At 46.4% G+C, this 72,089-nt stretch overlaps 1 protein-coding gene across 1 annotated transcript; it reads right to left on the reverse strand.

The window, feature by feature from the left end:
• Nucleotides 1-19,301: 19,301 nt before the first annotated feature.
• Nucleotides 19,302-49,374, reverse strand: LOC139055883 (uncharacterized). Its single transcript, XM_070533492.1, has 4 exons — nucleotides 49,166-49,374; nucleotides 42,918-43,374; nucleotides 28,737-28,872; nucleotides 19,302-19,427 (listed from the first exon to the last, which is right to left on the reverse strand). The coding sequence occupies exons 1-4, from the start codon at nucleotides 49,372-49,374 to the stop codon at nucleotides 19,324-19,326; spliced, it is 906 nt and encodes a 301-aa protein (XP_070389593.1). The 3' UTR covers nucleotides 19,302-19,323.
• Nucleotides 49,375-72,089: the final 22,715 nt, after the last annotated feature.

Raw genomic sequence — 72,089 nt, forward strand, 5'->3', positions numbered from 1 at the left:
TAGATAATTAAAGGAATTCAATTGATTTGCTATGAATCGAAACAGACAGGGATGGCGCTATTATTTGTTCTACTATTGGTCACGTGAACTTTGATCGAATAATGCGCCTGCACTACAATTGCTCATCTAAAACTTCTCATCCTAACCGAAATGGAGTCGCGGGAAGCGCATTCCTTTAAACCCCTACTTAACCCCCACTGCACAGTGAGATATAGATACAGCGGTACTTTGGTTCCCGAACCTAAATTAGCTCGGTGACTCTAGTAGCGAACCGATGTGGTAGTGAACCGAAGCAGAGTTTCCCAAAGGAAACGATGTAAATGTGTTCTTTTTATTTGTTCACTATATGATATTTAGGAGATGTCGCCTTTGATTGGTGCTGGCTATTCCTTTTCACATAGGGATTAAAAAAAGAAGCAATCATAAGAAAACAATAATGAAATCATAATAACACAAATTCCAGTAACATAAGTCCACTAATGCCATACTAAAACTGAAAGCGAACTCAGAAACACAGCAACACAAAGTCCAGTAACATACGTACACAAAAGTAAAGACAAAGTTATGGTTAATCGTTTCATACTCTAGGGACATAAACTAAATTGATTTACACGCAACAATATGAAACCCACTTTACTGCTCAGTTCTTTACCGAGAAGTAAAGCTATCGTATGAAGAGAGAGCATTCACACATTCCTTGTGGGAGGGACAGATGGGTAGATGGGTAGCAGGCAGTTATTAATTTGATTAGGATTCTTTGCCTACTTCGGGCACTTCGATTCTATCTATCATGTCCTATATTACGGTGACCCAGTGAACGAAGTTGTCTACGAGTTTGCGCAGTAGGCATGTGCTCGTGGAAGTTTCATTGTCGTCATTCGAGCTTCGTCATTCACTCTCGTCATGCCGGCATCGTCACGCTGCGGTCGTACCATCGGCGTCGTTCATTATTCGTCATTACATCGTGATTATGCTGTGATCATTTAATCGTGATCATGTCGCCGTTGTCATGCCATCGTTACCATTACGTCGTCGTCGTCGTGCAGTCATCATGCACGCGTCACACCGTCATTGTGATCTCGTCGTGGTCATACCACAGTCGTCATTCCAGCCTCATCATCCAATTCTCGTCATACCATTGTCGTCATCCCATTGTCCTCACGCAGTCATCGTCATCATTTCAGATTTGCCCTCTCATTGTCGTCTTGGCATCGTTGTCATACCACCTTCGTTGTTGTTCTATTGACGTCATTCCTTCTTCTTCTTCATTCTATCGTCGTCCCTGCGTCATCGACATAGGGTCGTGTCGCGTTGTCGCGTCGTCATGGTCATGGCCGACGCCGGCGAACGTGTGTCGCAGCAAAGTTGGAGAAAGTGTACGTCGCTGATAGCCCACCGTAACGGAAATCCTAAAAGGACCACTACACATTCTAAATGAAGGAAGGAAGGGAAAAAAGTGGAGAAGGAAAGGCAGGGTGGTTAACCAGTTTAGCTTAACCGGTTTGCTACCCTACACATGGGAGCGGGATGGGGGGACGCAAGATGGGGAGAACAGATAGAGAGAGCACATAACATGGCACACACATCGTTAGTTACAGTCTGTCATTCTTGTGCGGTACGTGACATCCCTGTCGCAGCTGCCTGTCCAAGCCTGTCTCCTTCATAAACCGAAGTAGTCCCTTCGTCGCCTTCAGCTGCGATGTCTTCCGTCGGCGATATGTGAAAATAGTTGCAACTGACAACGGTCTATTGTCAAGGTGCGCTAGAACGGACGCCAGGGACTGTCTCTGAACATTATATTCAGGACAGTGGTACAGATTGTGTACCAGCGTCTCCTCGCAAAGACAGGCACTGCAGAGAGCGTTGTCGGCCATTCCAATGCGAAATGAGTAAGATTTCGTGAAGGCCACCCCTAGTCATAAGCGATAAAGCAAGGTGGCCTCACTTCGGCGGAGTCCAGTTGGCATACAGAGATGCATCAAAAAGGTCGTATTGACGATTGGTCCGGTTCGTCTGGCTGCTTGGTGTGCACCATAGAGAGAGCGTGATCTCCGTGCAAGCACTCAAAGTCTGCTGGCTGCGCCGGACCGTGAAAGTGGTATGGCCTCTTCCTGTGTTTCTTCAAGAGCTGCCCGAGCGGCTTAATCGGCGTGTTCATTTACTATGACGCCGCAGTGACTTGGCAGCCACTGAAACGTCACGTGATCTCCTTTCTCATGTGATCTATGGAGTAGGCATCTAATATCGAACACGAGCTGTTCGAATGGCCCGCGACGCAGAGCTGATAGCACATATTGTAGGGCTGCCTTTGAGTCACTGAAGATTGACCATTGTCGAGGTGGTTCCCGATTGACGAAACAAAGTGCAGCGCGAAGAGCAGCTAGTTCCGCAGATGTCGATGTTGTTGGGTGGTCAGTCCTAAAGCTGATGGTAATAGCTCTTGCTGGGACGACCACATCACCGCACGAACACTGGATGTTTGTGGAACCATCAGTATAAACATGTACACTGTCCGCGTACTTCTCGTGCAGAAGGAGCAGAAACAGTTGTTTCAGCACAGGCGACGACAGCTCAGACTTTTTCCCGATTCCTGGTACGCTGAGATGGACTGTGGGGCTGACAAGACACCAAGGGGGTATCGATGGTTTAGATGCAGCGGTGAAGCCCGAGGGAAGTTTGTCGTTGTACACCTTCTAAATGAAGGTTTCTTCAGCAATATGGTATGCCGCTACATTGCTTGTATGCTAATCGCATTAATGTTGATAGTCATCCTGAAATGGGTTCTGCCGGAAATTTTGTTGAAGGTTTAGTCACTCTCGTGAAGAACATGGTGGGAATCTCCTTCAGGGGTGTCCTCCGCTCTTTGTATCTTAGTTGCAAGCTCAGCCTGGAAACAAAGAAATAAGGAAACCCTTCAATATGGCCTTTTTGTTCGGAGATGCAGAAACCTCCCATAATTAAACATAACCTTGTCGTCCATGAGGTCCAACACTTTGTTACAGTTATGTTGGGATGGTGCTTCTTAATGAAGTCATGGTACTCATTAAAATTATTTACAGAATAGATTTTATGGCACCGCTACTATAGCATCCATGTAATCCTGTAATCCTCCGTATCAAGAAGTTCCTCCACGTCTCTATGAGCGACATCCAGACCCTACACCATGAACGCAATTTCCTCCACTACCTCGCATCAGATTCTTCAGCGTCACGTTTAGTGACACATTCTGGCGACAGGGGTTCTTTCAAATTTTGTAGTGCTATTAATTGAAAACTTTCTTCAACTGGTACCTAAAATACATAACTTATACATTGAGCGTAAAAATAAAGATTAAGGTAATATTTTTTAAATTAAAGTTGTTTTTATTCAGCAATAAGTAACTGACATCATCCAAGAGACGCACGAGCTTTCCCCGAGAGCCTGTTACGAAGTTTGTGAACTGAGGTAAAATCTTACGAATGGTGCCATTCGCGATCCGAATTGTTCGTGAACATGTAGAAGCGTTCGTAAACTAAGGTACCAGAGTATAGGAAAACTTATAGCCGGCCACTCCAGCTGTAGGTTGCCGCAGGCGTCAATGGGCGCTTTCTCTTCGTTGCTGCAAGTTGAAATATGTAGGAACGCGCGTCACCGAACCACATACGCATGTTTGAAATGCAGTGCACGTGCGGCTTGCTGTGCTCGTTTCAAGGCTTGGACTCGAGGGCACGTATATGCCGTTAACGTCGTTTGGGGACCCATTATGCACAAAGGCATAAGCCACAGTGCTTTCAGGATTCCACTACCTTGAGAAACGAAAATAATGTCTCAGTGAAGCAAATTAGCGAAAAAAACAAACAATGAAGGCAAGTAGTCACGTGACTGTTTTATGGAGCGCACTACCGGGTATAATATGGAGCGTGTTGCGCAAAATGCCACAGTACTAAAGAAACACAAAGGCGTTATTGTGCACTGCACAGGAAATGCATGAGAATGTGAACAATGCACGTAACGACTGTTTATAAGTACGTACGCTTCAAATGGGGGTCCCGATGACAGCACATAAATATTCTTATGATATATACACTGTATGTCGTATTGAACTATTATAGCATGGCCGCCACGTTAAAATTTTGTGTCGTACGCAAAACGGACGCTTGAAGGAAACGTTAGCCCAAATTACTCTAGTAGGTTGCATGTCGGAAATATCCTAAAGGGAAGTTTCATCGTGAGCGTAAATTTGATACAAGTCACCAAAGAACATAAAAACGAATATTTGGGCTGACGCCATCTCGGACTCATGACACAAGTTTTACCAGATAGCAATTTTATATTGGGAGCAACTGCTCAGGATTGGTTATTTGTTCATCATTAAGGAATGATTGCATTGCATCAGTGTTTTTTTATGTAATAATTTCATCGTGTTATTTCTGCCCATTCGTTTCGCAATCGAATTCTGTGGAAAAGCCAGGGACGAAATTTGCCAGCATTTACAATATCACGAAATAAATAATAAGCATTTCACGTAACCAAAGCCTGAGCCTGAGAGATTTCGGAAACAGCTCATACAAGCGAAAATACAACAATATTTGTGTCATCAAATGGGTGGCCCGGGAACCGCGCCTTGGCCTACAAATTAAACGTAGGTAATTCATTTTCACCGCAAAAAAATTTGTGATTGTTCATTCCACGTACAAATGCTTATTTTTATTTTTACCCTACAGGTCAGCTTGAGGTGGCTTCAGTTACTTATAATTTGCGAAACACAGCCTCTGGAATTGACAATGTTTCGGAGCATGTTGTTAGACTTGTAACTGATATCGTGTCACCAGTTCCCGCGCATATCGTTAATACTATATTTGTCATGGGTGTGTTTCTAGAACGGGTGAAAATTGCCAAGGTGTTGCCACATTACAAATCAAAGGACAAGTATAGAATAGAAAACTACCGTCCAATTTCGCTCGCTGCATCCCTCACTTCGCAATGTTGGGAACGCATCTCGTTTTGTTTTTTATTGCTGAAGGTAAATACTAACTACAGTCGCTCTACACTACAGTTTACAGGCACCTCAGTTTGGAATAGGCTTGATAGTAACCTAACCACTCTAAGAAGATTGCATACATTTCTTAAACAATTAAAGCACTCACTTATTGACAATGCGTAACACTGCGCATGCTTGTACATGTCCTCACTTTTCTTTTCCTGTGCCGACGTTTTTGATTATGTAAAAAAATTGTTTAAAAAGATGTGCCTCATTTGTGACATTTTCCCTAGTACTGTATTTTATTGTTTTACTTATTTAACCAATACAAGATTTATGTGATTTTACAGTATAAGAAAGCAGCTGCCATAGAAGTGTTTTTTCCTAACAATAATCGGTAGGGACCCTTTAACAATTTTCTTGGGTCCCAAAAGTGTGTATTTTGAATTTGTGTACGTTATCTATGGTAAATAAGCTTTCAAACTTTCAAATGAAAGTGGATGAAAAAACAACTTGCCGCAGGTGAGAAACGATGCTTTACAAATAAGACAACTTGCCACAGGTGAGGAATGATCACATGTCTTCGAGGATGAAAAAACAACTTGGCGCAGGTGCGGAACGATCCCACGTCTTCGCGTAATGCGAAGACGTGGGATCGTTCCTCACCTGCGGCAAGTTGTCTTATTTGAAAGCAAACTGCAGCTTCCACAGTTGCGCAACTATCTAAGGTTGTTTTTTCATCCACTTTTATTTCCAATAATCTATGATTTCGTTATTTCAGTTAGTAAGTACAAGTAATTTTCCTTGGGCTGTCCTTGGTGTCTTTGTTGGCTTCTCATGATATGATTAATAAAAATCAGGCCCCTCGTTTAACCCCCTTTCTTCTCGTTCATTAGTGTACCTATATGTTACCGGAATTTGTGTTATGATTTCACTATCTCTGTTATAATTTATTCCTTTTTTAAAATCTCTACGTGAAAAGGAGTAGCCGGCAACTATTAAAGGCGACAGCATCTCCTAAATACCATATAATAAAAAAAGGGCAGGAAGTGGCTACACGTATTTTTTTGCTCATACCATGTAAAACATGGGAAAAACCATGGGAAAAACACGTCCGACTTTCTAAAGATAAGTAGCTGGTGGTATAAAAGGGAAAGTATCTGTAAACTACTTCTAAGTACCTTATTTACTTATGCCACGCAAAAGAAATGTAGAGTTCTTAAAAAAAATGGACGTCGTCGTAAAAGGGCTAATTAGTCAAATATTCGTTTTCAATTCTCGTGCAAATTATGCGCAGCTCTGCAGTAGAATTGCGCTACATGCACCGAGCGATCTTTAAAAATTATGTTAGCGATATAACAAATCTCCCCTCCCGTATAGATCCATAAATATAGCAAAAACTCTGGAAAACAGGCAAGGAAAGCTTAATTCGCTCTTAGTATAACAGCCATGGCATACACGTCACATAGGCTTTCCTGTTCGATGCGGGAGAACGCAGAAGGGGATCGTCTCTTGCGGGCGCTGATTGATTCAATGGCAGAGAGTTTCTGCTGCGGCGAGGGTAGCTCGCTTCTTCACAGCGAGGCGTCACATTTCTTTTTTTCTATCCATTCAAGACATTAAAGTTCTTTGTCTGTCTGTCTGTCTATCCATTCAAGAGTTCCTAAAATTTCTATACTATTAAACAAAAAATTGTTTTGAGTAACTCCTTCCCTTTTGCTTTTTGCCTAAACGTGGCACGTCTTGGTTTTTTTTATCGCGTGCGCTTTACGCCGCGTATTGGCATTGTTTGAGTACTCGCGCGTGCTGTGCCGTTTTGTGTGTTTGCATGCACGCAATCTTGTCCATTACTGCGATCATGACAGCATGTGCCAGAACATACAAGGGAGGGAGGGAAAGAGATAAGAAGAAGGCAGGGAGGTTAACCAGAATCACGTCCGGTTGGCTACCCTACACAGGGGGAATGGGAAAGGGGGAAAACAAAGATAACAGGGAGAGAGAGGAGGGAAGGAAAGTGCAGTGAGTTCGATGACGTGTGTGGCCTTACAGAAATTGCATTGGTAGTCACAAATGGTCGCACAAGCCCGTCGTCCTTAAGAAACACAAAAGTGCCTTCACTGCTTTATGGGCCGACGGGCGATGGGGGCGGTGTTCCAGCAGCACCTGCACAGAAAGCGGCCGATTGTCCAGTTTTTGGAAAGCTTTGGCAAGTTCTTGTCTCTCTAGGTCATATCTTGGACAATGGCACAGCAGGTGGTCGATGTTTTCTTCGGAGCCACAGACCTCGCATGCTGCACTGTCAGTCACTCCAATTAATGTAGAGTATGCCTTTGTGAAGGCCACTCCTAACCAAAGGCGACAGAGAAGCGTAGCTTCACGTCGAGGAAGTCCGGGTGGAGGTCGGAGCTGCAGGGAGGGGTTTAGTCGATGTAGTCGTGTCAGTCGTAAGTTTTGCGAGTTCCACTCGGTCATTGTGAGGCTACGTGCCAGGTGTCGAAGCTGCCTTGCAGCGTCAGTCCTTGAAAGCGGAATCGGAACGCTGTGTTCTTCTTGATGAGCTGTGCGAGCAGCGTTATCGGCGGAATCATTGCCACTGATTCCACAGTGGCCAGGCACCCACTGAAAAACGACTTCGTGGCCTTTTTGTTGGACGTCATGGTGAAGTTTCACGACTTCGTATGTCAATTGGTCATGACATCCGTGTCGGAGAACTGACTGCGTGCACTGTAATGCCGGTTTGGAATCACAGAACACAGCCCATTTTCTGGGTCTTTCCGAATCAATGAATTCCAGGGCTCGACGCAGGGCCGTTAGTTCTGCCGCCGTTGAGGTCGTGACATGCGATGTCTTGAACCGCAGTGTCATTCCTCGCGTTGGTACCACCACGGCACCACCGGAACTGCATGACGTAGTTGATCCATCGGTATAGATGTGCACGTGGTTGCTGTACTTTTCATGCAAAAGAAGTAAGGTCAACTGTTTTAGAGCAGAGGCCGGTAAATCTGTCTTCTTCTGTAGTCCTGGAATCATTAGATGTACTTGTGGACGGCTCAAACACCACGGAGGAAACGCTGGCTTGGCCGCAGGTGCGTACCCTGACGTAAACGACGCACGATGTGCACTGACAATGCCGCTAAATGTCGAGCAGGGCCTTGCAGCTGTGAGGCTCGCCAAGTGGTGCGAAGGGGTCCTGGCATTATGCCTGAGATGCATGCGCATTGTCTCAACGGTAATGTGCGTAGTGATTGGGTAGTCCTGCGCAAGGGCAATGGTTTCAGCAGTTGATGCACTGCGTGGTAACCCAAGACATATCTTAAGGGCTTGCGCTTGAATACACTGTATCGCACGCTGGTTAGACTTGCAGGTGTTGGATATTGCAGGCAGGCTGTATCTCAGGAATCCAACGAACAACGCCATGTACAGCTGTAACATAGCGTGTACAGATACTCCCCAACTTTTTCCTGCAAGGAAGCTGAACAGGTAACAGATAGCAGTCAGCCGCTTTTTTACGTAATTGACGTGCGGAGTCCAAGACAGGTCTCTGTCAATTACGACGCCCAAGAATCTGTGAGTTCTGCTGTATGGTATAAGTTGTCCGTTAATAGATACGCCGTAACCAGACATTGGCTTCCTCGTGAATGCCACCATTGCGCACTTTCCGCATGAAATTTCAAGTCCTTGTTCACGAAGGTAGCAAGATGTCATTGTGGCAGCCTTCTGAAGCCGAGCGCGAAGCTGAAGTCGTTTCACGCTTGATGTCCAAATGCAGATGTCGTCCGCATAGATGGAAAGGCGTACGGTGCTTGGCAGGTTGTCAACTAATCCACAGAGGGTGAGATTGAAAAGAGTCGGGCTAAGCACTCCGCCTTGAGGGACTCCTTGGCTGCTGTAATGCTCGGATGTCGGGCCATTTTCTGTGTCTACATAGAATGGTCTCCTCTGTAAGTAGCTGCACACCCACATATACATCTTACCACCAAGTCCGACGGCTTCTAACGTGCTAAGGATGGCTTCATGGGTGACATTATCATAAGCCCCTTTAACGTCTAGAAACAGAGCAGCAGATAGTCGCTTACGGGCCTTTTGGTGTTGCACAAATGTTATCAAGTCAACAACGTTGTCTGTTGACGAACGGCCACGTCTGAAGCCGGACATAGCATCTGGGTAGATTGCATAGTACTCTAAGTACCATTCCAGACGTGTTAAAATCATTCTTTCCATTGTTTTTCCGACACAGCTGGCAAGTGCTATCGGACGGTATGAGGAAATGTCCAGGGGCGACTTGCCAGCTTTCAGAAGTGGAATGAGGCGAGTTGACTTCCATTCTTGCGGAACCGTACCCGTCTGCCAGGAGTCGTTGTACAGGAGCAAGAGTGCCTTCCGAGCGTGGTCTCCTAGCTGACACAGGGCACGGTATGTAATGCCGTCAGGTCCTGGCGCTGAAGAACGCCTGCACAAAGCCAGCGCAGCGTCTAGTTCTTCCATAGAAAAAGGGCATTCCATGCGGGGATCACGTGAGAACGGTGGATGGTCGAGCGTTCCCGTACCTGTTCTATCGGAATTTGCTTCGCCAGCAATCTTTCTGCAGAAGGATTCAGCGACATCAATATCTCTACATTGTAGATGGAGTGCCAGAGATTTGAACGGGTGACGCTGACCAACGGTTGTGCGAAGGCCACGAACAGTCCTCCATATAAGCGACAAAGGTTTTCGCGGATCCAGGGACTCGCAAAAGGATACCCATTGTCGCGAAGCCAGCTTGTTCATGTGACGCTGTATTTTCTTTTGTGTTCGTCTAGCCACTCTCAAATCATAATTGGACTTCGTGCGTCTATATCTTCGTTCCGCACGACGGCGAATCGCTCGAAGTTTCGCTAGTTCGATGTCGAAATCGGTGCGGGAAGAACTCTTCGAAAGCAAATGCGTGGTTGTCTGTATGGCATCCTTTATCGCGCCCTGTAGGTCATAGGAGGTGCCGTCCCGACAAAAATCTTCCATTATTATTTTGTATTTAGGCCAATCGGTGCACTGGACGGTTCTGGAAGACTTGGAGATAGTCAAACCTTCGATCTTCAAATAGGTGGGTATGTGGTCACTACCCCGCGTTTCTAAATCCGAAAACCAGTGCACTCTTCTCGAAAGCGAACGTGAAACGAAGGTAAGGTCCAAGCAGCTACTATACGCTGATCCACGCAGATAAGTAGGGCTTCCATCGTTTGACAGGCAAAATTCCAGTTCATAGGCAAAGGACACCAACGTTCTGCCTCTAGAGTTGACTTTGGAGCTTCCCCATAGGTAATGGTGGGCGTTAAAGTCCCCAGTGAGCACCCACGGCTGTGGAGTCGATGTCAATATTCCCCGTAAGCGCTCACAATCTAGACAACTTGTTGGAGATAAATAAGCTGCAAGAATTGTGAACGTGAGCTTTTTCTTCTTCACTGTTAAGCAAACGTATTGATTTGCTTTGTCAGGAGGCACTGTGTGATGTACATAAGTCAAGTCACGGCGTATAAACACAACGACCTTGCTGCATTCTCCGTGGGCAGAGGACATAAAGCACTCATATCCGGACAGCCTGATGGGAGCTGTCAGGTTGGGCTCGCAAATCACGATAATGGGGAATTGGTGCGTAAATACAAACTGCCTGAAGTCGGACATGCGTGACTTAAGCCCTCTGGCGTTCCACTGAAAGACAGATGCATTCTTGACCTCCTCTTGAAACGACGGCAATTTTCGGGCCGTGGTTTTACCCTAGAGCCGCAAGCACCGGACTCAAGGTGTCCAACACCTGCAGTGCGCTCTGTGCCGACGGGGTTTTCATGCTGCTCAGTAGAATGCGCATGGCGTCCATAAGTGACTTCAGCATCACTATGACTTGGCGATCCTCAGTCGTCATCGCATCCTCGGTTCGTGAGGTCATTGAGGACGGCGCAATTTGATGTGACTCGGATGCAGGTTGTGCTCGTGGAAGTGTTGGCCACTCTTCAGGAGGTGCGAGTCTTGCCCCTTTCTTCGTTTTCGCAGTGTCTGTCTTTGTGGAAGTCGGCGTTGATACGGTAGCCGCTTTGCCGGAAGATGATGGTGTATATCTTTCAGTCGATGTTACTCTTCGTGATGCTCTTCGATGGCGATGTCGTCGTCGCCTGATAGTAGCGGCAGCCTCTCTGTGTGTTGAATGGTCCCGTACCATACGTTTGAGCACTGCTCGCTCGTTCCTCACCCGCGGGCAATCATTGGATGAGGCGTCATGAGTACCATGGCAGTTAGGGCACTTCAACACAGTTGCGCGGCAGGCATCTTCTGAATGAGATTCAGCGCACCGTGGGCACACGAGGTTATTCCTGCAGACACCTTTTACGTGTCCCATCTTGCAGCATTTGTAGCACTGTAGGGGCTTCGGTACGTATGGGCGGACTGGATGGCGGACGTGGCCAACTTTGACGTGTGAGGGAAGGCTGTCTCCCTCAAACCACAGCTTCAGGCATCGTGTGTTGCCAAGTCTTGTGATGTGCGTGATAAGAGTGCCTTCGGTAGTTGGCTTTATTAATATAGGGAAGTCGTCGGTTGGTATAGAAATATCGACATCATAAATGACGCCGACAGTGCCATTGCAGCCTGTAGGTATCATGGATCGAACTTGTACTTTGTCGATCTCCGTTACGTGCCGTAGGCTTTGCAGTGCACTACGGTGTAGAACATCTACTGCTAGGACATTCTTCCGTGAGTTTATTCTCACGTCCTTGATCTCGTTTGGTGCGATTCCCTCAAGAAAAGCAGAAAGGACCTGCCTGTTTAGGAGTCGCAGATTGGACACTGGGTCCACAGGCATGAAGAGCATGGTGTACGGCCAGCGCTGTGGTGTTGTCTTCACGGTGGAGACACTTGGCGACGATGACCTCCGTAGCAGTCTTCTTTTTGTGGTTCGGCTCATGACAAGTGTGAAATCGTCGTCCGACGAGTCGACGCTGTCCGAGTACAACTCGGTTGCCTCGCTGTCCGTGTCACTTGACGCATTGCCACGTTTCCTGGACGCGACACCACGTGATGGCTTGACTCCAGGAAGGTCTTCGAGGGCTTCTTCATCCATTGCCGCAACAAGGGAGCGGCAGCTCCAAGAGTTTGAAAATAAACAAAGCGAGACAAATGTACAAGCGTTCTATGGTAGAAACACTTCGTCGTCGTCTCCCAGAACATACAAAGCACCAACTGCACTTACCACCACCAGATTTTTGGCTCATATTATTGACTTCGTTTCCGAAAACCAAAATTTTCATATAATGCGGTTCGATACACGCTCAGAAAATGAACAGAAGTGAAGGAAACTAGTCTCAAATGCTTTATATTCGCTGCTTGTTGGTATAACAATGCTACTGCAACAGCGTGCTGTTCTAAAATGAGGCTTATTTGCAAAGTTATCCGCTGCCTCACGGCAGAAAAGCTATGCATGTCTGCAAACACTAATTAGCGCAAGTGAAAACCAGGACCCAAACTGCACGCTCACCTGTTGCGTTTAGGAATCCAGAAGGATTTTGCAGGACTTGCTTTGAAGTATTTGTGAACCATAGCACGATGCACGAACGGTGAAATTCGTGAAAAAACCGCGGTGCACAAGCACACAGCTAACAAAGAGCGCGAAACTGCCCACGCCGGCCGACACTCGCTTTCCGTGGAGCGAGCTTTTAACTTAAGCGGAAGCTTCAGCTCGGGCCAAACTCCGGCGCGGCCTATTCAAATACATGTAAAACACAAGATCATTTTTCTCAAATAACCCCTGGACTGATTTTAATGAAATTTGTTGCAGTTGAGCGAAAAAGTTAAATTCTAGTGACTGTTGCAAGCGGAATTTCAATTTAGGGCCTGAATTCTGTTACAACAATTTTAAAAATTGTGAAAGGTTGAAAGAAATAAAAGCACGAAGTTTACAAATTAATAGCTCTGCATCAAGAACATATATCGCGGTTGTGTAAGCGGTATCCATTAGATCACTGAAAGCGGACAAATTCGATATGTCAGTTTACATCTTACGTGAATTTGTTACGTTATTTACAAGTGTTCTGCAAAAGCTGTATATACTATAAGTTCTTTTTTTTGAGATTCAAAGTGTATTATATGAATTTTGTCCGCTTTAGATGTACTATTAGATGCGAATCACAAAACCGTGGTATTACCCGCCGTGGTTGCTCAGTGGCGATGGTGTTGGGCTGCTGAGCACGAGGTCGCGGGATCGAATCCCGGCCACGGCGGCCGCATTTCGATGGGGGCGAAATGCGAAAACACTCGCGGTACTTAGATATAAGTGCACGTTAAAGAACCCCAGGTGGTCAAAATTTCAGGAGTCTTCCACTACGGCGTGCCTCATAATCAGAAAGTGGTTTTGGCACGTAAAACCCCATATTAAAAAAAAAACGGTGGTATCGTTTTTGGTTGCAGAGTTACAGAGTTGTAAACTTGATAGTTTCGTTTTCTGAAAATTTTCGATTACGCCAGTTGACGACCTTGACATTGACCTCGACATTGGAAGGACTTCGACGTTGACGACCTTAATCAGAAATTCAAAACCAACAGTCACTACATTTTAAGTTTTTCTTTTGAATGCAACAAACTTCGGGAAGTTTGTTGCAGTGGTTGCCGAGAAAAACCAATTCCCCTTTTAAATGTATTTAGATAGGAGCACCCGAGCTAAAGCTTCCTCTTAATGCCCAACCACTGGCATGCGTCGGCACTCTTCGGCGCGTGCCATTGCGTCAGACGCGTCAAAAGGGTCGGTCGCGAAACAAACACCCGTTCCCGGTATATAAGTGAGATTTTAGGGCATTCCATAAGTGGAATTCGTCCACGCAGCTTAAGTTATTATTCTTCAACGCGACATTTAATATGCGTTACTCGTGCCGTTCTCTGGTTCGAGGCCAGCGCAGGCTCCACGTCTCTCCCCTGTGCATGCGACGGGCGAGGAGGAGGCACGTGGCATCGGTTCGAAAGCGTGACAGCAAAACCACCGGAAAGGTATGGAGAACCGTCGCTTGTAAACTATGTAGTGAAGTTAGCTTGACCTGCATTCACCGGGCACATGGCCGCAGCTGGCAATGCTGTCCTTCAGACTTGTCAAAGGTAACGTCAAGTAGGTTTTATTTGGGAAAAAACTAATCGGGGGAATGTAGCGGTGAGCGCCTGCACCGCCACGTCTGCCGGCGCTAAGCGAGTTGGCACGCGCGTAAAGTGAAAATCAGCACAAAAAGAAAGAAATAAACAAAGAAGTGTGCCAATTTACTAAGCAATGCTCCCGCATTGCGACCTTTGCGACCGGCGAAATTTACGTGGACGCCTTAAAGTACAAGCCGACAAATGAAAGCAAACTGCAGCTTCTACAGTTCCGCAACTATCTTATTTACTTCCATACGTCCCGATTTGCCAACGATAATATGAAATTTTTTTCAGGCGCACGTGCTGAGTTCTTCGTGTCTTTCTAGTGTTCCTTGCGCGCCGTCAGTGCGAAAGTGCTATATTTTCCCTTCCTCCTTTTCTTTCTCCCTCAGGGCTAATTAATTGGAGTACAAGCCTAAGGAAAATCGACTAATTTTACTGGCATAAATATAAGAAATGTAGCCGTGTCAGTGTGAAACGCATGCAGCTGTCACATTTCCATAAATCCTGCTCCTTCCCTCTCAGGAGCAGCCGAGAGTAGAGCGATGTGGAAACACACGGGCTGGTTCTTGCTCAGCCACAACTAATACATTTTTGTGCTTGCTTTCAATTCTTACGAAAAACTCTTTCCGGCTACGCTTTTCTTTTGTTATCTAAGGTCAGTGTACCAACGTTCGCCGCGGCGAGATAAGATGTAACCAGAGCTTCGAGTAACAAAACTGGAAAGTGGTCGCTTTCACCCGAGGCCTGAAGTGATAATGCTTTCTTTTATACAACCAGCTCATTTCTCAAGGAGTATCGTGCAGAAATATGCGTTTCGTTTTCTTTGTCTTTTTTTAACACAAGCGATTGCTAGCTGCAAGAACAGATAAACTGGCGCCGAGTAAAAATCAAGTCGCAGTTGGTTTTTCTATCATTCGTTTCCGGTTATACAAATTGCCAAGCTTCGTTTAGTTGAAAGTAGCGTGGCGTTGCGCAGACATTGCGCAACCGACATAACGCTTGCGAAAAGCTTCTGGAGCGGGAATGGAATAAACGCACATACCATGTGTGATTTAACTGCTGGCAATAAGCAGTGAGACGTTATTGCTTTTGAGAATGTGCTGATAACGTCTTTACGTACGTAATAACTGGCGTGTGATGGAGGTAATGTCCTTCAAGTGGTTCAACATATTAAAATTAAATTATAGAGTTTTACGTGCCAGAACAACGATATGATTATGACTGACGTTTTTTAGCGCACGAGAAGGGACGAGAGACAGAGGCAAGACGCGGACACAGCGCTAGCGTCTTGCCTCTGTCTCTCGTTCCTTTTCGTGCGTTAAAAAACCTCAGTTATGGAACACCAACATGCCCTAACCTACGCTCTTTCAAGATATGATTATGAGGCACTCCGTAGGGGGGGGGACTCAGGAAATTTGGACCACCTGGGGTTCTTTATCTGGCACCTAAATACACCGGTATTTTCGCATTTCACCCCCATCGAAATGCGGCCGCCGTGGCCGGGATTCGATCCTGCGACCTCGTGCTTAGCAGCCTCCACTAAGCAAGCACGGCGGATGCTTCAACATATTCTGGGGCAGTGGGTTGCCAGCGTACAACTTGAAGACATGAAAACTGAAGCTGTGCTAAGTAAACATCGAAAATTTTATTCTTAAAATTTTTCTGTTCTACTTTTACATGACAACGTCCTTAACCTTCAAATAATTAAGGAGAATGCTGGTGTGGACTAGTCCGTAAGACATGTAACAGATTAACAGAGCAATTACCAGTGACGACAAGAAATGTGACAGGACGGGCGCTGACTTCCAAATGCTTTAGAGTATATAGCGGGTGATCATTTTTAAGATTTATAAAAATTTTAAAAATCGCCTGTTGCCCATAACATAGTTGTAGCCCTTGAAGTGGATTTCTGAGAGAGGCGGACATTACACGAGAAAGCGAAACACATATTCAACTAATTAAAAAAGATAACCAACTAAGTTCTTAATTATTTACCTTACGGGACATATTGAAATTTAAGAATTGTGGCCGGTGAGTTTGCGAGGCGTATCCATTTGCAATGAAATTAAAGAATTAAACAAGCTTGCAGATATGCGCCATCATACTCGCCGTAAAAATGCTCTGTTGTTTCACTTACTTTTTTACTAAGGCACTGTTTTACGCATTCAAGCACGAAAGTAACTGGAACGCCAATGTATTTCGCCCACACTTTGGGAAGGAATATGGGTAATATCTCGGAACTGGTGCCACCCTAAAAATTGATTTCAAGCGGATATATCTTGCAAACTCCCCGGCTACAATTTGTGAATTGCATTATGTGCCGTAAAGTAATCAATTAAAAGGGTAATTAGTTAACTTTCGTTAATTAGTTGAATATATGTTTCGATTTCTCGTGCTAGTAGTGTGTGCCTGTTTCAATAATCCAGCTCAAGGACAATAATTACGCTATTCGCCACAGGCGATATGTAAAAAATTCCCTATATCTTAAAAATCAGCATCCTCTATAACGGCAACCACATGAAAAACTGACGCGTCAAAGACACGTAATCAATTAAGCTTGGGCAACAGAATGCAAAAGGTAAAAGCCCAGAAAGATCTGTATGGCCTGCACGTGTAACATTCAAAAATTGCAGCTCCTTGCTAGATAAAGAAAGTGAGGGTAGACGGTCGCATAACGTGGCACAATCCGACATCTCAGCGGCTTTTATTCTTACCCTTGTGAGTCTGTTTCCACAACTTGCCAACCATAGAGCCGAACTGAGGCTCGGATTCCCAACCACACCGCTGGCAATGCGCGGCCAAATGTCCCTCTAAACCCTGCCTTGTGCTATTGTCATGCACTCGCGCAACCGGTCGTTCGCGCGGCGGCCACATTGCCCAGCACAGTATTTTCTGCATGTCAGAGGGATTTTACTCACCGCACTCGCAGCGCATCCGCACACATTGCGCACGATGTTTCGTGCGGAAGCTGCTAACCTTGCCGGCATGATTATGCTGACCGTCGCACAGTTTCATCAAATTGTTCGGAGCGGAGAGCATCTTGCGCATGTTAACGCGTTCGCCTATCGCTTTTAGCCCATGCGATATGTTGGGAATATACAGCACAACGGCTAGGTTTTTCTTTTCTGCTGCCTGTTTCTTGTTCGCTGTGGAAACTTCAACACGCAGGGGGCGTCAGCTTCCTTAAACAGATACCTAATCTTTTTAGCTTTTGCCTTTAGTTTTTTTTATTACCTGACAGGGTTGGTTACTTCATTTTCCGGCACCAGTCAATAAACTTCTTCTGACAGGGTTGATCACTTGTCGTCTCGTATCAGTTTTTCATGTTGTTTGCAATATATATATATATATATATATATATATATATATATATATATATATATATATATATATATATATATATGTACTCTAACAAATGAAGCAGTTGGAAGTCGTCACCTTCTTGTCTTCGTCGACAATTGCACTGTTAATATATTGCTATGCGTCCATTAATAGCAGGTTAGACTCATGTGAATTTCAGAAATAGCTGTTAAATAATGGGGTTTAACATTCCTAAACGGCACACTGCGTTTTATTTACCTTTCATTTAGTTTGTTATTATATTTCGCATTATTTTCGATACAGTGAAGGCCTTCAATGCCAATATAGCCCGAAGCTTCTTGAGCATGTCGTTGAGACCGCTTAATGTAAATCTACAAATATTCCTGAGCTATCACTTTCCGTCTTCTGTGAGAGCCGCATAAGATTCCGGGGATGGCTATCTTTCTTTTCTTTTTCTTTTTGCTCACGTAGTTACTGAAAACTTGTCTGCCTCGATCATGCCTATCTTCCGATGCCACAAAGAAGCACCTCCTGGGCAGTTCTGCACGCGAGACTAAGAAATGTCTGCTATAACAGCCCAAAGTTCCTTCCATCTACGGAAACTCAAGTCACCTGCAGGAACTAGTATCGACGCCAAAAGATCTAAAATCATTATTTTAAGCTCATATTGTCGGAATCCTAAATTTGTGACAATACACAGGGGTCAGTTCTTGGGTAAATGGCAGCATCTCCGCCGGACACAGACGCTTTGGGCAGATACGCAGGCATGCGATATGATTCGTCCGCCTCGCCTAATCCTACTTATATAGCTGTGCATTCGTTTCGCTGTTCACTGTGGGCCTGTGCAGGTCTTTTTTTTTTTGCAGTTCTGGCAGCAGCGTTCTTTCCCACTGCTGGTTGTAATAATTCTGCCTGTGACGTCATGAGGATGCATTCGGTTATAACATTTATCGTGTGGTTATTGCCCCTCGTTTCATGCAAACGCGCACACTCGCCATCGTAACGAGAGTTGAAATTTACGCAGCATTCTTGCGTTATGTCACTCAGAGTTACTACCTCCAGCAGCAAGCATTTCGCTCACAGTGTATACCACATTCACAATTAGTCGCACGCGCGATCTGTATTGAGTAACGCTGCGGCGTCTTTACAGCCACTCGCGCTGATTTTCGTATGTAGTCTAGTGGTCTAAACATTTCGGCTTCTCTGAGTGGGCGACTGAGTGGATTGAGCGATCTGAGTGAGGAATGACTGTTTGCGACTACGGGGTGCCTTGATAAACTGTAAAAACTACATTGTAGCGTTTTACGTATCAAAACCACGATGATGATTATGAGTCACGGCGTAGTGGGGGACTCCGAATTAATTTTGACCAGCTGGAGTTCTTTGATGTGCACCTAAATCTAAGTACATGTGTGTTTTTGAATTTCAGCGCCATCGAAATGCGGCCGCCGTGGCCGGGGTTTGAACTCGCGACCTAGCTTGTGCTTAGCAGAGCAACGGAGCAGAACAACGGAGCAGACTCCGGCTGCGCAGAAAGCAGGGCTGCGTGCTGCACCCCGTGGCCGACAAAGAACACCGCCACCGCTGCATTACCGCCCACCGCCGCTGACAGGGAAGATGCGAAAAGCAGGCTGCGTGGCTTGAAGAATACGCTTGCTAACCGGACGCGTCAAGCACTGGTCTGATCACCTGCTATACTGCCGCTGATGCAACAAACCGCTGTTCTTTCTCTATGTTGGGATTCGTTCCCCAGTCAACGCAACAGCCCACACTGGAAGAATGACGGCAGTTTATTGCATCCACAGCAGTATAGCAGGTGATCAGACCTGCGCTTGACGCATCCGGTTAGCAAGTGTATTCTTCAAGCAAACCGCTGCCTGCTTTACATATCTTCCCTGTCACCGGCGGTGGGCAGTGATGCAGCGGTGGCGGTGTTCCTTATCGGCCACGGGGTGCAGCACGCAGCCCTGCTTCGTCGGGGTGGACGACGACGAGGCGGAGGCTGCGCAGAAATGTTGCAGAGAGCGCGTCGCCACAGGTAGCTAACCGGAGATGTCTTCCGGTTAATCTGGTTAAATTCTAGTGACCTCACACTGAGAACCGGAATTCCGCATTGTGCGATCTCAGTGGACACTTGACAACAATATCTATGTCACGGAGAAGAAAATAAAGGGGCGAAAAAAAAAATCAACAGCAGCACGAACATCTCTATACGGTAGCCCGCATTGCAGTGTAATAAAAGAGAAGGAAAAAAAAGAAGAAAGAAAAATACCGCACTGTGTCTCATGGTGTGCACCTGAGCGACATTAGTGCGATAGCATTCTCTGGATGGGCTCGTCTTCCTTTTTCTCTTTTTTTTGCGTTCACCAAGAGGACGAAGGCCGGCGAGTGTCCTATCTAATATTATTGCATAGAGTGGAATGTAGAGGGAAATTGAATGAATACATAAAGCGTGCAGTTTTATTTATTCTCTCCCCCCGCCCCCGCCCCCCGTACGCCATATTTTCTTTATTTATTAATAGTTTCTTATATATTTGTCAAAATTGATTATGCTATCCGGGGTGGTTTTCTGAGAAGGCGAAGCGTGGTGGTGCCAAGTCTCTCTATCTCTCTCTTTTTGCCATCCCGCTTTATTCGTTTCACTTTCAGCGTTTCAGCTTAATTTATTCCTTGTTTTCTTCTTCCACCTACCCGGGTTCTCGCCAAATTTATCTTCGCAACCATTCTTTCTTTTTTGTTCCTTTCTCAAGAAATTAGATAGGACGTAATGGCCCAGTTCACTCAGTTTATAATTCAACACCAACGTTATAAATATACGGCTGTGGGAGGTTTTCTTTCGTGCGTCTAACATAACCCATTCATTCACGTTAAGTGCTCGCTATTACTTTTAGCAGGCTGACGCTCTTCATGTGCGTTGCGACAAGTTCGCGCGTACGCGCCGTTAAGCAGAACGCCACGCACGCCCATCGTAGCAGTATAGGTGGGGTCGTGCTGTCAAGGCACGTAATCAGTATATACCCATTCTGCAGCAATGTGTGTACATTGCTCAGAGCTAAGTGCTCCGTTATCAGGCGTCAGTGCTATGGATCGAGTTACGCGAGGTAGAAATAAAGAATGGCAGTTCAGACTTTTAACGCTGTTACGTGACATGGTTAGTAAAGAAAAAATGAGACATCCACCCAATTGTAGCAATCGCTACAAAGAAAACCCATACGGGTTCCTCGAGAGAAAAGCCTCGCAGTTGAAAGAAGAAAAAAAAGACTTCAACTGCGAGGCTTTTCTTTCGAGGAATCCGTATGGGTTTCCTTTGTAGCAATTGCTACGATTGGGTGGATGTCTCATTTCCCCTTTATTGAGAACTTACCTCCTCTACCTTGGGGGTTTCCGCAGAACTATCACGTCAGACAGTATGGCTAAGGAAAAAAAATGGGCAAAAAAATGTGCGCACTCGGACAAGTCACATAATTTTTCAGGTCAACTACCCGGCACTCTGAGTTACAGAATAGGCGCCAAGGGAAAGAAAACGCAGTTGAGGACGGCAGAGGATTACGCAGTGCGACAAGATTTGGAAAGAACGACTGAAACTTGATAGGCATGTCTGTTACTGTAAGGCAGCCGCGGAAACGTCAACATAAGAGGGAATCAAACGGACATCGTAAGCGCCCTTTGTATTGCGTTATTGCATTGTGTTGTCCTTTTCGTTCCTACTTGCGTGTGCGCCTTTGCACGGCTGCCTTTCAGTAACGTGAGATTAGGAAATGTGTGCGTATATAGGAGAGAGAGAGAGGCAGGCAGGAAAAAGTAGAATGATACAGTAGAACCACATTATAGTGAACGATCAGCCGTAGAGAAAAGAAACGCCGGTTTCGATTACACTTTCATAGGTATCCGTGTATTGTCTTATTTGCCTTGTGAAGAAACAGGCATACAAAAGAAAAAATACACTTTAACACACTTTAAAAGAAACGAAAACAGAAAAAGAGACACGAAAAACTACAAGACTGAAAAAAAAGAAGGGCAAGAAAAATTCTGCAGAAACCATCGACGATGACTGTCAATGTAAGCGAATCGCCGGAAGCTTCTAGAAAAACATATGCTTTATTACAAGAAGGATGCGCCTGACGGCGTGTGCTTCTTGCCGTGAGGACATTTAAGTACCGTTTGTTGTTTCATTGCGCATTTACGTGGAGAAATGAGAGGGGGCAGTGGGAGAAAATGTGGGCAGTCCAGCCCGAGAGCTCCACCGCAGCATCCAAAGCTTCGGACATACGCAAGGCTGTCACGCCACAGCACGTGTCGGCAGGCCCGGCCATGCGCTTGCACGCACAACTCTGTTACGCTTAACAGACGATGTTACAGAGGCATGGCTAAAATGGTGCCGAGCTCAGCCTGCTAAATGTCACCCATTCCCTATTTTCGCAACCTACACGTTAGCCGTGAAACTTTAATAACATTTAATATGATATTTATTTTACCATTGCAAATACGATATGTAGAACTCATAGGCTGGTGAAAATTACATCCGCATCGAAAGTTCTTTAGTCTTATACGGTTGCTGTTGGCATTCGGCGAAGAATACGCCTTACAACTCTGTTGGGTTGAGCACACGACCTTAGCATCGGCGCCTCTGTATCGGCGCTGAAAGCCCGACCACCAATCGCAGGCCACGAAAACAAGCTAACATGAAAACGGGTAAAAAAGCGCTAGAAAACTATTCGCTTTGATATGATTTCCTGAGTATCCATGGATAATATGTACCTTGGTTTAAACGCGCCATTTCAGTAACTACAACAATTTATACGTAAACAGGTTGCCTTAATCTCTTCTCAGCGTGTTCACCGAGCTTTCTTATTAAGGAAACGGTGGCAGAATCCGCACGAATATGCGTTTCAGTAAAGATGAACTATGTGATCTTTTGATTGAGAGTCAACCTACTGTACTTAGGAAAATTTTACTGTAGTCAGGAAAAATAGTATGGGGTCAACTATGGCGATAGGGTGTATATATTTTTTTCAGTTCCGACTACTTCACTCTAACGATCCTCTACTGGAATATGGCATTCCAGGTAAGATAGGGAGAAATGAAATAAAGGGAGGGAAATAAAAACGAAGACAAAGCACGTGCGCAAACTCACTCACACAGCCACCCACCCACCCACTCTGAAATAGGACGACGCAGACGTTGATGATGATGATGAATGTGACGTCACCTTTCCGCCCGACGAAAGCTGTCGGTGACTCTTTGTTCTGACACCGCAATCAACGTGGTGGTGGCAGTGGTAGCGAAACTCTTCCTCCACCCTCTCTCTCTCTATATATATATATATATATATATAGACCGGGTGATCTTCTTTAATGAAACAAATTGAAAATAGGATGTAACCGATGCGGTGAGGCTTTTTTCGCTATTCGTTCTTTAAGCACGCGCGTGCACTAGATGGTGGATTAGCCATCGTAGTGGGTTCGATAATTATCGTTATAATTGGATACTTGTTTTGCAGTCAGCACTGAAATGTTATAGCATTAGAGGAGATGGCCGCACAAGAAAAAAAATGGCTGTGGCTTAGCTAAGGTTAAGCCCAGGATGCGAAGCATACTAGCCTTTATTTTAGTTGTTGAACCACTGTTTAGCCTGGTGAACTGCTGTTGCTTGGCTATATTTGGTTCGGCTAGACGAAGAAACAACTCATGCAGGCGAGCGCACGAGCTGAGACCCGGCTATGTAGCTACGCGGCCGCAAGCGAGCGCACGAGTTGAGCCTTCGCAGCTGTTATGACGTCATATGGTAGCTACGCGGCCACGCGCGGCGCAGCAAGGAAGAGCGTGGTTGTGCGGCTAGTACGCTTCGCATAAAAATGTAATCTATGTGGTTTTAAAAGCACATCGCTGTCGCTGAAGCCAACGTTTCGACACGAAGAATTGTCATCACCAGGTACTCCGTGCGTCTACAACGCGTGTCTACAGGGTTCGGACGAAGACAAATTTCCTCGTCGAAACGCTGGCTTAACAACACTCCTTGTTTAGCTACTGCTCGGCACTCAACCGTTGTTGAAACTGGCCACGTCAAAAACTCGCTTTATTTCGCTACGATTCCGAAACAGAGGGCACAAACAGTACTGAAAACACTTCCCACGTTATTCTCGACATTTTGTCATGATGTAGAGCAGCTCGCTGCGATGACCTGATAAGGCATCCAATTCGTCGTGGCGCGTTTGTGCAGCAAGCGAAGATAGGTCACCGAGACATGAGACAAGACGATAAAAGGCGCCGACTGGGCTCATTTCGCTGACGAAACGAAACCAAACGAGGCGGGAAGCATCATGGGGGCTGTTCTTCCGGGGCTCTCCATGCGATCGATTGTGGTGTAATATTCATCGACCAATTTCTCGACAACGAATGACGCTTTTAATATCGCTTAAATTGCTCTTGTCTAGTGTGCCGTGCTCCTCCAGTACTGCCTTTGGAACGTTCGCGTTGAAACCACCAATTAAAAAGTTAATAAGCAAGCTAAATAATTTATGTAATGGACTATGAGGGCTGCTCTGCTGTGTAGTGTCCGCCGTAGTGAAAGAACAAACATAAAAAAATTAAAAGAAAAGGAATCTGCTTCGATTTGAAGCTCGTATAGATTCCCCGGTATATAGCGCCTTTGGTGGTTTGCTCTCGCGTTTACATGTCAGTGTAGCGGACGGACGGTCTGTAGTCGAAAGGAGTTTCTAAGCATATTTCCTCGCAAACATCAAACGATGAGGCCTGCAGTGAAAATGAAAACGCGTTCAAATCTAAAACTTATAGATTATTTATGGAGCGGCATGATTATGCAGGCCGAGCAGCTTCCCGATCGAGACGCGAAACTGTTGAGCTTCGCTTCAGGAAACATTTCGCGGACGATGCAATGAAGCAGCACTCTAGTGCTGACTAAAGTAGTGCGGTCGTGAGTCACCGCTCATTAAACGTCGGCGACCAGCGAAATTAGTGAGGACGTCGAGACAGTTGCATGCAGCAGTTAAAGAGCGCCGATAGCATAACAAAGAATAGGTGCTGACAATTTCCACGCTCAGTCGTTTCGGCACGTGGAAGAGAACAAAGTCGGCAGCAGGGACGACTTTAGGGTATTGCATATTCAGTTGTATATTTATATACGGGAATTTTCGTTACTCTATTATTTATTTCCTGAAAGATACATGTATTTCGATCTTTCTTTTTCTTTTTGAAGCATGAAAATTAGTTCAGCTTTGGGTAACGATAGACAGACACCACTGACGCTTCCGAACCTCAGAATGTTTTTTCCTTTCTTTCTTTCTTTCTTTCTTTCTTTCTTTCTTTCTTTCTTTCTTTCTTTCTTTCTTTCTTTCTTTCTTTCTTTCTTTCTTTCTTTCTTTCTTTCTTTCTTTCTTTCTATTTTTCTTATTGCGAAGAATGTAAGAATGTGCGTTGCTGATTTTACACACCACCAAAAGCAAAACGAAAGAATAGTAATACTGGAGAAGTGGAGTGAATAAATGCTCGATTTCCAAAGCGCGTGGTGCGTTCTGTCGTCTCAGCCCGGTAATGGCTAGGGGCCGATCCACGGTCGCTTAATTAGGCTAGACACTGGGAAAAAAAATTAACTCGCCATCCCGGTGCTACGAAAGTGGATCACCTGCGAAGCTGTTGAAAACCACCGCTACAACTACTGAGGGGGGCTATGCGATCCTTTGTTGCTTTAGAGTAATGATAGTAATGGTAATTTAGTGCAATGACTAAATTGTAGGAATGACTGTGACAATGACAATGACAATTGACAATGACTGTGTAGGAAAGATAATGGAACGGATGATCCTTGGCCGCCTGGAATGGTACCTTGAATACTACAAGATTTATCCGATTTCCATGGCTGGTTTCCGACGTGACCGCTCTTCTATCGACAATGTAGTTGATCTCGTTTCCTATGTCCAGCACGAAAAGTCCCGTAAGCGTTTATCTGCAGCTTTATTCCTAGATGTGAAAGGGGCATACGATAACGTATTACATGAGGCCATTCTCGACGCCCTTGCGACGGTTGGCCTAGGTGGTCGAGTTTTTTTGTGGATTGCAAGCTACCTATCTGCAAGATCATTCTTTGTGTTAACTGACGATGGCCCAACTACGCGACGCTATACCAGCAGGGGCGTTCCTCAAGGCGGTGCTCTCAGCCCGACGCTATTCAACCTCGCTCTTGTTGGACTTGCTGAGTACTTGCCAACTACCATCAAAATTTCAATATACGCTGACGACATCTGTGTCTGGACTTCGGCAGTCACACGTCCTCAGATACGTGCGCGACTTCAAAGAGCGGCCACTTTGACAGCGAACTACTTGTGTAAACAGGGACTCAGCATATCACCAGAAAAATGCGCACTAGTAGCATTTACTCGCAAACCGATAACGCCTTATATCATCTCAATCAATGGGCGGACTATTTCCTATGTCCGAACCCACAGATTCCTTGGCGTAATAATTGACCGAGACCTCTGTTGGAGCCCGCACGTGGCCTACATGAAACGGCGCCTGACAGCAACTTCCCAGTTGTTTCAATACTTGGCAGGAAAGACGTGGGGGATGTCAGTAGACGCAATGCTTAAACTCTACAGAGTTCTCTTTCTCGGTTTTCTAAGATATAGTCTACCTGTACTGACCAACACCTGCAAGACAAATATTCGTGTTCTGCAGGCAGCACAAGCTCAAGCACTCAGAGTCTGCCTTGGTTTGCCCAGATGCACCTCAACAGAGGCAACTATTGCGATTGCTCGGGACCATCCAATGCGAACTCACATTACGGTGGAAGCCCTGAGAACGCACATCAGACATTTTGCACGTGCCACCTATCACCACCTTGCAGCACTACCTTCGGACAGGCACCAATCATCATTCGCTAAAACTATCATCAAATACAACGACAAACTGCCATCGGGCTTCACCGCTGCATCTAAACCATCGATACCCCCTTGGTGTCTTATCAGCCCTACAGTCCATCTCAGTGTACCAGGAATCGGAAAAAAGTCTGAACTGTCGTCGCCTGTGCTCAAACAACTGTCTCTGCTTCTTCTGCACGAGAGGTACGCGGACAGGGAACACATTTATACCGATGGTTCCACAAACATCCAGTGTTCGTCCGGTGCTGTGGTTGTCCCAGCAAAAGCTATTACCATCAGCTTTAGGACTGACCACCCAACAACATCGACATCTGCTGAACTAGCTGCTCTTCGCGCTGCACTTCGTGTCGTCAATCGGGAGCCACCTCGGCAATGGTCAATCTTCAGCGATTCAAAGGCAGCCCTGCAATCTGTACTATCAGCTCTGCATCGCGGGCCATTCGAACAGCTCGTATTCGATATTAGATGCCTACTCCATACATCACAGGAGAAAGGATACCATGTGACGTTTCAGTGGCTGCCAAGTCACTGCGGCGTCACTGGAAATGAAGACGCCGATAATGCCGCTCGGGCAGCTCTTGAGGACGCACAAGAAGAGGCCATACCGCTTTCACGATCCGACGCAGCTAGCAGACTTCGAGTGTTTGCACATGAGATCACGCTATCTCTATGGTGCACACCAAACAGCCAGACCACCCAGAGCAACCGTCAATACCACCTGCCCTCTTTGATGCATCTCTATATGCCAACTGGACTGCGTCGAAGAGAGGCGACCCTGCTTTATCGCTTATGGCTGGGGGTGGCTTTCACCAAATCTTACTCCTTCCGCATTGGAATGGCCGACAACGATCTCTGTAATGCCTGCCTTTGCGAGGAGACGCTGGAACATGTTCTGTGCGACTGTCCTGACTATAACGTTCAGCGACAGTCCCTGGCATCTGTTCTAGCGCGCCTTGACAGTAGACCATTGTCGCTCGACACGATTTTCACATGCCGCCGACAGAAGATATCGCAGGTGAAGGCGACAAAGGCACTACTTCGGTTTTTGAAAGAGACGGGATTGGACAAGCGGCTGTGAGAGTGACGTCGCGTACCATGCCAGAATGATGGACTCCAACGGACCATGTGTGTGTGCTGTGATATGTGCTCTCTCTCCCTCTCCCCCTTCCCCATCTTTAATCTCCCCCATCCCTCTCCCATGTGTAGGGTAGCAAACCGGTTAAGCCATACTGGTTAACCTCCCTACCTTTCCTTCTCCACTTTTTCCTTCCTTCCTTCCTAGTGCAATGACAGTAATGGGAGTAATGGTAATTTAAACTGCACGCAGCCGCTGGTCGTATTGCCGTTCCTGTTTCCCTTTGAAGCTATTCACGCTATTCAAGCTATTCAAGCTATTCACGCTATTCAAGCTATTCACGCTACTCCTCAGAGGTCCTAACTGTACGTTGCTAAAGGCCGATCCACACGACGGACCAAGTTCGCGGGCCGCTCGGTCACGTGATGCGACGTCACGGCCCGCCGCGGTCCGGTCCGGCGCAGAGCACATCCACACGGCGGACCGCAATAGCAGACGGCAGAGCAGACCAACCAGCTACACTCTCGGCCAGAGTGCTATCATTGTTATCATTCCGGCTCGAGTCCCACAAAGCCGGGATCTGCTCAACGAGGTATACAAAATGAAAAAAAAAACCTTCTCGTCACTCCAAGAGGACACGGTGTTTAAAAAATATATCTGCTGCACGCACGTGTAGGCGGAACGGCGGACATGAAACGACTGGCTTGACTGACTTTTGCTGAGCCGAAAACTAGACTGGATTTGGCTGAAACACTCTGTTGCCGGACAACACTCGTTGGCTACGCCAAAATCGCTGCGGTTTGCATGTGCTCCGCCGCCAAAACGGAAGCGGGAAAAGCCTCGGCGATTTGTTGGGCCGCGAGGGTCGCGGTCTTGCGCGGGCCAACGGCGGTACGCACGAACTGGTGATGTCCTATCACGTGATGCGCGGACCGCGGTACAAAAGAGCAGTTTGGTCCGTCGTGTGGATCGGCCTTTACGTGGGAGCGGCCCGCTTCCCGCTAGGAATCTAGCGCGACCTGAAGGGACCCGAATGAAGTGTTTCGTACCATGTCATACCCACAGCGGTGCTGCAACAACAGAATCTGCTGTTAGGCTGGTTCTTGTATACACGAAAGGTTAGTGACGTCACTCCCCATGTTGAAAGCTGCTGTCGCCGTGGCAGCTTGCGCCACAACGAAGTGCTACGTGCTTCGCATTGTTATCAGGAGCGCCTTATTATCAATTATCCGCCTCAATTATCTGGTACGGATGCGTGATTTAAACTAGTTATTTATTGAAACGTATGGTGTTCTGTATGTTGTATGCGTGATTCCAAAGAATGTGCGCACTTTTCGCTTCACCTTGCCGAGTGCTTGAAGCCTGCTTCACTTCTGCCGTGGGTCGGCCCGGTATTAAACAAGCTCCGAGATTGGCCCACATTTTTGCCCCCGGACGACGACACGAAAAATGCCGACCAACGAGGCGCCAACAGCTTAGCTGTAAAAGAAAGAATACACGCTTGAGTGATGTTTCAGGTTTGAGTAGTTAAGAAAATCATTTATTAATAAACAAAAGAATAATATATAACTACTATACGTATTAATTTAGCAGTAGTAACATTTCATTGTTTGTTTAGTACGAATGTATATTCTCCTATGTCACCATGGACGGAAGTAAAGGTGAACAAGTTTTTCTAGCTTGCCTTTATGGGGAATGGCGTTTGGGTTGTTGCTACACTGAAAAACAAACAAACACTCACACGCAAATCCACACACAACGAACTATAGTGTCTATATACTTTGGGCATCGTGTGCAGAGCTGAATGCTCCCGTGTTGCTTGGGGACCCAGACATGCACGAACGCTCAGGTGAGCAAAAAGTAAGTTCAGTATCTTTCCACATCTGGAGTTGCCACTTTCTTGTTACGCTGAAAAACAAATACACACACACACGCGTGCGCGCGCATGCACACGCACACACAAATCACTGCGACACGCTCGGAGCTTGACATGTATTACTGCACTACTTGCATAACTACCCGCCGTGGTTGCTTAGTGGCTTTGGTGTTGCGCTGCTAAGTCCGAGGTTGTGGGACAATTCGCAGCCACTGCGGTCGCATTTCTACGGGGGCGAAATGTATAACGCACGTGTGCCGTGCATTGTGTGGACATCAAGGACCTCTCTCTAGGTGGTCAAAGTTGATCCGGACTCCCACAATACGGTGTGCCTTCTAATCAGATCATGGTTTTGGCACGCAAAGCTCCAGAATTCAATTTCTTCACTTGCATAGCTTCAGCAGTGTTGCCTATCAAGTATGAAACGGTGCTGGGCTCACGCCCCTTTTTTGCCCCACTAACGTCAGCTCTGCTACTCCTTCTCTCCGCAGAATAGCGCGAGCGTCGGCGCCGTGTCTCGAACTTCGCAGACGTGGTATATCGTGGCGCAAAGCTCTCCGCCGTCTACAATGCATGTGAGTGGGCTATGTGGTGCTGGTTGTCGCTTGTTGCTGGCATGATAAAGGCGCATGCAATAAATGTATTTGACATAAGTACAACGTCAGCGCACATAATTCGTGCCATGACATTTCGGGCATAGGTAACTATGGTCTCAAACGGAGTATAATTAAGTCACGCATAACTATAAAAGCAGCTAGTCATCAATACAGTACAAATTAGAACAACAATAACAGAAACCAGCAGCAAGTTGCAGCTTGCAGCATCCATGCTGCTGCTAGCGTCAGCGAGGCGCTTAAGTGCGCCTGTGGTGTCATCGTTCTGCAACGTACGAGCTGTGAGAGCAGTCGTGTGTTCGCGTCGAAGCTCGTGGTAGAAGGTATCAATCAAGGAAACGTCAATGCCAGTTGGTCGAGTAATTTTTTTATTGAGCTTTTCTTTGTTTTTCCATCGCAGGAATTCAGAAATATGCAATCGGTGCTTGGCGAAGGCAGCCGTCTGCCACACCTGACGATTCAGCGTGTCGTGAACGTCGATGAAAGAGTCTTTCTGAGCGCGTGGGGAGGTGAGCATGAGGTCGAAGATCTATGGTGTGTCCCACGCAGCTTGCGTCAAAATTTAATATTATGCAAGTGCCACGTAGCTGGCCCGCAGCACCAATATCATGTTAGACGTCGCTTGGAGCAAGTCAGACTATTTATTTTGTATCCCGCGCAATTACGTGATTAGTTGTTATTAATAAACCAGCTGCTCAAATATTATATTCTAGAACAAAACTGACAATGGAAAAATTGTAGACTATCCTGACAGAGTATCGATCCAGCTTTCTGTTGCTCAATGCATGGAACAAAATAAGTTTTTTTTCCAAGCCTGGAGAAAGCCTGCGAAACAAAAAAGTGCCGCGAGAATATTTGCGCGGCACCCACGAAAGAGTTTCAAACACATACCCCACACAGAATTGTGCGAGTAAGTCGCCAAGAAACACTTCGTCTTTGAAACAAATCTAGTATTCGTTGTTGGCATCGAACGTCGGGGTTCAAGAACCCAACTATATATAACCACTAGGGCCGCAACTGCACGCATCCTCCTCTCATTCCAACGCCAACTAATTCTTTCAGACTAACGGGGCACGCGTCATGTTGAGAGCACGTGCCACTTGCCATTCGGTTAGAGAGGAGCAGAAGGAGGAGAAATAGACAGACTTACCACCGTTCACAGCGTGCGTCACGATCCGGAGCGTGCCAGTTTTTCCTTTCTTAATTGCCTCGTCGAAGCTGACTCAATGACACACTGTGTTAGTCTGCACGACTGCACCGCCTTCGGCACTGACCCCCATTCGCCAGTCCTTTGCTCATAAGAGTTGATGTTACAAAAGACCCTGTACCACATCTTGCCGATGAGGAATCAGCCAAGGTTGGGATGCCTGCCGCGTCCTTGCGAAAAAAAAAAAGAAGGGGTCATAGTTGTCATGTCATCATCGTCATCGGTTTGGAAAATCATGCTAATGGACACTTGGAAACTTATGAACAAAAAATGATGAAGTTCCATTTTGAAAAAAAAAAAACGCCGTGGTTGCTTGGTTGCTAAGGTGTTGGGCTGCTAAGGACGAACTCGCGCGATCGAATCCCGGCTACGGGGGCAGCATTTCGATGGCGGCGAAATGCGAAAACACCCGTGGTACTCAGATTTAGGTGCACGTTAAAGAACCCCAGGTGGTATAAATTTCCGGAATCCCCCACTACGGCATGCCTCATAATCAGAAAGTGGTTTTGGCACGTAAAACCCAATATATTTTTTGTATTTTGAAAAACTACACTTTACTTTAACAGGGGCACAGCCTGAACGGGTTAACACGTTGGCCAAACATGATAAAGAGAAGTGTAGGCCAATCATCGCAAAACAGGTCTTTTTTAATAAGGGTCAAATTTTGTCGCGTGGCGTAAGCTGGAGGGGACAGAATTTTCCATAGGCGAGGATTTTTTATTTTTTTTTGGCAACGAAGACAGCTTTTGGAATTCAGGAAAGCTCAGAACAAGCCGTTTAAGCTTTCTGTAGACAAGCTGCGCATCGAGAATGAAGCCTACGTCTATTTGATGCCGTCACTAACGCAGTTATACGCTCACGCAGACAGCTACACGCAAACTGATGCGTGTTTAGGCAGAGAGAGGTGCACCAACTCATCTATCAACAGTATAATTCACGAGTGTCAGAAGTATCCTTTCTAAACATGATATGGCATCTTCTTATGTCGATGATAGTCATTCGGGTATTCTTGTTATCGCTGAGACATGGCTAAACGCTGACATCACTAACAGCGAAATCTTTGCTTGTGCCAACAGCTACAATACTTGTCGATGTGATCACACTGACAGAAGGGGTGTTAGTGTTCTTCTTACGATTAAATGATCCACACTTCATACGCCCTTACTTCAAATTCTTAAATTGAAAGTATCTGGGTAGTCTGCATATTTCATTCGACAAATGTATTGATCGGCGGCTGCTATCACCTTCTCGATTCTCATCATTCCTTCTTAGCTGACTTGCGCAGTAGCATTAGTAATGTCATTGGAACCTGTCAGGCTTAATTGTACGGTATATCTATTTGGTGATTCCAGTCTTCCACTTATTGATTGGGAGCAATTGTTTTCTTCTTGTAATCACTCGGCCGACTTCATTACCTTAATTTTGGAAATAAATAAATTTAATTTTTCGCAGGCTATTACTCACCCAACTCGCGGTTCGAACACTTTAGACTTCATTCTAACAACTGTGCATGAAACAATGGACCGAATAGTTTAGTTCCCGAATAGATTAGTTGAATGGGTTTAGTGACCACATGTTAGTACAAGGAACTCTTGCTTTCCAGTCGACCATTGCAGGAATTAAATCAAAGAACATTAGAGATTATAATAAAGTTAACTGCAACGCCATTAACATGGAGCTTACGTCCTTCTTTCATTGCGTCTTATTACCTTCTTTTTGCAGTCGTTCAGTATAGAAGAGGACGGGGTTCTCATAAAAAACAAGATGCCAAGATTGATAGAAGTGAATGTCCCTCTCATAACTGTAACTAATGATAGAACTATTCCGTTGTTTAACAAGGCTCTGTGCCGACTCAGAAATAAAAAGGAGCGGCTTTGGCAAGACAGCGAAAAATTCTCATTCGCCGTCTGCTTGGGATCAGTTTGAGGAATGCCTGATGACATGCTCTTACGAAATTGTTTCTATCAAACGTATTTTTCTCAAGACTTACCATCCCTCCTTAAGATTAACTTCAGAAAGTTCTAGAAAGTAACAAGTCCCGATTGCAACAGTAACTGCATTTCCTTGCATGATGAAAATAGCACTCCTATCTCCGACACTCATTGCCTATATGTTCTAACTCAGTCTTTTCCTCTGTTTTCACTAGTCAAGATGACAACCTTCCTTGAATTCTCCAGCAATATTACTCTGACATGGCACCCATTGATATGTTACGGGGACGTTCGGACTATAGAAGATTGTATTTACATAAAATATATACAAAATGACTCGGAGTAGTTAAGATGGCTGACCACCAACAACACGCAGCAGCCAGCGTTGTGCAGTCTTCTTCCTCTCCCTTTCATCCTTCCGTAACAGCACCCCCGGGTAGGGAGGTGCCGTTTCGGCGCACAGTAGGCGAAGAATTGCGAGCAAAGTACGGCTTCAGCCGCGAAACGTGGTCGACGTCAACAGGTGTCGAAATTGAGGATGCATCAATATGTAGTGGCGCAATCTCGTAATTTACATCGTTAACTTGACGTAGGACGTTATAAGGCCTTGTGCAGCGAGAGAGAAGCTTCTGGGCAAGGCAAACCCGACGACATGATGACCAAAGGAGCACCCATGCACCTGGCGCGAACTTAACATCGCGATGGCACCGGTCATAACGCTCTTTTTTGTATATGCTGCGAGGCTAATAAACGAGATCGGGCGACTTGACCTGCCATGTCAGTGCGATAAATGACTTCACGAGCGTACTCATTTGCAACACGTGGTACAAAAGGGAGGATGGTGTCAAACGGCAATGTGGGGTCGCGACCATACAAAAGATAAAAGGGTGAATATCCTGCGGTGTCCTGTTGGGACGAGTTATAAGCGAACGTCACGCAGGCCAGCGTCGCATTCCAGTCGTGGTGATCGTTGGAGACGTACATCGACAGCATCTCTGTGATTGTTCGGTTGAGACGTTCCGTAAGACCGTTCGTTTGTGGGTGGTAGGCGGTGGACACCTTGTGCTCAGTAACACAAGAGCGGAGGAGGTCGTCGACAACTCGAGAAAAGAAGGAGCGGACACTGTCTGTAAGTAACTGTGGAAGTGCACCGTGGTGGAGAATGACGTCGTGGAGGAGAAAATCGGTGACGTCTGTTGCGCAACTAGTCGGCAACGCCATTGTTATCGCGTAGCGTGTCGCGTAATCAGTAGCGATTGCGATCCACTTATTCCCTCGAGTCGTCGTCAGAAAAGGGCCAAGCAGGTCAAGGCCTACACGAAAGAACGGTTCAGAGGGAACTTCAATTGGATGGAATCGTCCGACAGGTGGCAAGGGAGGTTTTTTCCGGCGCTGACACAATTCGCAAGGTGCGACATAACGACGCACGGAGCGGTAGAGACCCTCCCAGAAGAACCGGCGTCGTACGCGGTCTTATGTACGCAAAACGCCAGTGTCCCGCCATCGGTTCATCGTGAAGTTGTTCGAGAGCGACGGATCACAGATGACGAGGAAGGACAAGGAGCAAGTCAGGGCCGTCAGGGTTGATATTGCGGCGGTGGAGGATACCGTCGTGCAGAACGAACATGCGGCACCTGGCGTCAGTGCTGCCAGATTGCATTCCGGCATTGATGGACTGTAAGGATTCGTCGCGTTGTTGTTCAGCGCGCATGTCGGTCATGTAAGTTATCATGCTGGTCACCGGATCACGCACAGCAGGCTCAGGGGAATCGACGGGGTGACGAGAGAGGCAGTCAGCGTCCTTGTAAAAAGCTATCATGCTGGTCACCGGATCACGCACAGCAGGCTCAGGGGAATCGACGGGGTGACGAGAGAGGCAGTCAGCGTCCTTGTACAGACGTCCAGACTTATAGTTGACAACAAACAAAGATTTATGGAGCCGCAAAGCCCAACGACCAAGCCATCCTGTCGGATCTCTGAGGGAAGACAGCCAACAGGGTACATGGGGGTATGTAACGACCGAAAACGTACGGCCGTACAAATATGGCGCGAACTTGGCGACAGCCCAAACTAAACCCAAGTACTCCCGCTCGGTGATGGAGTAATTTCTTTCGGCAGGTGACAGCAGGAGGCTGGCGTAAGCAATCGCAGCACTCGGTACCATTCTGTTGCGTGAGAACAGCGCCGATGCCATGACCGCTTGCACGATTGTGGACTTCGGTCGGTGCAGATGGATCAAAGTGGGCAAATATGGGAGCGGTGGTCAGAAACCCGATGAGAGCGGCGAAAGCGTGAGCCTGCTCCGGGCCCCTATGGAATGGCATGTTTTGCTTTAGAAGAGCTGTCAAGGGCCGAGCAACGTCGGCGAAGTTTTTGACGAAACGGCGATAGTAAGAACACAGGCCGACGAAGCAGCGCACGTCAGAAGCAGAATGTGGCACAGGGAAACTGCGTACGCCGCGAACTTTTTCCGAATCTGGTTGGACACCAGATGCGTCAACGAGGTGTCCCTACACAGTAATCTGATGGCGCCCGAATTGACACTTCGAGGAGTTAGGTTGGAGGCCGGCTTTTCAGAAGATCGCAAGAATGGCAGCGAGTCGGAAGGTGGCTGCCGAACGTGGGAGAAAATGCAATAACGTCGTCAAGGTAACAGAGACAGGTGGTCCATTTGTAGCCTCGCAGAAGATAGTACATCACACGTTCGAATGCCGCAGCTGCATTGCATAGGCCAAATGGCATGACTTTGAACTGACATAAACCATCGGGCGCGATGAAGGCCGTCTTCTCGCGGTGCATTTCATCAGCTGAAATCTGCCAATAGCCGGATGGAAGATCGATGGACGAGAAGTATTTAGCTCTGTGCAAGCAGTCATGAAAGCCTTACAGATCGTGAATGCCTGGCTCTCGTCTGGGAGGTTTCCAAATTACGGCCATACATCTATGGCACGCACTTCTCTGTAATCACGGACCACCACGCGCTCTGCTTGCTTTCGTCACTCAAGGATCCTACCGGCCGGCTTGGTCACTGGGCTCTGCGGCTGCAAGAATATTCCTATGCAGTAGTGTACAAGTCGGGCCGATTACATCAAGACGCACACTGTTTATCACGCTATCCAGTGGATGAACCACTCACCGATCCTGACCCTGATACTGTTGTGCCCGTTCAACCAGCCCGGATTCCGAATTTACAAGATGCAGAATTTATCCTGCGAATGCCCTTTGGACAAACCTGGGGCTGCGCCGAAAAGGACAGCGCCCTAACGCTCCTTTAACAAGTCAAGATGTTGCGCCGCCAGCCAGCGGCGTCCTGTGGAGGAGCATCGGCAAGCGACATGTCCAAACATGCAACAATATGCTAGACAGCCCGGCGCCGTATTTCCTTTCCCCTGGAGGTCACCGCGCGCGGCAAACTTGAAGCGGGTGGCCAGCGCGGTCGCTGGTTGGACCTCTCGGACGACCGTCGAGTGCTGGCTTTGTATTGTGCCGTTTGAGTGACAATCGTTTCTCGGGGCTTTATAAGCCCCAACGCCGCCGCCTTGAGAACCGGATCCACCGAACCACCGTGAGCCGAGTGCTGCTCTCGAGTGGAGTGAGATGTGTTACGCGTTGGAGTCTCGCCGGACGTCGCCGTGCGGGAACAGTCGCGTTTGCTGTTAGCTCTCGGCGCCCGTGCCGATCCGATCTTGTCCTGTATAATGACCTGCATAAAGTCCCTTTTGTTATCACACCGACGCCTGACTCGGAGTCTTCGCTACTGACTAGAGAGCTGGCAACGCTCTGTCACGAAACGGGTGACGAGCGCTACGGGACCACCTCAACGTCGCAACAGTGGATGGCAGCTATGGGATTGACCGGCATCGGCTACCTCGGCGCGGTGAGCTCCTGAAGTTTACCTCACACACCAGACTTTCTCTAACACAGGTTGTAGTAGCTTAGCGAAGGATTTGATGTTGCATTGTGTTAGCCTTGTATGTTTCAAGCCTAGTGAGAGTGTTTTGAAAACCAGGGGATACTGAGGGGGTAAACAGGACAGTGTGTGAAATACTTGCGGATGTCTTACTAGTAGCGTTATAGTAGCGTACGGCAGGTATATTCTAAAAGGGTAAACAGCAGGAGGACAGTGTGAACGATCGAGAAGTACAAGGTCAAAGAACTTCTCCAAATTTGTGAGGAGTTGGGCATTGAGTTGGGCTCAAGAAAAAGAAAGAATGCGATCCTTGAGGTCATGACGACTGGGGACGTAAACCGCTGAGGAAGCCGAAGAGGCCTGGGTGGATATCAATGAACGTCGGGAGCGGCAGGCAGAAAAGGAACGTCGCGAGGAGGAAAAGAGGGAGAAGGAACGTTGCGAGGAGGAAAGGAAATTGAAGGAACGTCGCGAGCATGAGCTTAAAATGACAGAGTTGGAGACCCGAAATAGCTCGCCAGCGCCTAGTCTCACTTCTAACGGTCCAAGAATAGGCGATCAACTTCCACCCTTTGTCGTCGGAGAGGATATGGCCAAATACCTCGTGAAATCTGAGCACGTGTGCGAACGGAATGACATTGAGCGATCCCTCTGGGCACAGAATCTGTTAGTCTTGCTTCCTGGGGAGGCATCGGACGTAATAACTTGCTTATCGAAAGAGGCGTTTGAGAGCTACAGTGATGTGAGGGAAGCGCTACTGCGTAAGTACAAATTGTCACCCGAGGCTTTCCGGCAGAGGTTCCGGTATGCAAAAAAGGGAAGGGAGTCGAATGTTGACTTTGCGTTTCGTTTAAAAGCCGACCTGGTGGAACGGTTGAAGGGCGAAGAGGTTTACGACGACTGCGATAAAATCGTCGAATGCATCGCGTTGGAGCAGTTCTACCGTTGCACTGACGAGGATGTCAGGCTCTGGCTGCAAGATAGACTAAAGGAGGTTAAGCTAAACAAGGCAGCAGGGTTAGCGGAAGAGTATTACACCCGCCGTAGCTTGCACAGCAAGGCAGTGCGCGTAGAAAAAGCAGATAGGAGAGATGGGTTTTCCGGGAAGCCCGACGTACGGAAGCAAATCACGCGTCGCGAGTTTCGGAAAGACGAGTACCTTACCAAAGAAACTGTAAGGGAAGGACAGAATGCATCTCAGAATGTTAACGATGGTCCCAAGCAGCGAAACGATACGAAGCGTTCTTTTGAAAAACGGAAGCCGTTAACTTCCTACAATTACAAAAAGCAAGGGCACATCGCTGCGAACTGCCCAGAGAAAATTGCTTTTGGAACAATACAGGAAACAAAAACGTACGACTATCGGAGCCATATATGCAGGAAATTAAGGTAAACGGCAAGAAGAGCTCAGCACTTTGGGACTTTGCACCAACTATGGACGTTGTCCACCCGTCTTTCGCCTCCGCGAGGGATTTTACGGGAGAATGCGCTTGGACACGGCAAGTGGCCGAGGAGGAGAGTGTCTGTTTACCGATCGCAACGGTTATCATTGAAGGAGAGTTTGGGAAACATAACACAGAAGCCGCTGTGTCGGCCACCCTCCCGGTGCACTTTCCCTGCCTCTTCTCAAATAGCTCGGAGCAGGTGCTGAAGGATCAGGGCCAATCATTCTTTGCCGACTTGGCGTACATGTCCCTCAGGCGATCCAAAGCGCGCCAGCTGTCGAAGGAACTTGACATTGCGTCGGTGAGCGAACAGAGTTGCGGCACACGGACAGATCAAATTAACTTCTTATTTTTTTATTTATTTCAGATACCCTCATGGCCCACAGGGCATTATAGAGGGGAGTGGTACGCACATTTCAATAAATTTGTACAAAAGGAGACAACGCATATATATAAAACATACATATATACCGGAACAAATACATAATTCACAACCCGGGACATGAAGTGAGTTCAAAATTATACAATTAGCAAGAAACGCTAGACCACGCACAGAAAAATTGCAAATTGCAAAACGCCACCATTAGCACAAACATGAACACAGCAAATCTGGGGGGAAAATACAGAAGGATGCGCATGATAACGAAGAAAATGGAAAGGGAACCAAAGTTATGGCAAGCAATAATGTGGCGATAATTTCTTCTTAAATTCATCAAAAGCTTTCGAAAGTGCAATATCCCATGGTAGCTGGTTCCAGTCCAACGATGTTTTTGGAATGAAAGAATTCCTGCAGGATGTTGTACGGCACTGTGAAACACCCACTTTGCTTGGATGATCTAAGCGGGATGAAACATATGTTGGCGGCGGGAGTACTGTATCTTTAAGGGTGGAATTCATGTGGTAAATTTTAAAAAACAGACACAGGTGTGATATTTTTCTGCGCGTTGAGAGAGGGGTTAGTGACAATGCGTTTTTAATTTCTATGGCGCTGGACAAAAGATCATAGTTACGAAAGATGAAACGGGCTGCTCTGTTCTGTACGGCTTCGAGGGCGTCGATAAGAGAGTTAGTGAAAGGGTCCCATACTGAGTTAGCATATTCTAATGTCGAGCAGACACGTGATTTGTACAGAAGAAGTTTAACAGGTGTCGGGGCTAAGGAAAAATTCTGTTTCAGATATCCAAGCATGCGGTTAGCGGACGCGATGATAGAAATGATATGTGCCTTCCAAGCTAGGTTTGACGTTATAATGACACCGAGGTATTTGTAAGATGTTACCGGTGTTAGCAGGGAAGAACAAATAGTGTAGGGAGCGGGGCACGGATGGAAGCGACGCGGAAAACACATTACTTTGCATTTAGTATCGTTAAGTGTCATCTTCCATTGTGAACACCAGTTAGATATAGTAGCTAAGTCTTCCTGGAGTAGTACGGTGTCATTAGTATTTTTTATTTCCCGGCAAACTACACAGTCATCTGCAAAAAGTCGCACTGTGGATGTTACGTTGTTAGGCAAGTCATAATTATATACCAGAAAGAGCAAGGGACCGATAACAGAACCTTGTGGGACGCCTGAGGTCATAGATACCGGTGATGAGTTAATGCCGTTAGCATGCACGCACTGGAACCTGTTAGACAAAAAGCATTCAATCCAACGTAGTACATTTTGGTCGACGTTAAGTTTACTTAGTTTGTGAAGAAGCAAGCTGTGAGAGACTTTGTCGAATGCTTTGGAAGAATCTGAATAGATGCAGTCAACCTCACTGCCACGATCAAGTGTGAAGTTAATCATCATCATCATCATTATCATCATCAGCCTGGTTACGCCCACTGCAGGGCAAAGGCCTCTCCCATACTTCTCCAACAACCCCGGTCATGTGAAGTTAATACCATTTGTAAAATTTATTAGCTGTGCTTCACAAGAAAAGTGCTTTCTGAAACCATGCTGTGCATGAGTAAAAAAAGATGATGATTCAAGAAAGTTTGCTAGGGATGACAAGATGACATGTTCCATTATCTTGCAAGGAATGCTGGTTTGTGATACTGGCCGATAGTTGAGTGAGAGGTGCTTGTCGTCTGATTTATGCAGTGGAACCACCTTAGCCAATTTCCAGTCTGGGAGGTCACAAGTTTGAAGGGATTGCTCAAATATTTTCGATAGTATGACAGAAGAATATACTTTAGTGTTTTTCAGGATTTTAGTGCTGATATTATCGGGACCATATGAACAGGATAACTTGAAACGATCTATGATACTTATAATGCCTTCAAAGTTAAACGAATGGGATCCATAGGAAATATGATATCGGGAGTATGGTCTGGTGGTGATGCGCTAAAAGGGACAGAAAATGCATTAGCAAAAGTCTCGTTAAGTACATTAGCACTATCACTGTTAGGGATGGGATTTGATTGAGAATCCAGGAGAGAGATTGATGGCTGATGTGACCCATTAACAACGTTCCAGAATTTTTTAGTATCAGTTAAAAGAAATGATGGCAGTGGATATCAGGAAAAAATTGCTAACTTTAGTGATAACAAGTGTGACATTAAAGAAATGTTGTTTAGCACCTATTAAACATTTTTTGTAAGTGCCAATTGCGGCTCTTAGAGCTGACCAATGCTCCGATTTTCTGGACGACTTTGCCCTGACATATAACCACCTTTTTCTGTTCCCGACGCGTTTTAAGGAACGAGTGAACTATGGAGACCTACGATTAGTCGTGATGATTTTACGAGGGACGTGCAATTCGATTAATTCATGCAGTTCTTTTTAACATGCACCAGTTGTCGTTAACAGATCGTTCGGCAAATGCCAGGACAAAATCGTCGAGAAAAAACGGGAGGCCATCATTAATTGAACAAAAATTTGCTTTAGCATAATTGTAAATGGTTTTCCTTTTATTTGGGGTTTTATTCGACGGTAAATTCAACGTGATGTGCAGTAAACAATGACCACTTAATCCTGGCAAGTATTTTACCTCGGAAACAAAATCTGGGGCGCTCGTTAGCAAAATGTCTAATACGTTAGAACTGGTAGCAGTCGTCCTTGTCGGCTGGGTAACGATTTGTGTTAGCGAGAAGAAGGAGCAGAGCGATGAAAAACCTGCCGACTCGGAAGATCCGTCACCGTCCACTGCAGGGCTAGACCAGTTAATGTTCGGGAAGTGGAAATCACCGAAAATAATAATAGGACGATAAGGAAACTTTGTTTTAATTATGTTCAGAATATCATGAAGGTCGTTAGTAAAGCCGACGGGCGTAGATGGTGTGCGGTAGCATGGACAAAATAATGGAGCTTTATTGTTAATTGTTACTTGTACACATTTGAACTCCAGTGTAGTATCAAGACTAACTTCAAAGCATTCTAGATTGTCGGACGCAGCGATTAATACACCACCGCCGCGACCAAAAGAACGGTCACAGCGAAATACACGGTAACACGTTTCCGTTGAAAATATTTCATTATTATGCACAGTTTCATTGAGCCAAGTTTCTGTTAGTACAATTATGTCAGCTGCTGTAGTATCGGCCGTGCAAGATAAACTATCACGATTGCCAATGACACTGCGTATATTAGTAAAAAGAACTGAGACGTTATGTGGTGCCTGCGCAGGTCGGTGCTCATGTTCGTTGAGCTATCTAGGAGACAAAGGACCAGAGTTAGTTACAACACGTTTTCATCTTTTTCTTGAACGCTAGCAGTTATAGGTCAGTAGGTATAGCATTTTTTCTTCAGAAAAAGCTTGTTAAAACGAAGACTAAACGGTTCAACGGGCTCAGTTTGCTTTGCGAATTCAGCGAGCTTTTTCTGTGCATGCCTGGTGTCCGGGGCAAAATCTTCATTAATCGAGAAATCGGACTCTTTTAGCTTGCTTTTTGCGCCCATGACCTGTTCTATAATTTCGTAGTGCGTGAAGTTCACAATTATTGGTCGCGTTTTCCCCGTTACAGCCTTACCGATCCTGTGCGCGCGTTCAATGTCCCGTTCTTTTGAACAATACCTCTTATTTTTTCATCGGATTCTGCCCATGTTTCATTGGGTCCCTGTGGAACATTATAAAACACAATATTGTTTCTGCGAGACCTATCCTCAAGGTCATTTAAACGGATTTTTAGCACCTCATTTTGAGCTAGTGCTCTTTCAGCATTTTCCCTCACTGTGGTCATGTCCTCCCGAACTGCGTCGAGCAACTGTAATTTATTTTCAACAGCGTTAAGGCGGGCTGAGATTTCTGTAATGTTTTTACTCAGTTCCTTCTGATTTGCTCTAAGGCTTTTCAGGGAATCAATTATGCGCGCCTGTCCTTGTTCTATGTTGGCGGAACGGTCCCGAAGATCAGGAAGCAGCGTTAAAACTGGACTGTCATCACTTGAAGCTTTCGCGGATTTTTAAGAATTCGGCCCGGGATTCAGCTCGACATCCCCGGACAGCAACATTTTCATCACGCAGAAACACTCATGCAGATGGTTCAAAAGCAGCTCTGGGCTTGGGAACACGACAAGGAACGCGTTATCTAAGCGTTTAGAATATGTGTAACAAACCTGAAACAGGCAGAGGCGGAATATATTTGTCAGCCGCATTGTAGCGTTGTTCCCATGCCCACTGAACTGCTGCGGACGGTGCCAGTAGTTCAGTAGTGCCGGTGCCAGTAGTGCGGACGGTGCCAAGTAGAGCGGGGACGTTGATGTCGATGATGATGCAGTAGACCATCCAGGGAGAGTCACAGGAACTGGCGCTGGCGTGGCAACTCGTGGGTCGGCGGAGGATGCGTCACTTGGCGCTGGATTTTCAGTCTGCAACACGTGTGGCAAAGCGCCATTGCAGCATCGATAAGGCGCCGCAGCGGGGCTTGGGCTGGATGCTGTCACGAGCTGAAACAGGCAGAAGCGGAAGATATTTGTCAGCCGCATTGTAGCGTTGTTCCCATGCCCACTGGACTTGAGTGGTGAGCAGGCACAGGAGAGGCAAAGCTCGGAGGCTGGCCTGGGCGAGCGTGTCCTGGAAGTGAATGGGAGTGACACGTGCAGTGCTAGCCACGATATGGACACGACGCCGCAGTTAGGTGACGCGGGCTCCACAGTCGCTCCGGTTTCCGCCAGCTGGCAGGAGCTGGCTGCAGTTGAAAGGGTGACTGATTCGCGAGCAACATGAAGACTGTTCAATAGCCGATCTGATGAAGAGCGTCAAAGTGGGAGTGGAAAAAAAGAGCGTTTCATTTTACGAGGAATCTGGCTTATTGTACCGCTGCTACACGAATAAACAGGGTCGCATATATGAGCAGCGTATGATTCCTCGAAAATATCGCTGACAGTTACTGGAACTCACTCACGAAAATGCGTGGGCAGGGCACCTTGGCTTAAAAAAGACCAAGGCTAGAATGGCTCAGGAGTTTTATTACCCGTATTGTTGGAAGGATGTCGAACAATTCGTGCGCTCTTGCGACACCTGCCGGAGTCGGCAAGTCCACTGACAAGTGGAAGGCACCGATGAAGTTGGTGCCAGTCATATTCGAACCTTTTCGGCGACTATTAATCGATATTGTAGGCCCTTTGTCAGAATCAACGAACGGCTGTAGGTATGTTCTGACCACCCTGTGTGTCGCGGCCAAGTTCCCCGAGGCAGTACTTCTTAAGGAGCTATATTTCTCCCAGGTCGTAGACGCTCTGCTCTCAATGTTGGCACGCGTCGGGTTCCCTTCAGAGATTCAGTGCGACAATGGCAGCGTCTTCCCCAGCTGCCTAACTTCTACTTCTTTGGAAAGATGCGGCACTAAAGTAGTGCACAGTTCCATCCATCACGCGCAATCTAACCCAGTAGAGCGGATGCACTCGGTGTGTGTGTGTGAAAACTTTTATTCTAATGAGGTCCGGTGGCTCGACTTCTTAAGCCAGGGCGGGCCACTCCCACGTTGGCAGTGTCAGGCCAAGCCTTTCAGCGACATCATGGGCCCTCTGGACTGCCCTTAGTTGGTCTTGAAACAATGGGCTTTGAATCCTTTTCTCCCACTGTGTCCGTTCTTCAACGAAGTTGGGGAGAGTCGCGGGATACCCCGCCAGCATATGTCTGATTCTAATGATGACATTACAGTCATTGCAGTCCATCTTGATCTCCCTCTCTGGATATATTTTATTAATGCCATACGGTGTGGGATATGTACCCGTTTGCAATAAGCGTAGTGAGACTGCCTGAGCCCTGTTGAGTTTTGAATGTGGCAATGGGAATTGCCTGCGTCCTAAATAGTAATGTTTGGTAACGTCATTGTATGTTATTAAATGATCTCTAGATTCCCTGGCTTGATGGTGCACGGCTCGGTTGTGACTGTCACGGTTAGCAAGTCCTCGTGCCAAGTCATGAGCAACCTCATTGAGGTTTACCCGAGTCTCGTCCATTTTCCCCATATGCGCAGTAAACCATCGGATTTCAGTTTTCATAGTCCCAACGTTTTCAAAAAGTTTATCTGCAACTCCAGCTACGTAGCTTTTATCAAAACACTTTACAGCGGATTTCGAGTCACTGTAAATGCAGGCCCACTTATTACTCCTGATGGTTAGAGCAATTGACGCTTGTTCCGCCACCATGGGGTCCTTGGTAAAAATAGTGAGAGCGTCTTGCACCTTCCTTTGATAATTTGATACAATGGCCGTATATGCTTCTTTACCTTTCACCCAGGCAGCATCAACTATAGCTGCCAATTGGTTCTCCTGCTCCATTTCCTGCAAGAGTGCTTTAACTCTTGCCTTTCTCCTTTCGACATTATATTCTGAATGCATGTTTCTGGGGAGAGGGTTGGTTCTGATCTTGTTCCTAACTTCAGTCCATAATTCTACTTCAGCCTCTATTGGGTTCTCTGATGTATTCAATTCTGCACCTATTGCCTGTAATATGTCCCTGCCAGCTCGTGACTTAGTCAATATTTCGGGTAGCGCTAGCTGTTGGGCCTCCGTGATTTCTTCCGTTGTGTTGTGCAGCCCTAGACTCATGAGTTTGTCGATTGCAGTGTTACTGGGTAGCCCTAGGGCTACTTTACCGAGCTTCCTGAGCATCACAGTAAGTTTGTTAAGTTCTGCCTGCTTCCATTTGAATAATCCAGCCACATAAGTTAAGTGACAGAGAGCAAAGGCGTGTATTAGCCTCAAAGCGCTGTCTTCTCCTAAGCCTCTGTGTTTATTGGTAATTCTCCTTATTAACCTAATGACTTCATCTGTTTTATTCGAGATATGTTGCATTGTTCTATAGTTAGCATTGTTTCCGTCTATGTGATACCCAAGAACCTTGATTTCTTCAACTAGCCTGATTGCGGATCCTTCATGAGTGTATAAGCACACTCTTGGCTCATCGTTCGGAATGTAACCTCTTGGTTTACTGCCTTCTCTGCGATGTTTAATGACTAAGAGTTCTGATTTGGCGGCCGAGCATTTCAACCCCATGTCTTTCAGTGTGTTTTCTACAACATATAAACTTTCCTGTGATGTGGTCTCTGTCTGTCCTACATTACCCTTGGCACTCCATATGGTTATGTCGTCGGCATATATCACAGAATATATACACTCAATTTTCTCCAGATTTCTTGCAACCTTGGACGTTGTGAAATTGAATAGCATGGGTGAGAGCACAGCCCCTTTTGGAGTGCCCCTATTTCCCAAATTCTTAGCTTCTGATTTAAGCTTACCCAGCATCAGTTGTGCAGTTCTATTTCTAAGAAAGTCCTTAGTCATGTTAAAAAGTCTCTTCCCTAAACCCATCTCCGAGAGAACGTCAAGTATTGCCTTATGTTTTATACGATCAAAAGCTTTTTCCACATCCAATCCCCAAAAGAGCTTTCGTATGCGCTGGGCTGGCCTGTATAAGTTGGTGTTTGATCAGCAGCATTGCATCTTGAGTTGACAGCCCGGGACGAAAGCCGATCAAGTTGTATGGGAGGATGTCGTTGTGCTCAACGTATTTCGTGAGTCGATTTAGGATGACATGCTCCATAGCTTTGCCTAGACATGACGTTAAGGAAATAGGACGGAGGTTGTCCAGAGTGAGTTGTTTGCCTGGCTTTGGTATGAGGATAGTATTGGCCACCCTCCATTCCTGTGAGTATACCCCCTTTCTCCAACATTCATTGAAGTGTTCAGTTAGATAAGAAATTGATTGATCATCTAGATTTCTTAATATCTTGTTAGTTATTCCGTTAGGACCAGCCGCCGATCTACCATTACGACTGTGAAGAGCAGCCCTCACTTCACTCTCAGTGAAGTCCCGGTCAAGTTCTTCACATATGCCTCCCGTATATTCGGGGCTCTCGTCTCCTTCTTAGGTTGTTTATGTGGGGGAGATATTTGGCTGCGAGACTATCCATGATATCCCTGTCTGTTTTATCTTGGCTTTCCTGATGAACCAACTTAGCTATAGTTGTTCTCTTGCTGTCCTTGTTTCATTCTCGTTGAGCAAGTGCTTGAGGAGGTTCCAGCTACCGCCATATTTGAGTCTACCACCAGCCGAATTACAGATCTCATCCCACTGTTGCTTCACGAGGGTCTTCGAATGATCATCAATTTCTTTTTATTTGCGCTATTTTTTCCTTAGCCTTTTGTTCAGTCTCTGCGTTTTCCATCTCTTTAATATAGCCTGTTTGGCCTCATTCAGATGCACCGACCTGCTGTCCAAAGCTTCAATAATTTCCTCTGTCCTGATTTCTTTAGTGGCCTCTTTGACGGTCTCTGTGAGCTGGATGACCCATGTCTGAAGGGGCTCCTGCTCGGCATCTAGAGGCCCCACTTTCCTTCTGTTCGCCCTGATTTTTCTGAACTGATCCCAATCAGTGAATTTGAAGATGCTAGTTTCCTGTCTTGGTATGCGTATGGTTGTGTGTATGATGTAATGATCGCTGCTGAGATCCAAGTTTGAATTTTCCCAATTGGCTCCTCTCGAATTGTTTACAAAAGTAAGATCTGGTGTGGAGTCCCCGCCTGTGGACGTGCCACAATGGGTGGGATACGCCGGATCGGTAATCAAGCATAACCCTAGATCCATGGCAAGACTTCATAGCGCCTCTCCCTTCTTTGTGTTCCAAGTGTATCCCCATTTGTGATAGAGAGCATTAAAGTCCCCTCCAATATTGAGCGGGGAGTTTTTGGCAACCGAAAGTACCTTGTTGAAGAGTTCTCTAAACCTCTGTCTCATGTCGTTAGGACTGCTGTAAATATTCAAGCAGAAAATGCTTTGCGTCTTACCTCTGTACCTTTTAAGTATTACCTCAACTAGAATAAATTCAAACCTGGAATGTCTAACGTGAATATCATGCTCAATGTATGGCAACCTTTTGTCAATGAGAGTCGCCAACCCCCTCCCCATGTTTTTGTCTCTACATATAACTTTGTACCCAGTAAGCATAATTTCGTCGGCTAAGGTGTCCTGCAGCATAATTACCTTTGGCCTGGCGTCAGAAGACCTGATCACCTGTTGCAGTACTGCATTCTTGTGTTGGAACCCACGACAATTCCATTGCCACACGTTAAATCCATGATTATTGTCCATTGTTATTAGGAGAGGCTGCCTTTCTATTACCCGCTATTTTCCTCTTTGTGATGGACCCCGACAATCCAGGAATGGACTTTATACTTTCCGCCTCCAATGGCAGATACTCATCATCGTCATCCCCTCGGGCCTCCATTTTCCTAAGTCTTTTTTCCGCCGTTAGCCTCCATTTCCCCAATTTATCCACTTTAAAGTTGGTCGTTTCCACTGTCTCTCTTATCGCTTTAATTGCCTCTTTTATTTCACTGAGGGCTGAGAAGACTGAATCATCCTCGGAACTCACCGCTCTCTTTTTAGGGGCAGGGGAGCTGGATTCCTCTGGATCATTGCTTTTGCTTACAGGTCTATCTCTCTCTACTCTAGCAGGGCTCGACTGCTCTTTTTTACGAAGCTCTACTACCTGCCTGGTCAATTCTTCATTAGCTTCTCTTAAAGATGTTACTTCTTTAAATAATTGCTCTATTCTGGCATCATTGTCATCACCCACAGCCGCCGAGGCGCCCCCAGCAACCCTCGTCATACCTTTGACTTTGCCAGCCCAGGTGGTTCCTGGCGTCGTCTTCTCGCCAAGTATTGAGTCCCTTTGCACGAGGCGCACCTGCGCTTCCCTTGACTTGGAGCGCCTTCTCTCGCTGGATAATGAACGATGCCTGGATCTGGTGCTACTCCTGGAGCGTGAGTGCTCCCTGTCCTCGGGGTGATGGTTGGGCGCCAGATGTTGCGCCTTCGACTGCGCTCTTGTTGACGACCGAGTCCTGTTGCGCTCTCTTCGACGTAGTCGTATGACGTAAGGGACATGAAATCTTTGCTTACAAAACTTGTCGCCTGTAGGGTGATCACCTTCACAAAATTTACACCTAGGTACACACGCATGTTCATCTCCTGGGTTGCGAGTTCCACATCCCCTGCACTGAACAAAGTCAGGTGTTGGACACACATCAGAGCGTTGCCCGACCCTACCGCAGGTGAAGTAGACGTCGAACTGCTTCCTGTATAGGTAGCATCTTACTAGTGTGGATCCATACCTGACAAAATTGGGCACATTGAGTCATCGAAAAGTACAATGACCGATCTCGACGTCTTGATGCGCTTAGCCGCCAGCGCAAGCGGGTTGAAGTCATGCACGATATTTCTTGTTATCATAGCTTGCGAGTCTCTGATGTAAACTCTTCGGATGACGCCTTTTCATGTGGCATGTGGTGCCGCTTTGTATGCATTAACCTAGTATTCTGCTTCCATAATCTTGAAAGACTTGATTCTAACGTACTTCGCAGCGTGTTCGGGCTTAGGTGTGCTGACTACGAGGATATTTTGAGTGAAATTTGGGCAGACAACATCTTCACGGGCCTCCTCTTCCGTTAGGCGGGACGCCTCGATGAATGCCGAACCAGTCGTGGTGGTGCTCACCTTGTTCAAATTGAGCCCTCCTCGAGGCCGTATAATGATCTTTCTGTGCTCCTCAGGCAGCTGAGGCATCCTCGAAGCTTTGATAACCCGATTCTTAACCATTCCACCGACGGCGGTTTTCTTGATGTCATGCTCTCGCTGATTACGGGGCAATGTGCTCTCCTCATCCACAGCCTTTGTGCTAGCTCGTGATCTTCGGCCAGCCACTACTTGCAGCCGAAGTCGTCCTGAGCATTGTTTCCTTCATTTTCAGCGAAATCTTCATCTTCCATGTTTGAATCCGCCATACCTGCGGGCAGGTGGGCTTACTAGGGGTAACAGAGGCCCTACTCCTTACTAAGCTTAGCTCCGCTAAGCTCAAGTCGGCGTCAAGGAGCAGAAAAGGTTCCGTAAAATTGTGAAAATACGAGCCCCACCTCGAATCTTGGTGTCAGCCGATTCGCCGTCGCTTCGCCTGATCCAGTGGTATGCTTCTTTTTTGTTGTACTCTCAAATTGGCGAGCGGAGCATGAAAAAAAAAACATGGAACCGATGCTTCCTCGTCTGAACTGCTCGGCGCTTCTTCTTCCCAGATGCACTCGGTGCTGAAGCGAATATTGAGAGCCCTGTGCTTTGAGCGTCACTATGACTGGGAGGCCTGCATTCCCGCCGCTATATTCGCCTTGAGATCTGCTCCCCATGAGAGCATAGGTTTTAGACCCGCGGAGCTTGTATATGGCCGGAGCCTACGAACTCCGCTGGGCATGCTGCGAGAGTCTTGGGAAGGCAGTGACGACGACCCAAATGTAGTCTCGTACGTCTTCGACGTCCTCCAGATGCTCTGTAAAACCAAAGGTATTGTAGAGATTCACATCAAGGCGGCGAAAATCTTGTCAAAGGAATACTACGACAAGTTAGCAAAAAAAACGCACATTCGAAGTAGGTAGCCAAGGGATGTTGCTGCGACCGTCGAAAAAAAAAAAAACAAGCTAGAGGTTCATTGGGAGGGGCCCGCAAAGGTTGTAACCAAGTTTTCCGATACCAACTACGAAGTTAAATTAGGGAGACGGCCCAACAAAATTTACCACAGCAACTTGATGAAACCCTACATTCAGCGTCACGCGATTATAAGCATGACGGTAAATGCTGCCGATGAGGAAGGGGCCGAAATCCTGACGACGGCTGATAGGAAGCTATGTGGTTTAGAGCTAATGCTGGAACAGCCTCGTTGTCCGTTATAAGAAGGGAAGGTTTAACGCGAAGGCAGATGCTCTAAGTCGTGCATTCTAGGCCTCGCTTCTTTCAGTGACCTACTCGTTACTTACCTTCTCTTGCTTCGCGACAACCTGTCATGTTCGCAGAGAGATCGGGAAAAAAATGAATGACCTCATTTGCTTCATCAATAGTATGTTTTCGGTCCAAGTAATTTCAAGGGGACCGTTCTATTTCTCATTATTATTGCTGATTATTATTTGTTCCTGATATTTTGGTGTGTTGTTAATTTGAAAAATGGTTGTTTGAACCTTGTGTACCAGACCGTTAACCTGCCTGTTGTTGCAGCGGCAGCAAAAAGGGGGATAGCAATTTAGTTAGGTTGATTTGAATTATGGCCTTGTCTGGTGTTTGGCGGGAGACAGAGGGCACTTGCTCGTGTTGGGTGTTGCCTTTTTCCGGTCGGTTTTGCAAGCTGCAGAACGACCAACCAACCATGACCAGTGGCGAGAAGCAAGGGCATCGGAACGACCCGAGCGGAGCTGGTCGAGGTGCCTTGGCGACAACGCTGTGAGCAGAGCTCCCGTCCCGGCGAGTGGGACCTGGGCACGTGAAGTTATCTGGCATCCGGACACTGTAGGTGAACTTGGACGAGCCTGACGAACGTGCGCGCCTGGCATCCGAGCCACGTGGAGGCAGCTCGTCTTCCCGGTGCCTTATCTTATGGCGCGGATGCTGTTGTGCCCGTACAAGCAGCCCGGATTCCGAATCTACAAGATGCAGAATTTATCCTACGAACATCCTTTGGACAAACCCGGGGCTGCGCCAAGAGGCACAACGCCCTAACGCTCCCTTGGCACGTCAAGATGCTGCGCCGTCAGGCAGCGAAGTCCTGTGGAGGAGCATCGGCTAGCAACATGTCCAAACGTGCAACAAAGTGCTAGACAGCCCGACGCCGTATTTCCTTTCCCCTGGAGGTCACCGCACGCGGAAAACTTGAAGCGGGTGGCCAGCGGAGTCGCTGGTTGGGCCTCTCGGATGACCATAGAGTGGCTGGCTTTGTATTGAACCGTTTGAGTGACAAATGTTTCTCTGGGCTTTATAAGCCCCAACGCCGCCGCCTGGAGAACCGGACCCACCGAACCATGGTGAGCCGAGTGCCACTCTCGAGTGGAGTGAGATGTGTCACGCGTTGCAGTCTCGCCGGACGTCGCCGTGCGGGAACAGTCGCGTTTGCTGTTAGCTCTCGTCCCCCGTGCCGGTCCGATCTTGTCCTGTATGATGACCTGCATGTAGGGTATAAAGTCCCTTTTGCTATTCTCACCGACGCCTGACTCGGAGTCTTCGCTACCGACTAGAGCTGGCAACGCTCTGTCACGAAACGGGTGACGAGCACTACGGGGCCACCTGAATGTCGCAACAATACCGACGCTTGCGTTTTCTCCGTTTCTCAGCTGCTACATGTCGCCGACGACCAACGCCGTGATGCCACTTTGCGCGCCATCATTGATGGCTTGGAATCTTCGCCTTCTGATTCGTCCCTTCACCTGTTTGGTCTCCGGGATGATGTATTATACCACCACAATCTACGCCCCGACGGTCCTGCCCTAGTCCTCGTCATTTCTAAACATCTCCTGTCAGTTGTTATCCAAGAACTTCACGATTCACCAACGGCAGGTCACCTTGGTCGTCTCCCGCACCTACGACCGGATTCGCCGATGCTTCTTTTGGCCAGGCCTCGCCCGCTCCATTCGGAAATACGTTGCGGCGTGTGAAAAATGCTAGCGACGAAAAGCACCATTGACGCTCCCTGCCGGGTGCCTTCAGCGGCTCGACACTCCTTCGGAGTCGTTCTTTCGCGTTGGCTTGGACTTACTTGGCCCTTTCCCTCTATCCACGTCTGGCAACAAGTGGGTCGCTGTGGCGACAGATTACGCCACGCGTTACGCCATTACCAGAGCCCTATAGGCCAAAATATGTATAAAATAATAGAAAACCGAAAATGTCTTTTTCTTTGGTATCGACAATATGAACCCCAAAATTTTAAAGTGTGCTACATCAGTCTTAAGGGTAATCTTATTCCACATATTTCGCCAGTCGTTGATTACTGGAAAGTTACTTGTTGACTGGAAGATAGTGAATGTGGTGCCAGTCCATAAGAGTGGAAATAAAAATCCACCTGGGAATCATCGCCCCATTTTCTTGACATGCATTTCTTGCAACACGCTTGACCATGTCACAGGTTCTCGTATTAAGGGTAATGCAGAATCCAACAGTTTATTTTTCTAATCAGCATGGGTTCCGAAAGGGCTTTCTTTGCCAGGCTTAAGTTTTTGAATTAACCACTGACCTGGACTTTAACATGAACCATAAGGTACAGAATGATTTCCTATTCCTCGACTTTGTTAACACCTTTGACCGCGTAGCTCAATGTCGCTTGATTTTAAATCCATCATCGCTAAGACTATATTCAGTTACGTTAACATGGCTCCATATTTTTAAACAAATTGGCAGAAATTTACTGTAGTAAAGAATTATTCTATATCACTTTGTCACATTTCCTCTGGGGTACCACAAGGCAGCGTTCTAGGCCCCTTACTCTTTCCCGTCTACATTAATGACTTGTCTGAGAACATATACTCGTGTACGCGCATATTTGCTGATGATAGTATTATTTACCATCCAATTTACAACAACAGTGACCACCTCACCCTTCAAGAGGACATTGAACGTATTGGTGAGTGGTGTAAGACCAGGTTAATGACTTTAAATGTTTTGAAGTGCAAACTAATCACTTTTAGCCGTAAACTTCATAACTCTAGCGGCCTCTATAAAACTGGTAACGACATTGCAGAACGTACTAAGCAGCGCAAGGACCTAGGCATAAACCAAAACCCGAATCTTTCTTGGTCCGCACATATTACTTCCATCCGTGCTAACGCATCAAGGTCCTTAGGTTATCCAAGCGGTAACCTGCATAAATCTCCCTCCAGTGTACGTAAACAGGCTTATCTCGATATAATTGGTCCTTAACTTGAGTAAGCCTCTTCAATTTGGTCCCCTTCTCAACAACATCTGATCAACATGTTAGAAGCCATTCATAACGGAGCCAGTCGGTTCATTACGCATAATTACTGATACCCATCAAGCATAACACAAATCGAACACGGCATTGCACTTGAGCCATTAATTACTCCTCGTTACGTAGCTCTCTAATCACTATTCCACAAATTCATTTCATAGCAGTATGACGGCCTGTGTACAACTTAATCTCGCTCATCGAACTTCATGCAGATTACATAAAAACTTTGGCTTAGCGCGTATGTACGGTGATACTAACACAATCAACCGTCTGTTCATGAGACAAAGAGTGGCGGGGGCCATATCTCCGTGCAAACATTTACTTCGTATATATCGTGTTAATACTTAGAAAAAACGAAATGTATCGGTACAGAATACCAGCCCTTGTGCTGTGCAGTCGTAAGAACGTGGCATATAGGTACATCATAATGACAGGATACCGTACCGCAACATGGACAAAGGGCGCTCAGTTCTGCTTTGTGTTCCGAAGTAACCAGACATTACTTATGAGGCGTTGTCAAGAACTGGGCCTAAGAGCCAAAGAAAGGTTGCTGACCAGGGTGGTTCTCAAGTATATCTTGGTAGGAGCAAAGTAAAAAAAGAAAGCTCTGTTATTTATGTTCAAATAATGTAAAATCGACTTCGACTGTTACTGTTCCCCACCCTATGCTTTAGGGAATTGAGTACCTTGATTGACTACGTATTGATACGATCTCGACCTGGTGAGGTGGGTCTTCACTGTAAGATTTAGGGGACGGTGATGAAGGTGGCCATTGTGACGATGAAAAAAAGCAGAAAAGAATGCATTCACTTCATTGCTACATGGTTGTGACTCTATTCGAGTCTTGAGCAGTTCTGCCTAACACGGGGGGCCGGGATGGCCTTAAATGAGCCGTCGTGATCTCGTGGTCGTCGATGTCTCCTTGGGAAACTTTGTAAAGTTGTGAAGTTGACGAGATTTTTTTTATTGAAATGAAAATAAAAGAAAGAGACGTAGTCACCTTATAATGGTGACGGCTACTCCTTTTCTCATAGTGGAAAGAACAATGTAAAAAAATATGTAGGAAAATGAAAAGAAATCACTTCATACGGTCAGAAATCCGCAGCACAGTCCTATACGCCTATGAAAACAACAGTATAAAAGTCAAATGCAAATTGCACCACAATGAGTTCGTAAACAAAGTCACGAACACACACAAACGGCCGTGACGTAGACATCGATGAGCATATGAACAGATGAGGCATTACACAGTCTTAAAATAATTCACGCACAGAAAAAATGTATAGCACGTAATATACAACTACTAATAATTACAAATAATAGAAGAACGTTATAGTAACATCGTGTGATTATTCAATTCAATACCTAGTACTTGCCAAGGAGGCCTGTTTCTTCATAAAAATGTTCAAGTGCGTTCAATGCTTTTGGCTGTGCTATTGTCGATGGCCATGGGCCCAGCAATTTTACGAGTGAGAAAGGCCGGTGAGGATCAGTGGAGTGTAGCTCTTGTTCTAGCTGCTGTCTTTGCTTCTCGTATATTGGGCACTCGAGGAGTAGATGGCGAACATCCTCATCATCGTGGCCACAGGAGTAAGCCGGGGAAGGAGCCCGTTTGATGCTATATAGGAAACGTTTGGTGTATGCTGTCCCAAGGCGCAGTCGATGATTTGGTGTCTCAGTACTTTTAGAAAGTTGTACATTCAGCTGGTATTTGAGTTGAGGGTCTACTTCGTAAAGAATTGATTCCTTAGTGTTTTCATTAAACCATGTTGACATACCCAAGTCTTTCTTTAGTACTCTGAGTATCCGTTTTGTGTCCATTGGTGATAAAGGGATCAGTTGAATTTCTGCATCTTTAAGGACCGATTTTGCCAATGAGTTCGCTAGTTCATTACCTGCTATACTAGCATGGCACGGGACGCACTGTAACATCATTTCATGTTTCCTTTCATTAGCCTGAGTTAAACTGCTTAGCACAGAGTATGTTATTCGTGCGTGTGGTTGGCGGTCATTAATATTTTAAAGACATTATAAAGCCGATAGGGAGTCCGTGCAAATTACCCATTTTGTTGGTGTCTCATATTTTTTAAATAAAATGAGTGGCTTGGAGAATCGCCACTAATTCCGCTATTGTTAGTGACGACGTGCATCCTAGTCGACAGGCGTACTCTACCTGCAAGGATGGTATAAGCTGCAGTCGCACTTTCTTTGATACAGAACCGTCCGTGTTGACGTGAATAGATTCCTGGTACTTGTCAAATAGGTGATGTAAGGCTAATTGTATCGCTGCTAATGTGGAAACGTCGCTTTTATTTTTAAGCCCTTCAATTGACGTTTCTATTTTGGGCGCTTGCAGAAGCCATGGTGGTAGCAGAGGACTGGGTGCCAAAAAAAAGTGATCGTGGGAGTTGTGATTTATGCTTGTTAAACATGGCGTGTATCTGTGCACCCGGACTGTTCTCTATCCGAATGTGAAGGGGGTGTGCAGAATGCTGAGTAGAAATTCTTAAGAGATGTCTGCATGTTTCCATGCTGCGAATCACCGTGAAATGCGGTTCCCACGCTTCTGCAATAGTGAGGTGACTGGATGTAGCTTGCGGGGCTCCTTGGCACACTCGTAAACTGCGAGCCTGCAACGTCTGTAGCCGATGGAGGGACGTCGCAGATAATTAGTGCAATATAGGGGCGGAGTAAGCAATTCTCTGACGCACAAGTGCTGAGTGGACGTGAAGGAGGGATGTGGTTGTTCCACCCCACTTCGTGCCTGCGATTCTGTGGTGAGCATTTAGAACACAACTAATTTGGTCCTCCAGAGCGGTCAAATGATGAGTCCATCGAAGCTGATGGTCTGATGTTTCCGAAGCAGCTCGTTCTCATGGCCCTCTGTTGAAAGACCAAAATTTCTAACCTTTTTTGTTGTGAAAGGCAGAACCGCTGATTTGGCATATCTTCATGTCCCGTTCTCTTAAATAATCATCGAAGACGAAGAAGTGGCTCTTGTGTGGAACCCCGTTTTCTACTGCTCTCATTTTGCGAGTATTTTTGCGTGTTTTCGGGAGGCGCCGCTTCCGAGACCTTCGGCGATGGAAGCGGAGTCAGCTAGACGTCCGGAGGAGACCGACGTCACAGCGTCGAGCGCTCCGAGGAAGCGCAATCACCTGATGAGCGACACAGGCAGCGAGGACACCTTGATGTACTACTCTGCTTCAGAAGAAGATCTGTCGGATGACGGCGACTACTTGACCGTTGTGAGGAAAAAAGGAAAGAGGAGAATCGTCACTGCCTCATCGTCTTCAACAAGGACGACGGCGTCAGCAAAGGCCCATGACACGGCTCATACCATCCTCATCTTACCCGAGACGCCAACCGACAACCTGAATCGACTAAACAGGCAAGCTGTATCTGTAACACTAGAGGCGCTTGTTCCAAATGAGATCACGGATATGAGAATTAACACCCGTAAGAACATTCTCGCGGTTGATGTCAAGAACAGAGCAACATTGGACATCTTGAGTACAGTGAAAATGCTGGGCAAGATAAATGTTCGCACCATAATACCGCAGGACAGCAATACTATATCAGGTGTGATTTATGATGTCGATGAGTCAATCGACGACAACGATCTGCCTATTTTGGTCAAACCCGCCACAGCAGATGTACCTATTATTGAAATCCGTCGCCTAGGACATTCACGCTGTGTGAGGATAACTTTCAAGGGAGGTAGCCTGCCGTCCCACGTGAAAGTTGGATTTTTCCGTCATCCAGTGCGACCGTTTGTTCCAAGACCACTTCAGTGTCGTAATTGTTTGAAGATCGGGCATGTCAGCGGCACATGCAAAAATTCGACCGTGTGCGCAAGATGCTCTGAGCAGCACAGCGCAGATGCTTGCCGTGCGACTCACTTCAAATGTGCCAATTGCTCCGGACCCCATGAAGCATCGTCGAAAGACTGCCCGAGACACAAGACAGAGCGGAAAGTCCTAAAACAAATGGTGAGAGACAACTCAACTCACAGAGAGGCCGCCGCCAAAGTACGACGGCGTAGTGTCCGCCGTCACCGTAGACGATCCTCGTCTACTAGAAATACTGATACCATCGCAAGACAGGCGATACTTCCTGAGGCTGGTGCTCCCAAGGCGCTGACCCACACTAACACGGTGTCTGATGACGCAGTGAATGCCTCTACTGCAAACGACTGGCCTGCACTTCCGACATTAAGTCCTCCAGCCCAACAAATGTCGACAGTGGACTACCGACGAACCAATGAGGGCACAGATCACGTGCGAGGTCAAGACAACCAAGTAATCGCCATAATAAAATCTCTAATGAAAGTCATTCGCGTGTTGATAAACGACATGCAGACGCCGTATGCTCGAAGTGCACTACAAGTGCTGGACGGTCTGGATCCGCTTCTTGCGAGCCTCGAGTAGCAAGCACAATGGCTCTATCGCGTCAGCCGTTCTTCAGACAAGTCAAGGAAGCATCTATTATGCAATGGAATGCCCGCGGCCTGAAATCCCGCAGTGATTTTCGCCATTACGTTTTCACCAATCGATTCCCCATCGTTGTCATCTGTGAACCGAAGCTACAGAAACCCGTCCGGATCTCAGGCTACGAACCTCATGTGTCATCCACTTGTGCTGACATTAGCAAAGTGACCATCTACATTCGGTGTGAACTGACTTATGTTGTTCATCCAGTGCGGCCACATGACACTAATCAGTATGTGTGTTTGACCGTGAAAAAACAAAAACTTACGTTTACTTTAGTGGGCGCATACCTTTCTCCGTCGAGTCGTTTCGATAGGCAGAGACTGAGTGACATTATAGATGCGACACCTGGTCCATGGATTGTTGTTGGGGACTTCAACGCGCATCATTCACTTTGGGGAAGCAACAAGATTACTTCCAAAGGAAGAAACCTCGTGTCCTTCGCTTGCGACCATGACCTTTGTTGTCTAAATGATGGCAGTCCCACGTTTCTGCGTGGCCGGATGTACAGCAGTTGTTTAGACTTAGCTTTTGTTTCGCGATGCCTCACTCACAGCGTCCATTGGTTCGCAGATATAGAAACCCACGGAAGCGACCACAGTCCTACCTACCTGAAGATAAAAGGCCTCACCAAATCCGTTCCATCAAGTGTTAAACAAACAATAGATTGGCCCGTGTTTAAATCACTTATGGAAGACGCATGTCACGAAGGCATTTCGTCCACACTAGAATTTGAGATCGCCAAGGCTATGCAGGATGCTATGCGCTCATATCGGCCATCAGAGAAATACACAGACTTTGATTCGGAAATACAGAGCCTCCGTGCAATCCGCCGGCGAGCGGAGCGACGGTACAGACGAACTAAATCATTATACGACCTTAGAGAGGCCAGACGCATTCAAAAGAAAATTCAGCGTCACCTTGCTGCATTGCAAAATCAACGCTGGAAATCGTTTTGTGAGTCTCTCGACCCGCGTAAACCTCTGTCGGTTGTTTGGAAAACAATCCGTGGACTTCGATCAGCTCCTCAACAGCGTCGTCCATTTAAGTCTCTAGCCCTACATCAAGGACGCCGAGAAGTCGAGGTAGCCGAAGATTACTGCGCAAGGATCGCGCGTCCGGCGCTCACGTATTCACCTTGCGCACCTATTCCCATTGTGCCCCCTTGCTCCCGAGATCCTCGTATGGACGCTGCTTTCTCCTTCGAAGAACTGGAGGCCGCACTGGCTGGGTGCAGGCGATCTTCGTCACCAGGACCCGATGGCATCACATACTCTGCGCTTGCAAACCTTGGTCAAGAAGCCAGAGATGCCCTTCTTGGCCTATACAACGCATCATGGCGTGACGGCCTGGTCCCTACAACGTGGAAATCCAGTCGGCTTGTTCCACTCCTCAAGGCTGGCAAATCCCCGTTGGAATTATCATCTTACCGTCCAATAGCACTGGCCAGCTGTGTCGGCAAGGTAATGGAGAGAATGATCCTCGCACGGTTAGAATGGTACTTGGAATTTTACAACGTCTATCCAGAGGTAATGGCTGGTTTTCGACGTGGCCGCTCGTCAATAGATAGCGTTATCGACCTGGTAACGTACGTACAACACCAGAAACATCTGAAACGAATCACTGCGGCCCTATTCCTTGACGTTAACGGTGCGTACGACAATGTAGGTCATCATGCAATACTGGACGCCTTAGAAGCTGTAGGGATTGGTGGACGCACCTTTCGCTGGATATGCAACTATTTGAATGGGAGATCTCTTTTTATTTTGACTGAAGACGGACCAACGCAGCCTAGCTATACCAGTCGTGGTGTACCGCAAGGCGGAGTACTCAGCCCTACCCTTTTCAACCTGGTGCTCGTTGGTCTCGCTGATTCGTTACCGCAAACCGTTCAACTCTCCGTATATGCAGACGACATTTGCATATGGGCTTCAGGCGTGACACGTGTACAAGTCCGAGCACGACTTCAAAAAGCCTCAACGGCTGTGTCAAGATACCTAAGAAAACAAGGCCTGGAGCTTTCCGCTGAGAAATGTGCACTGGTTGCTTTTACTCACAAATCGATGGCCCCTTATGCTTTGCGGATTAATGACCAAATTATACGATATAGCCGAACGCACCGATTTCTCGGCGTCATCATTGATAGAGACTTGTCTTGGAGCCCTCACATCTCGTACATGACAAAGCGTTTGGCCGCCATTGTGGACCTTCTTGCGTTTCTCGGCGGGAAGTCCTGGGGCGCGACAGTACCGTCAATGTTGCAGCTATACAAAGCACTGTTTTTGGGCTTCCTGCGGTACAGCTTACCTGTAATAAGAAATACTTGCACTACGAATATTCGCAAACTCCAGAGCGTGCAAGCCCAAGCACTGAGGACTTGTCTCGGTCTTCCCAAAACAACGTCATCGATTGCGACAGTGGCCATAGCCAGAGACGCTCCTTTGACAGTATACATTGATACAGATGTCCTGAGAGCGCACATCCGACACCTGACTCGGATCCCCTCACACCATCTTGCTTGCTTGCCAGCAAAAAGGCCACTTTCAACTTTTGCTAAAACTATTGCAAGACATCAATCGTACTTGCCATCAGAATTTACGCCCGCTTCACGATTGTCAGATCCACTGTGGTGTCTGCACCAGCCCCAAGTTCAACTGACAATTCCAGGAATCGGAAAAAAAGCTGGAGCGCCATTGCAAGCTTTGAAACAAGCAACATTGGAGCACATTCACAACGTGCACAGATTCCGGCAACATGTCTACACAGATGGTTCGGTGAAACTCAACAGCTCTGCTGCTGCAGTCATCATCCCGGCACAATCTGAGGAAATCAAATTAAGAACTTCATGTGTGACCACATCGACGGGTGCAGAACTCGCGGCGCTCCGTGCTGCACTTGATTTCATTAAGCAGAAGCCTCCGCAACAATGGACAGTCTTTAGTGACTCCAAGGTAGCCCTTCAGTGCATACGAAGCCCAATGCGCCACGGACCGAATGAACAACTGGCCTCAGAAATTCGGCACATATATCATCACAGCTATGACAAGGGACACGACATAATCTTTCAGTGGCTTCCAGGACATAGTAACATCAGCGGGAATGACCACGCCGACGAAGCCGCCCGATCTGCACATGAAAGTGGTCAGCGAGTCGTCATTCCGTTTTCGCGAACAGATGCTGCGGCTGAGTTGCGATTGATGTCCCGTGAGTGTACTTTGCCCCTGTGGGACTCAAATGTTTTCACCATGTGTCGGTTGCGTTCATTGTCTCCGGACATACGGATGCACCTCCCGCCTGGATTACCACGACGTGAACAGACCATGCTCTACCATCTGTGGCTAGGCGTTGCCTTTACAAACGCCTATGCTTTCCTCATAGGAATGGCCAACAGCCCCACGTGCGACACGTGTAACATCGACGAGACGCTCGCACACATTATCTGTGTCTGCCCGCGATACAGTGCTGAGAGACAAGTGATGTGCAGTGTACTGGACCAGTTGGACAATCGTCCACTTTCAGAACTAAAAGCTTTAGGCCAATGCTCCGATAGGACATCCGCGTTGAAGGCCTTACACGCGCTAGTAAGGTTCTTGCGGTCTACGGGGCTTCACGACAGACTCTAAGAATGCCACCTCCTACCGCTCTGTAGTGTACGCGCTTTGTTTGTGCTTGTCTCCCTTTCTATCTCCCCCTTCTACTCTGTTTCTCTTTTTATCCCTCTTAACCCTTCCCCCTGCGCAGGGTAGCCAACCGGAACTACCTCTGGTTAACCTCCCTGCCTTTCTCTGCATTATTTTCTCTCTCTCTCTCGATTGAGTTCACAGCTTCCTGCAGCAGATGCTTGACAACATCTATAGACTTGTTCGATGTCCATATGCAAATTTCATCAGCATACTTAGATATGTTTATGTCTGATGGAGGTACTGCTGGTAAACTTGCTATTGCGGCATTGAACAGAAGTGGACTTAATACATTTCCTTGGCGGAACTCCTTTGTTTATGGTGTATGCGCCGCTTTGTCCATCATTTGTATTTATATATATCTGTCCCTTCATGTCTTCTCTTTGGGCCCTCCCCTTTGTGTCTGCTCAGGGCGTAGAGGGGCGACGTTTTTTCGGAGACGAGGCCAGTTATCTCGACATGGGAAAGCCCGCTGGAATGTTTCTGACACTTGAGAGGTGGAATACAGGCCGATCATAACAGTATTCAAACAATGTGATAGTGCTAAAATCAAAAGTTCCCCCGCCGAAGTCTGCGAAACACCGGACGCCGTGCGCCATTCCTTCTATTTACATATTGTTTTTCTTGCGAGCGACAAACGCCACACAACTAGAGTCCTTTTGCGTCTTTCTATTAGCAGAAAAGTATACCAACACACTCCTTGTTGGCAGCGTAGGAGCGTGGTGGTACGATTTTAAAACTAAAATCTTTTCGTATGTGAGCCCTTTCTGCCGCGCTCTGCATACTAAAATTTCACGAATCCTCAGGCATTTGCAAAAAAAAAGAAATATTGCTCGTATGACCCACTTGACCGAATTTAATTGGAGGTCTCCCTTGTTTAAGCGCCTAAGTATTGTTCGCTATCGTTCTTGCTGTTTGTCGAGAGACCTTGAAGCCGAAGTGCTTGAGCAATGTTGACAAAAAGAAATTTTTCGAGAACGCACGTACAATTGAGAAATAACGTCATCTATTATTAAAGGAGCCCCAAAGCAGGTTTTGCTAGGGTTTCTGGTCTCCGAATGTTTCCGGTTCTTGTCATTGTGGTCACGCTAGACGACACAGGTCAGGCCTAGTGCAGCCCGTGATTCTCAGCATGCACGTGTAACGGTGTTGTACTTTGTGCGTGCCTTTAATTTTAAATCTAAGCTCTTCCTGCGACTATAGGCACGGCGGACTAAGTTCGCGCCACATATCTGCTTCAAATTCCGACAAATTTATCGAGACAACCATTGGACGTAGAACAATGAAATTTGCAAAGATATCAGCCGTTTTGTTGTAATAAAGCGCGTTTTGTGTAATTGCGCAAATTTAGTTAATCGCGCTTAAGTAGAGAGCCAAATTTGGTGCTCTACTGGGTTTTGCGCAGTACGTAACTTAGGAAATATTGAGCCACTACACATGTAACTTGGTAAGTATAAATATTTGTTTTAGGAGGAACGTACTCGTGACCAGTTTAAAGTTGTAGGTGTTTAAACGCACCGTATATAATGAGAAAATTATCATATTTGTGGTCATTGTGGTTATGGTTGCTTTCTGGGCGTATCTGCAGGAGAGGCCGCGGAAGTTCTCACACGCTAGTCTAAAGAAGACTACGAGAACTATGGAAAGGTAAAAGCTGCGCTTCTTCGCAAATACCGCCTCTCTGCCGAGGCATTTCGACAGCGGTTTAGACAGGCAAAAAGGGGCAACGAGTTGCACACTGAGTTCACGTACGAGTTAAAATCTGACTTAAAAGAGTGGCTCAAAAGTGCAGAAGTGGATGGCAACCACCGCAAGGTGCTTGAATGTATAGCACTGGAGCAGTTTTACGGAGTTCTTCCCGAAGAAGTTAGTCTTTAGGCTACAGGACAGGCTCCCAGAGGTAGACCTAGAGAAGGCAGCGCAGCTCGCGGAGGAATATTATAGGCGCCGAAACTTCCAAGAAGAACCTGTTCAGGAAGATAGGCTAGAAAAAAAGGACTACTTTGTAAAGCGGTTTTCCCCTCGCAACCCAATTCTGCCTAATAAGAAATCATCTACGAGTGACGAGCTCAGGAAAGAAGTATCGACTAAGGTTGAGGTGGCGAGGGAAGGGCTAGCAGAGATGGCCTAGTCGGCTGGGGCAGCTAAAGCTAAGGCAAATGTAAGCGCGCGTTTGAGGTCCGGATACCAATTATCTGCTTTCGTTGCCACAAGGAAGGCCATATTTCCTCAAATTGCAAGGAGCGAATCGCGTTCGCCAGCATTATCCAGTCAGACGAAATTCTGAGGCCGCTCGAGCCATATATGCCGGATGTCGTATTAAACGTTTTCGAAAGTGCGCAAGGCACTTCGCAATTTTGCCGCCACCATGGATGTTACTCATCCGTCCTGTGTTTCTCCCGGGGACTATACAGGGGAATGCGCCTGGATCAGAGAAGCCTCAGAAGAGCAGAGCGCGTGCTTGCCAGTTGCCAGGGTAACCCTCGAGCGTGCTTTTGGAAGGTTGCAAACGGAGGCTGCCGTGAGTCCAAGTTTACCCGAACACTTTTCATATCTTTTTTCGGACAAACCGGATCAGCTTTTAGAAAAGGCGGGCCGGTCGTTCTCTGCCACTCTTGATTGCATGACATTAATGCGATCGCGTTCACGCGCCCTCTCAAATAAACATGAAAGCTCATCTTCAGATGAGGCAACTGGCAATGGAACATCCTCACAGCGGCAGCCTATGCCAGGAGATACGACTGACGAAAAGCAGAGGACTCAGACATGTGATGGATCAATTACCGGATCAGTGACAGCGGGTGAGGAGTCTTTGGAGACTTGGGAAAACGGGGCGCCTAGGGCTGAAGTACAAGGTTCACTGCTTAGTCCCGCATCCTTTTGCTGTGAGCCGCTTAGTAAGGTTGAACGAGAGGCGCTTATCGCGGCACAGAAAAGTGACCCTTCGCTAACTGTGCTGCAGGCTAATGTGAATGAAGGAGTGGCCCGAAAGAACCTCTCGTTCTACACTAGGTCAGGCCTCAAGTACCGGAGATATCAGGATTCCAAGGGTCGGAAATACAACTAACTACTCCTGCCAAGAAAATACCGACCACAGCGTTTAGAGTTGGCGCATGGGAATGCTTGTGCGGGTCACCTCGGTGTCAAGAAGGCAAAGGCTAGGCTAGCGCAAAATTCATATTGGCCAGGATGCTGGAAAGAGGTTGAAACACTTGTTCGGTCATGCGACGCATGTCAGCAAGTTGGTAAATCTAACGACAAGTGGAAGGCCCCAATGAAATTCGTGCCCATTATCACAGAACCATTTCGGAAGCGGCATACAAATTCTGACGGACTAAGCAGAGCCTTTTAAGCTGCAGCCTATGCGTATCCGAGAGCTTATCCTAGAAGTTAAAAGGTTTAATGCTACGTTTTCATGTATGATCTTGTCTCTTCAGTTATTTTAGCACATTGAGGTTGATTGGTAATCACTTACGACATACAATCGAGTGAAGGTTATCGTAATGTCAGTGCCACCGATTAAAATAAGCCTCCGGATCGCTCGAGAGCCTACCGCAGCCAGTCGAATGGGCTATCATTGCAAACCAAGTGACAGAATTTCGCTCGGAGTGAGAGAGGGCAAAATATAAACTTTCTTCGATCGCCTTAGCTGTGTCTGGCCTGCCTGAATGACTGTTTTGCTTGACAACCTATTCTTTAGCTGTTAATTCTCTTTGATAGTGTCTTCTTTGAGAGCACTATTTGTAGAGATCTGTATCCCGGGCTCTTTATCGGGTGCGTGTTTCGCGTTTAGTACAATAACAATAATGGTGCTGTTGAGAGCACAGATGGGGTTAGAGCGTTTGTTTTCATGGAGTTTGGTCTGGCGTTGTGGAGCGCATTGGGAGGCCGCTCGCTTTCGCCGAATAGGTTGGCGTTGATTTTCGGTCACTCTGTGAGCTTTCGCTGTCGCTTTCTGTGCCTAAATACGTGCTACGTAAAAGTGTTTTTCCGAGCAAGAAAGAAGCCCGCGAATACACGCAAAGTGCTCCGAGTGGCCTGTCGCGCGACAATTCTGCGTGCGTTTGCGGGCTTCTCTCACGCTTGGAAAAACTTTTATGTAGAAGGTATTTAGCAGCAGAGAGCTGTATCCGGAATTTTTCATGTTGCTCTACAATTTTCTCATTGACACTTTTCATCTAACTATAATGAGTGAGAAGTTAATAATTTTTTAAGACTAATTATCTAACTAGGCGGAATGAGAAAAATATTTTAACATCTCCAAGCGACGGAAAACGACATTACCTTTGTTCTGTCCAGCTACGTGGCACTGGCATATTTTTTTAACTCTGGCAAAAGAGAGAGATAGAGAAAGAAAGAGCAAAGAGAGGAAAGGCAGGGAGGTCAACAAGACGAGCGTCCGGTTTGCTACCCTACACAGGGGGAAGGGAAACGGCGAACAGAAAGAGGAAAGTGGGATAGAGGGAACACTGTGTGCACACAGCAAAGCGCCTGGACGTTAGTCAAGTCCAAGCAAGCGGTCTGCCGATACGTTAGGCTGCCGTCATTCTGCTGTTTCAAGCTAATCTTGGTGCTTCCCCATAGCTGGTGATGCACGTGGAAGTCACATTTTAAAAACCAAGGAGCCGGTGGTCGTCAGCAGTACGTTGCAGTACGTGGCAGTATATTGTTAAGGTAAACACCAGCCTTTTTACTTGAGTGCGAATAGAATGCTGCGGGTGAGCCATGATGCTTACTCAAGACTTGCAAGTACTGAACTGAGAGCATCCAGCACTTGCATTGCACTTTCATCATCATCATCATCATCATCATTTTTATTTTCACCACTCGATACAAGGTGAAAAAAGGGAGAGCCGGAATAAAAGCCGAAAATTCTTCGGCTTGACAAAGCTCCGGTCTCCCAGATAGGCACGGTAGCGGCTCGTGTAGCAATACAATCACTCATGAAGTGTAGATACAAGACTATTTTTACACAGAAATACATAGACATTTTCGTGTTATTACATAGAAACTAGTTATAATACAGTAGTGTCAGATAACTCCTAGTATACAATTACAATCTGTTATCTTGCGTTTTATTACTTAACACAGACTCCGTCGCATATATCATAAGAAGGCAAAAACAATGTATACATATATATATACATAATTACATACACATACATAAATAAATATAAGAAATTTAACAGCAGTGTACAACAAACACAAGTTACCATCAGGAAATGTTCTTTCTTTTTTCGAAATTAGTTTACATACTTGCAAATACATATGTGCGTCCAGGTTAAAAAACAGAAAAAAATATAATCTGCATATAGACTGCTGCTTTCGTGACAGACACCACGGCAATGTAGCCCAGGGCGTCGTCACATCCTCGATTTTTTTTTTTTCCGCGAAGACATTCTTTACAGCATCCAGTTTACAACCCAAATTCTGCCACGAGGTCCGGGCGCAATCACTACCGCGGAAAACCTGGATTGTAGGAATAATAGTTACAAGTGTGAACGTATAAACGCAACGAAAGTACATGGTAAGTTTTGCGGAACTGTTAGAGCTGTTAACAATACACATCTATAAGAACAAATCCAATATTTTAGTTTTGTTTAGAGATAGCACATCAACATTTTGTTGGTTGAAATAGTTAAGTAGGGAAGGTAGTGTGTGTTTAAGGCGTTGGCAGCCGTAATTAGTACGTGAGAAAGGAATGTGCCATAGTGCCTGGTGACGATATGAATATGTACTTCTATTTTGTTGAAGAGTTGCCAGGGTTAGGAATGAGTCGACTTTTCCCAGCACAGCATTTCTATAGCTTAGTAAAGTTTTGAATTTATATATGTCACGGGCTCTGATGATTCTGTTTTGTTGGAAAAGCTCTTGCGTATGCTCGAAAAAAGAAACGTTCGCTATCGCCCGAATTGCTTTCTTTTGAAGTATTTCGAGCATTTGAGTATTTTGCGCTGAAGTGTTACCCCATATAAGTGAACAGTAACTGACGTGTGAATGGAAAAGAGCATGATAAATAAGGCGTTTAACTTTAAAGGGTAGTGCACTTCGATTCCGATTTAACACACCAACAACTTTTCGTACCTTTGAGCAAACATGACTAACGTGTTCATTCCAGGACATATGCGCTGTGAATATTACACCTAGGGTTTTTATGGATGACGAAATGTTAATTTTATACGGACCCAACACAATACTATCTGGCAATGTAGTGGAACTTCCCGGAGCATGAAAAATAACACATTTTGTTTTGGTTTCATTGAGGATGAGGCCATTTGCCTTAGACCAGGCTTGAAGTCCATAACAAACGGAGCTTGCTATAGGCGTTATTTCTTTTAAATCTTTACCGGTAAAGAAAACAGAACAATCATCTGCATACACGACAAATTTACACATATCGCTCACTTGTACAATATCATTAATGTAATATAGGAAAAGTATTGGGCCAAGGATGCTACCTTGGGGCACACCCGCTGTCAAAGGTTTCGTCTGCGACCTGTACTCATTAATTTCAACAAACTGATGTCGGCTTTCTAAATAAGACCGGATAAGTTCAAGTGTGATTCCTCGGAAGCCATATTTTTCCAGCTTTATCAGCAGCAATTTGTGGTTGACCCTATCAAAGGCTTTGCTAAAGTCTAAGTATAACCCTAAAGTCAGAAATTTTTTTTCGATGTTCTCTAGAATTAGCTCCTTCTGTATGCTTAAAGCAGTTTCCGTAGACCGCTTTCTCTTAAACCCGTGCTGACGGAAGGCGCAGGTTATTCAAGAGCATTCGAAAAGGATTCATGAGAGACCGGAGTATCATAACCAACTGGCTAAAGTTAGCTGGGACACCCTGTATATAGGTACGGTTCTTCTAAAGGGAGAGGGGGCAAGGCGGGTGGGCGAGCCAACGATCAAGGGTGTGTTAGCGGCGAGGGAGTATAACTGAAAAGAAAAGTGTGCTATTCAATGTCGGTGGAGGAACGTGAGGTAGCGTCGTGTGTCAACCGGTGGACGTGTCAATGTAGGTTCTTTTTTCCTGTGGTGCCTGGACGACGAGAGGGGGGGGGGATTATCTGCTGTGTTGGAGGTCAGTGAACTAGCGTCTCTCTTAAAGAGAGGATAAAAGTAGCAGCAGAAAATGCTCGTGCTCGTGGAAGCATTGGTTCTGGCGTCCGAGAAACATTCGTTATGACCCGTTATAGGCCTGGTGTCAAATGGGAGGACAGCTGTAAATGTGCCGAGAGCAATTTCTCGTGAAGCACTGGGCGTATACGTACTTGATCTGATTTAAGGGCACTCGACACATAAGAAATACTGCGAGATCTTGGAGTAGGTAATTATTCATTGTGCCCTGAAAAGGCTATTCCGCGAAAAAGATTTTATTTTGCGACATGAGATGTCGTCTAGCTGATGGCATCGCCAAGAGAGTTCACGCACTGTTGACTTTGCGTAACTGACGGAGACTGGAGTGGCGCTGACTTAAGCGTAACAGATCCTTGTCTGGGGAAGGATGAAGACAGTGCTGTCCAAGTCTGCACAGTGCGTCAGCTGGCAATCTATGTAAGGCCGTGGAAGCAGGCCTACCTCTAACCTGATAAATGATTTGTCGACACACTGCACACCACGAATACGCGCAAAAGTGCCTCGAGTGGCGCGTCGCGCGCCAATTTTGCGTGAATTCGCGGACTTCTTTAATTCTCGGAAAAACTCTTTTATCTAGCACGTATCGAGCAGCACAAAACTGCATCGGGAGTTTTTCATGTCACTCTACAATTTTCTCATTGGCATTTTTCACATAATTATAATATTTGAGAAGTTTATTAATTAATTAACGCTAATTATCAATTTAGGCGGACTGAAAGAGAATAATTTGAGCATCTTCAAGCGACGGCAAACGACATTATCTTGGTTCTGTTCAGCTACGCTGCATCCGCGTATTTTTAAACTTTGGCTAAAATTAGCTGGAACACCCTGTATATAGCTCCATCCGCGAGCCCCGTCCTCTATATACCTCCACGGCAGTGCTTTGAGTTCAATTTCGGTCGCCACCACGTAGCCGCAGCTACACATAGTCACAGCTGCCTGCTCTTAAAAGTGACGTTCACACAGTATACTCGCGCTGCATGGTCTTCTTTTTATCAGCGGAAAGCCTTAGTAGTTTTATACTCTCTCGTCGCGGTCGTAAAGGTTTCTGAAAGTGCACATCTTTGCACATTTCCCGTCATGTCACTTTGAATAAAAAGAACAGCACCTTTTTTCCCTATCTAATGTTAACGCCAATCGAAGTATAAATAGCAATAGCGACACTTTTCCTGCAAGCCACTGCGGTAACTCCCTTAGCCCAACCTTACATACTGCTTGTAACCGTTAAGAAATTTGGGATCATTAGGCAGACAGGTTCATCTGTCTTGTCATGCAAGCAAACAAATAAGTGGCAGGGCTATAGCACATACACTCGCGTAAGGGTCGCACTTGAGCATGAGCCAGCCCCTCAACTTGGCAGCTCAGAAAGAAAAAAAAAGAAATCGTGTATGCTCTTGCATTCTGAGCGTGTGACGTGCAGAATCTTGTGGAATTGTTAATAAAAGCTTCAGCAAAGTTATAGAAATGTCTAACCACATGGATGGCGTGCTGGGCTGCCGAATTAGTGCTGAGCAGTGCCGACAACGAAAGCAGTGAAAACTAGAAGGGCACGAGGTGCGTGGCGCGCGCGTGAACAAATGAACAATTTTGAAGACGACAGCGTTCGCTTTTCTTTTTTACAAAAAAGGTAACGGTGAATATGCACATCCGGAAAAATTTCACCAAAATGGCTCATCACCCTGTAAGAGCCTCACTTCACCAAGAGAGCGAGAAAGCTAGAAGAAAAAAGGCAGGGAGGTCAACAAAACAAGCGTCCTAATCGAAAAAAATATGCGGCCTTCACACGAATGTATGCGGTAATAAAGACGTGAGAAAGCATGAGGATCCCGCCGCTTGTCCATGCTCAGTGGGTTCTTTGTGTCTTACAGGGGCAAAATGGCAGACATTGTTTGAACGGTAAGAGCTGCCAAAATATATCCATTAGCACTATGGTGGTTGTTTATTGTCTTCTTTGTGCGAACATTGCGTACTAATGGTGTTACGTGGGGCTTGTTCTCAGAAAGCATGTGCTTCCGCCCGCTAACTCCTGCCACTTAAATTTACGTCACCTATTTCGTAATGCCGCTTTACAGTTGTGACAGTGTTCCCAGCTGAAATGATAGAGGGCTGAAGATGGATGCGGAATCGCTTAAACGTTCACACAAGGTGCGTGTGCGAACATGGCTAAATAGAGGTCGTGTAACGACGACGTTTTTCGGAGAAGGGTGCGTAATGATGCGATTCCCTTGTGAAATCGTAATAATTCATGGATAACTTTCTGCTCATCAGTGTGCATGCTTGCGTTGCCAGCACTGTTCTTGTTATCGCGCACACCAGCCGGGCAAGCGCAGTTAGCGCTTGCGAGTGGAGCAACATAAAACAAGGCATGGGTTGGAGACAAGAATACTAACAAACATGCCGCTGGACGTTCTTGTGCTCCACAGACCTGTCGTAGAAACACTTCCTGGGTCGTTTATTATAAGGTCATTTTGCAACGCGAGTAAAGCTTTGAAAATGAGAGGTAATTGTTCCTTCGGCATTCCAGCAACCTTCATTCAGTTTTAACAATGACGTGTGAATAATTTATATCGGGAAATATCTAGTTTATTAAAAGAAACGATTCAAATATTCATGGAACAATTATAACTGTATATGTCCCTGCTTTTCAAGTTTTTATGCACGCGTTTGAAGTGCAGACTAAGATTTTGTCCGACATCCATATTTAAACACTTTCTGCTGCAATAAAAAATGGACTTCACTTTTCGTACCCAAGTTGTTGCACGTGTTTGTATGCAAATTATCGAGGTCGGAGAAAATTTTCCAATTTAGCGGGGTTCAAGTGCGGCAAAGGCAATATCAGTGCGGAAATGTTCCCAAATTATTGATTGTCATCAAATGTGAAATCGAATCTCCACTACTTACCCAGAAATTCGCGGTAATTTCATTTACCAAACGTTTCTTTCGGATCAGTGGTGATCATTCCAAAAATAATCAGTCGCTCTTATTCCTGCTGAAATACGAAGCGATGAGAATGTCCCTGCATTTTACCACAAGACGGCTAGCGTCAACTTCTCTATATCTTCACAAAATAGTGGCAAAAAAACAACAACCTCTAACTGAAGGGGCCAATCTCTACCGTTGGCTACACTGTACGATGAACCATCTCCCATTGACACATTATGAAAATTATGGCAACTTAATACAGAAAGCAGCTAACTGCGAAGGGGCGGG

Source organism: Dermacentor albipictus, chromosome 1 (assembly GCF_038994185.2).
Source record: "Dermacentor albipictus isolate Rhodes 1998 colony chromosome 1, USDA_Dalb.pri_finalv2, whole genome shotgun sequence".
NCBI lineage: Eukaryota > Metazoa > Arthropoda > Arachnida > Ixodida > Ixodidae > Dermacentor > Dermacentor albipictus.

What these genes read in the sequence shown, in the direction of transcription:
- LOC139055883 (XM_070533492.1), bottom strand. Translation starts at nt 49,374, where the DNA reads ATGCCTCAGCTGCCTGAGGAGCACAGAAAGATCATTATACGGCCTCGA. An exon ending in TCCGCCTCTGCCTGTTTCAG is followed by an intron (nt 28,873 to 42,917) that starts GTTTGTTACACA and finishes TTTCTTTTACAG; the next exon opens with CTAAGCTGTTGGCGCCTCGT. An exon ending in GGCTTCAAGCACTCGGCAAG is followed by an intron (nt 19,428 to 28,736) that starts GTGAAGCGAAAA and finishes ATTTCTGCGCAG; the next exon opens with CCTCCGCCTCGTCGTCGTCC.